At 41.4% G+C, this 72,089-nt stretch overlaps 2 protein-coding genes across 2 annotated transcripts in view; one reads left to right on the forward strand and one right to left on the reverse strand.

Moving 5' to 3' along the window:
- The window catches only part of lrmda (leucine rich melanocyte differentiation associated), a 195,120-nt gene extending 173,670 nt beyond the window's left edge, over positions 1–21,450 (reverse strand). Inside the window, exons 1-2 of the mRNA XM_042066373.1 lie at positions 21,034–21,450; positions 20,547–20,647 (exon numbers count right to left, since the gene is read on the reverse strand). Of these exons, the coding sequence (XP_041922307.1) occupies positions 20,547–20,647; positions 21,034–21,075 (143 nt within the window). The 5' untranslated portion in view covers positions 21,076–21,450. The remainder of the gene's footprint in view (positions 1–20,546; positions 20,648–21,033) is intronic.
- Positions 21,451–25,177: 3,727 nt separating this feature from the next.
- Positions 25,178–27,936, forward strand: znf503 (zinc finger protein 503). Its single transcript, XM_042066417.1, has 2 exons — positions 25,178–25,762; positions 26,189–27,936. The coding sequence occupies exons 1-2, from the start codon at positions 25,508–25,510 to the stop codon at positions 27,614–27,616; spliced, it is 1,683 nt and encodes a 560-aa protein (XP_041922351.1). The 5' UTR covers positions 25,178–25,507; the 3' UTR covers positions 27,617–27,936.
- The last annotated feature ends 44,153 nt before the right edge of the window (positions 27,937–72,089 follow it).

Below are 72,089 nucleotides of genomic sequence, written 5' to 3' on the forward strand. Positions count from 1 at the left end.
TGATTGCTACTGTGTGCATCCATGCATCCTTCAGGGATAAAAGCGAGCAGGAGGAAATTAATCATTTCTCCACAGCATGACAGCACTTTGGCCTGATGTGGCTAACCCTTCCCTCCAGGGTAGACCTCTAGATCATCCAGGGCCCTCGCTTTGCCAAGAAACGACATTTTTTTTTCCCTCTGACTATCCGCTGCCAAGTCCGTAGACCTTATAGCTGAAAATTACATTCTTATGGTAAGCAAATGTGCAGAAGGGCAATGCTAAAAGTTGCATGGATCTGTCAGAAGAGAAGAGACAACAGGCTATCCTTAGAGGAGCACGTAAGTGAGGGCAATCTGCCCTGCAGGCACTCTTCGAGCAATGCGAGACTAACCCCAGAATGGCCGCCATCGTGGGTGTGTCATAATGCTTTTGTGAAATGTGAATTCGCAGAGGTCACTGAAATGAAATGCACACTTTGCATACAAGGCACCCTGAGCGGGTTCTCTCAGACACATGCATATGAAGAGTTTTATGAACATGTCATAACAAATTTCTCTGAGGGATTTAGTTTACAAAATGATTGTGATCTGCTGAGACAATATAAATTAAGATGATCAAATGAATCTTTAAGCTTGCATGCCAGTTCATTTCAAACCACCAACACAGTCTCCATTAGTACAGCTCAATGGGAAACATCTGAGAGACTCTTTTATGGGTTTATTAAGTTACACTGATACAAATACCATCCAAGTATCCCACACGCATTATTCCAGCTAACTGCACTCATCTCTATTTTAACTCCAGCCATTAAAATGATTAAGCATCTCTTGTGGTTTCTGTAGTGTGGTCAAAAGAATCTAGTACTGTTACTAAAAACAAAACTAGGGTGCAGCCAACTGGTAGGCACTTGTGCACAGTAAAACCAGTAAATAAAGTGAACTGAACTCAGACAAACATCCAAAACAACAGCACAGCTGAACTTCCAGATGCACAACAAACTTACAGACTCTAAATAGGTGCACTCTGAAAATCTGAAATGTGACATTTACCTCAATGATCTTTAGGATTCCTTCTTTTTTAATAGAGAATTAAAGTTTGATATTTTAAGCTTGGTGGTTTCTTTATCTTGCCATTTCTCAAAAGGGTTAGTCATGCACAGAGAAGGTGCTTAGAACCTTCTAAAAGGTTTCTTCTAGGCTTGAGGAAGCACAAAGTGTCAGAAGTCTTTGTATGAGGTTTACAGCTTAAACCCATTGCTCCATACATTTGTGACCCCCTTTCCTGGTTGTTTTCAGAAACTGAAAAGTTTCTTTTCAACATCAAACTTAGGATTATCTTTGATTTCCTACAAGGTGAAAGGAGTTTAAACTCTCCAGCTGTTCGATCTGACAGACAAAAGGAGAGGGGGGTGTCAAGTCACCACATTTATCAAGGCAGGGTTACCTTCTTGTCAGAAGCATTTTTCTTCCACATGCTAATTAACAATATCTCCCCCCCCCCCTCCACGGTAGGCCCCTCCATCCCCCGCACATCAGCCTCAGCTCCCAGGCCTTGCTTTGCTCTGTGACGAGGACTGACGAGTCAAGGCGACAAAAAATCTATTTGCATGTAAATCCAGATCAAAACAGCTATTTCGCAGCCAACGTTTGTCACTTCTCCCTGACAATTTTCAAATCACGCTACATAAGTTATGCTGATGCCTTGTCCTAAAATTTAATAGCTTCCTATTATAAGTTCATAATATTATAAAGATTGTATAACGATCCCAAAAAGCTGATCTCGGGACCTTGAAAAACTTCTGCATCTCTCATGAGAACTGAATTAATCATACAGTGTCAGCAGAATGGATGTTTTCTGAGAATATGAGGTGTCTCAAGGCTGACTTAAGACAAAATGGCCATGTAAAAACAGGAAGAAACTTCATAACTCTTATGCAACATTACTTCCCTAAGAGGCATCTGTTGTGATCTGTAACCTACTCTGAAGGCTGCCGTATATCTGCACACCAATGAATTCAAAAGTTATTTTTCCTGTAATTGAACATACAGAAAAAAGCAGGAAAAAAAGACTATGCTACAGCTTACATACTTTACCATATAACTCTGACAAATAGAGTTCAAATGTGAATCACTGAGGTAACATTGACTACATGCAGAAATGTAACGTGTTGCAACAAATTTATCTCTAACTGAGTTTTATTTTGTTTCTCTGTTTATAATCCGCTACTTTCCATTACAATCAATGCATGATCTATTTCGCAAGACACGGTCCCACACATCGGCTAAGATATATGGCAGTTTAATGTAAGGCTGTGACATTAACTTCTAAAAAACTTCTACTGTTTCCAAGGGGAATGCCAGGCACGGTTCACATGCTGCAGATCACAGGCAACATGGCCACCGCAGCTCGCCTGTTACCATCAATCAACCAGCAAATGGCTTTTCTGACACTCCCACTATTCATTTTCCAGGGTGCTTTACGTGACCACCATCTTGAAAATAACAAGAGAAAAAAGGGGGCTACAGTGGAGAGAGTAGTGGAGAGACTTCAAATCAAAATGTTCCTTTGCACAATGAAAACCTAATCACACATCACCTGCATAGAGCATTCAGCACACCACAGGTAGAGTCTAATATTCATTAAATTACTGCGCCAGCTGAACCTTTTTTATCAAGGTATTGCCAGAATCACCCATTTGGAATCTCTGGCTGTCCATCTACACCCCCTCCAGCCCGACCCCTCAGTGCCCCTCCTCACCCCTCTCCCCCCCCCCCCACACACACACCAGGGCCGAATCAGATTTACAGCAACTGTCAAAGTCAGGGATGACAGATAAATTAATCTTCTCTTCATGAGTTTACATCCCCGGCATCTGGGCTGCTGATCTGGCCCTAACAAGCGCTGGGTCTCTACAAGCTGTCTTTTAAAGTTGATGTTTTCATGGTTGGAGATGAATTACCCTGTCACGAGAATCTATTTATACAGCAGTTAGAGGGTGGAGCTCTGGATCCAGGACAGGATGATTTCATGGGCCGAGGTCCCCTTGAAGCATCTGTTAAAATCTGGTTCTGTCAGCTCTGTGTCAGCACTGGATCCATTTTGGAAAACCTTTGAGGGAGGTTCTTTTTTATACACATGAAAACTGTCTGGAGTCTGCTGGCATCCCTTATTGCCCTCACATTTGTCAACAATAGGTCCAAAGTGAAAGCAATCCTCCCTGATTGTGGCCATTATCAAAATGGCATTGCCTTGCTGCATATAGAGCACATGTAACGGCACATCTATCATCAGGGCTCAGACCAGCTTGGGAAAGCTCGAGTTGTGTAGAGCAACCACATTATCCAACTTAAAACAAAATGTGTACGCAAAGCTGAAGCAGAACATGAAGCTGCCCGCAATCCCAGCTATTACAATAGTGCTATTACAATAGCTAAGAGTCGGGCATTTTAATGCAAGTTCTGGGGATCCTGATCATCTTCATGAGATTACATTTGATGGTCTTCAGCTTGATAACTCTCTTACAGTATAATGAATGTCATTCTTTATGTGCAGACGTCTATAAATATACGTGTATATACTTATAGCTTGCAAAATAATAAATCACTGGATCGGTGGAGTAAGTCATAAGGAGTGACTAATAAGAATCCTATGACAGCACTAGAGCCAAAATAAGGAGAGACGAGCATTCAAATGACAGGGCAGACATAGCATTTCTTGATTCATGAATGTAGCCATCCCCTTAATAGCAGATGAAACCTAATCCATGACTTTCCCATGAAGGTATATTCTAGAGTAATTCATCTTAAAAATAGATTGCTCTGTCACTTCAACTAACACTTACTGAGGGCATCCATCAATACATTTCGTCAAGAGGTGCATACTGAGTAAAATATGCCATCAATCACTATTTACAAAAAATACAAAAAAGTCCAGTAAATGACAGGTTTGCAGGCACTGTCTGTGGTTTTAAGATGTAAGAAAAGTAAAATGGCAGGTTAGCTGTTAAGTATGCAGGCTCAGACAGTCATGCACAGTTGCACAGATTATGCCATCATGGGCAGTGGAGTGCACACAACAATAGCATCAACACTGTCACTTCATAGCAATATAATATAATATAATATATACTACAGAAATATACATTTACTCATGTCTTGGTTGGTATTAAGGTTGTTACTAATATGTCTATGGATGCAAATGTATTCAGTCCCAACTGAAAGGTCACAGATGAGTTTGTGTCACTATTTGGCTTGAGAGTAAACAGAGTTGCAATACTGTGAAAATAAGACTACAATGTGAACCTTCATATTGGAAAGGACTGAACTTCATTCAATTTGCTAATTTGCTTTCCTGTGGGCAACATTCAAAACCTGCCTGAGACCGATCAACAAAAATGATCTAGACCACATTTCAGGCCTGTTTTTCCATTTGTTATTCTATATTCTCTGTTGTTGTTTTAAGATAAGCCAAGTACTATACAAAAGAGCTGCTTTATGTTTTGATGTTCTGGACATCTTGTTCAGAACACATTCCACGAATCTTACTGTTGAGAGTACTGCCATGGTTTGGGGTTTTGATGAGATATAATTACAGTCCTTTTACAGACACTTGTGGGATACTTTTACAACCTGTTCAAGGAATGTCGCACCATCATTCCGCCTTGCAGTTCTGTATAAAAGGCATGATATGTTTTTGTTCTGCCTTTGAGCTGGCAGCAGACGTAATCACAGACCCAGACCGATGTCTGTGTAAAAGGGATAGTCAACATGGCGGGATAGGGGTGTGCCACAGCCTAGCAGCCAACCCAACAACGAAACACACAACACAAATATCTAGCCTGATAATCATAAACATGTTGTAAACAAGATGTACACCAACTTCAGTTTAGTGATAGCTAGAAATGTGAACAGCTGGCAAGAGCCCACTCACATTAGTGCACCCATCATTGTTTTTTAAAGCAACAGCTAAGCTAGCCTCTTGAATGACAAGTGGTCTCAAAAGCAATGATATAGACCCGCCTGCCTCTTGTTCTGAAGTGTTGGCTTTGCGTGTGATCTAAACGCACACACTAAGGCAGAATTAGGCCTCCATTGGTTGGGTCAATGTAAACAAGCAAAGGTGGCATCATGAGGGGTCTCCTTAACGGCAATATAGCAGAATCTCTGTTTAGAATGGGCCTATGCCTATTGTGTATGTTAAATTATTATATGGCTCTACAGAGGGCTGCAGAAAGTTCCATTCACATGAATGGGTTTTCCCAACGTTCGGAGGTCTGTTAAATCCGTATAATGACTGCTGCAAAGTATATAATGACCTCTGGCGATGGGTTTTGGGCTTCTGATTAACATCTTTCATATCATTCTGTAAGTAATTTGTTCGCTTATTGTAATAGAACGTCATTGAAAGTGAAAGTCAGCAAGTAATATGTTGTCACGCAACACCTGAAGAGTTCTAGTTCTATTTATGTGGCAAACTATTTGTTTTCTCAGTGGAAGCCTCAAAAGGATAACAGAATAATTTTAAAAGACCCATTGTGTGAAGTTTCTTTACTCGTTTTGGCAAGTAGCCGTATAATAAACAGGATATTGTATTATGTATTTTAATATTTTTCTTCTCTTGGTGGCATGAACTGAGAATGAGCGGGCACTACTAAATTAAACTGTTGTTCTGCAAATGCAAACATTGCATCAAAACATTGGTAGGAAGAGTTAAAGGAGTAACGGATACCTAGGAAACTGTTTTTTTGAAATACAGAATACATCACACACACACACACACACACTAAGAATTCAATTTGGATGCCATCATACTACAAAGAGGGACAGGAAACACATATTACTATAATGCTCAGATTATCAATCATCCCGACATCTTATTGGCTTTATCCCGGGACACATACCATTAAAATGATGTCTGGACCAGATTGTCAGGGAGCAAACATTACACAGGCCAGGATTACAATGTAAATCCAACGACTTTTCCCCTCTTTCTCTGAGATTGCGTCAGACTTGACAACACAACTGGCTTTGGACATGGAAATATTTACCCTGGTCTAAAAGGTTGCAAGTCAACACAATTTTGTTGACAAGCTGATATCATCAGCCAGTGTAAATGCAATATCTCACTTAGATTTATAATATGATATATGAAGAAAAAATGGTGAGTTTTCACAGCAGTGCACTGATATGGTAATAATGCTACTCTTCATGAGAAAACATTAATATTACCACTTGGGCTATTAAAGTCATTTTGATGGTTCAAAGGGTTGTGGGGAAAGTAAATATCCATAATTCAACAGATCTTGACAGTTAAAAGGTTATAAATGGATGCTTAAATGCAAGTGCTGTTGCCAAGCTGGCGAGCAAACCATAAAACTGAGTAATTCTTCCTTGTGGGCCTCAATGAGAGAGGTATGCAAACCAAACACAAGCTTACAACTGCTTAGGGGGGAGATACAATTACAGAGTACAGAAAAGGGGGCTTGTTGTTGTTGTTGTTGTTGTTATTTCCAATGATTTTAGAATTACATAAGATAAGGGCATGAGTCATGGCTCTATCCGACTGAGAAACGGTCAAGTCAACCAGGGGAAAAACTCCATTGTATAACAGTACAGAAACAGGTAGTAATTGACAAGGTGTCACAATATACAGAAATAATGGCCAGTGTGAAAGAACCACATGACGCTTCAGGGATATATCTCACTTAGCACCACTTAACTACCTAGCTTAAGTTATAATGACTTACAGTTAAGATACATTACACTTACAGTTCTTTCCATCACTGAGTTATGTATTTAAGTTGCTATAGGCGGAAGGGCTGTTTCTTAACCCTACAGTCATATCTTTTTTATGTCTGTAATAACTGTTATGGGACTTTAGACTTTGTGTTGGATGACATACAGCGCATAAAACTGATAGAAACACGAATAGGAAAATAACTAGCAAAACATTATGATATAACGTGTATATAAGTGTGGCGTTATAAAAAAATGTTTTGTGCTGAATGTGTCATATATAACACTTTGTTGTTGACTGTGGCATTTAATGTAGTGCAATACTTTGCTATTGGCTGATGGATATTGGTAATATGTTTTTGAAGGGCAACAGCACTTGACTCCACTTTCTAACAAGAAGAACTAGGAGAGTGTGGGAGGATAACAGGAAGTGTTTTTGGGATCAGTACAGCATGTCATCATGGGTGGATAGAGTAACCATAGTAATGCTTCTGTGTTCTATTCCTCTCTGCACTGTGACACAATCCTTATCAATAAGTGTATCATAGAAATGTGTATGATACCAAAAAAATACTGAAGTACATCACGCAGCCCTAATAAAAAAGGACCAAAGCCCCATTAATGGAGATCTCCTAAAAGCATCCCTTTGTGAGGGGGCACTTGTCTTACATTTACTGCGCCACATGGAAAGTATCATTCTATCTGCCTTCCATGGCAAACAATGTTGTCTCCTTTATCTCCCATGAGGCCTCCGGACATCCATCGCTATCTTTCAATGGGCTCCCTTCACTCAATCTGAAGCCACAGAGTTCTGCAGCGCATTAAAATAATTATGATATCATCCCTCCACTGACATTATGGTCCAGACAGAGATGAACAGAAAAATGCCCCACACACACACTGCCCCACTGTTAGACCCAACCCACAGCTGAGTAAATTCTGGGTTACTGCTTAAAATCTAGTTCAGAGAATTGAAATAGAAAATGGACTTTGGAGGATATAAATGGAATAACTCATCACGATGCATCATTCACTTACATTTACTTTCACAAGGGTGCACATCCTTCTCTTCCAATTATGAATGTGTTTGCATGGAAGACTGATTGATATGAAATGCTGAAAAGTTGTAAAAAACATTACACCATTGTTATTAACTGATGATCATCACTGACAGCAATGTTGCATCAGAAATATTGACATAGTTGTTACTGAACTGAATACATGTAATATTTCCATTAAAAAAAAGAATAAAGAAAGAAAAAAATATATTTCATGGACTGCTGTAGCCTGCTGTATTTGTACATGCAGCACCTGGTTAGCCCTAATAAGAATTCAGCCCCATGTTGTAGCGGAGTGGAGACATGTCTAAATTATGCTGGATTACATTTCCAGGAGGTGTCCATGATTCAGAGGGCCTGAGGGGGGGACTGCTGCGCTCCCTCTTCAGGGACTTAAGAAGATGAACCCCCTAAGGTGAGCTGCAGGGCTGCTTCTGAGATAACCACTGCACTCTCACGGAGATGTTAAGAAAAACAGCTTCCCTACGTGTGGGGAGAGGGGAGTGAAAAATAACACCACCTCCAGCCCGGTGACCAAAAAGCTTTCAGCACAGCGAGTGAAGAACCATGGAAAATGATGCTTTTGACAAAAGATTATGTTGGGTCCACCTGGAAAGCATTAAGCCGTTGTGTATTTGTTTTTATGAAGTGGATCGGTATCAACTTCGATTGAGCGGCGGTCCAGAGAGTGAGTTATGTTTACCTCTACGGAGTGTGACTAAAGAAAGCATAGGGCCACTCATAAACTAACAAAAGTCAAGTACAAAAACACATACCTTTCAATATAGTTGTTTAAAAAGAACTCTAGTTTCATTACACATCTCGTGAAAATATTATGAATCCATTTTTCATTGTAAGAGTTCAGATACTTTACTATCAATTAAACCACATCAGTTTAGTATTCGTTCACTGCCACAAAAAAAAAAAAAAAACAGTGAATACTTGCTGCAGTCCCTCATGAGGAACTCTGGCCATCTTTTTCATAGCTCCCGGATATTCTTTTCATTTTCAGCACCTCAAGCAACCTCTATTGGTTTTACGACTTCAAAACCCACCTCATGAAAAAATCAGGAGGTATCTGACATGTGTCCCCCTGCCCTGATGGCATGCCAACACCAAAGGCCAGAATTGATTTTCTGTAAAGCAGGACAGGATTAGCCCCCTTTAGGGATTAGCTGCCTCAGCGAGGCCTGAGGGTTTGCTATAAAACTAATAATTAATTTAAACTGCCTGGCCCATGGACGGATCCAGAAGCACTGCACAGAGCCAGCAGTGGGTGACTACCAGCACCTCACTGTGCACCGATCTGATCTTCACCCCTCGGTTTGTCAGTCAGAATCAGCCACTGCTGTCACTTCATAACATGGCTACCGAGGCGATAACTTTTAGCTACTCTTTCATGTGCTTTGGCTTAACCTGCCATTATAATGCTATGGAATAATGCACTGCTCTCATTTCATTTTTGTATGGTCATGGTATTTGTTTCATTATTTAATTGTTTAAGAATCTGATTGTTCAGTCTGCAGTATCATACTGCACAAAGTCAGCCCAATCAATGCAAAGCGCAGGTGCAGCTAGAGATGACTGACAAGCAAACCATCTTCCAATTAAGGCTGAGAAACATAAGAAAAATCCCAGAGCCACCATTTTTGGTTGGTACAGGTTTGTAAAAGGAGCAAATCAGACATTGGTACTTCACTCCACATGGCTGCTAACCGCCAGTTAAACAAACCCAGACCTTGGGGTCCAACCTAATATGTTATGTGTCATTTGTCTGAACCTTTTAGTAAATATTATTTAATGATGACACATGCTTAGAGGAGTAGATACAAGATGACAGGATTCAAAAGGAAGACCAAAAGCGAGCTTTCTGCACTTTCTGAAATGGATCAGAGCCCCTTTTGGGATGAGTAGCAACCTTTGATTTATCAGGTGACGACAACAGTATCTGCATTCAAAGAAAAAGACCATGTCCGTCATGGACCCACTGTAGATGTGCATGAAATCTAAGCTCTGTATGCTCTTTGGTAAACCACCACTGCAGCAAAGATCAAGAACAGTGCTAAACTACACATAGGGTTACAACTACTGATTTTAAGTCTGAATATATTGTGTTCTTTACATCCTTAATAGCAGTGGATTGCATAAATACTGCTTTAAGTAAGGGGCTAATTAATCTACTAGCTGTCAAAAGTTTTAGGAGAAGAGCAAAACAAGTCTCCTTACACAGCTGAATATGAAATGTCAACCCACAAATCTGCATTTCTTTCCCAAACTGGATGGAATACAAACAGATGTTACATGTAGAGGGGCTGTGAAATTCCTTCCTTTTACCTCGCTGCCAATGAGGGATCCTGCAGCGCTGGAAGGTAACAGGATTTCACCTGAAAGCCTTTCATCTTATTGACACACAAATGCTGCTCAGATCTGAAGTGTGCAGCCCTGTGTTGGGGCAGCCCAGTCAGCCTATGAAGAGCATGCTCAGGAGGCCCTCCTTCTTCCTCCTCCTCCTCCTCCTCTTCCTCCTCCTGCTCATCCTCCTTTTTGGTTTTGTGCTTTGGAGCCCCTATGTCTGTGCTGAGCAGACCAAAGGCCCCAGACACTAAGAGAAAATAAACGACTCCCTCTGAAGAACAAAAAAGAATGGCGGCTCCGAAGGGACACCCTTAAATATCATGGTGTGTCTGGACAATGACAGAGGGAAAGTAGAGAAGGGGGGTAAACAACAAGCGCTCACTCCACAAACTCCTCAGAAACGCCCACCAGAGTCCCATCAATGCTCCTCACGGGCGCATGGTGACTGGCAGCTAGCTGGAGCAGGGCTCTGTCAGTGCCAGAAAAACAACCGACTTAAGCGTACCAGTGTTAACGTGGGAGAGAGGTGTGTTTTACAGGTCTGTTTAAATGCCTTAATGGTTTAAGACTTGAGCGTGTCATATTTTGGAAACACCTTTCCATCAGGTTGACCCAATTTCAGAGGGCCTATGTGAACGCCCTACCGAGGCCTTGTGTATCCAACTGATATCTGCTAATGAAGATGGCGGTTTAAGGGACAGTCACGGCTGTTACTGGCGAAGGCGGAGAGAGATGTGAGGGAGTTTATCTGTGATGTGAACGGGAAATGTGCTACAGCTGTGTCCAAAATGTGGTGCAGCTGTTTAAACCACGCAAGGCTTTGGTATTTGGCAAGGGAAGGAAAAATAATCCACCATTTTGGGTTGGTACAGGTTTGCAAAAGGAGCGAATAGGACATTGCCCTCTGGTACCTCACTCCACAAGGCAGCAAACCACCACTAAAAAGAACCAGACTTTGAGGTCAAACCCATTACTATATGTGCCATTTGTTTGAACCTTACAGCAAATCATCATTAATAATGACACATGCTTAGAATAGATAAGAGATGACAGGATTCATGGAGTTTTATGGTGGTGAAATATATTCTCATAGTCTCAATATCCATCATAAGGCCCCAGGAAAAGTAATTGCCCCCAAACCTGAAAACATGAGGAAAAGAGCTGCAATCGTCTTTTCAAATCCTGGCACGATAAAGCTTGTGTATTCGTCTTCACTTTTCAGCTCCTACTCTCCTGGAGAGTGTAGGAGACAGAGCTTCATGAAGCAACCTAACTGCTAGAGCAATACCAAGGGGGGTGCCTTTGTTCCGCTTCCAAACAACTAACCTTCTTTGCCTTTGGAAACGTCCAGTGGAAGTAAAAAGTATGGCACACTCTCTTTCTTTCTCTCTCCCCTCTCTATCTCTTTTTCTGCTTGAAAGCTCTCTAATAAGTTCCATGCCTCCGAGTTGCTTACATCATTAATCAGAGAGATAGCTTTGTGTGATAGAGAACATAAACTGGAAGTGAGCCATGAGCTAACACAGATTTAGCTTTAATACCACCCTGACATACCCAACAGCACTGGCAGCAGTTCTGTATCAAGAGTTCTAGATCAGCACTCAGATCCACACTGCCTGCACACACACTACAAAACCCCTCTTTACCAAACATGTCAGCAATAAATTATACATATGAATTTCTATTTATTTACATGGTCTGCAGGCAACACTTGCATGCTCATCTTCAAGTGTTAAAAACTTGTTTAATTATGTAGGAGAGATAGACCCTAGTGCTGAAAAAAAATCTTTCAAAAAGTCATGCAATATTAAGACAACTTCAGTGATTCTACAGACTACAGCCTTAAACTAGTGGGTATCTAAATATGTCAAAACAAAGAAGGGAGAATGTCCACTCAGGGGGCGGCATGAGGTCAGCCTATAAAAATCCATCACTCAGTTTGTGCTCTGCTAAAACGCTAAGGAAACATATTGTAGATTTTAAGAGCCCTTTTACTCAGCCAGACTGAGTACTAAAACTAATTGGATTTCTGTCAATGGAAAAATATATATTCCTGGGAAGACTTTGAACTCCATAACACTGACGGCACAACTGCACATGAGGGACTAGCTTATGCCACATGCCAAATGTGAGGGAGGAAAATTAAACCGGTGGTCAACATAAAATATTAAAATAGCATGGTATCGAATTTTTGAAAAATGATGTCAGGCTCCATTCATTAGGTCCACAAACGCAGTGAATTAAGCTATATTTAGTGGGTGATAATTGAAATCATAGCTGTAGTCATTACCACTGACATGTTTCTAAATAATACCCAATAAATTTCCCCTCCATTTGAGAGGCCCCAGTGACAGCTGGCAGTGCTAGCAAACATAAAGTACAGAAACTATTACTCTCCCCTATGTGACTGGGCTTCCTATTCGCTCGTCCTTAAAGCCAATAAAATGTCAGCTTTTATTCTACCCCTCTAAAGCACTGGCTCTGTGTCAGCACACCCCTCTAAAGCCTTGCCACAAAAAGCTGAAGGGCAGTAAATCACTGTGTCACAGGCACGCCATCAGTCTTTGGATATACAATAAAAAGGGGGATGCAGTTATAAAAGGAATGCCATTGGTGCCCAATATATATTTAATTTGGACAAAAAGAACATAAAGATGTTCCATTCTGCTCTGTCCCAACAGCGTAAGATATGCTCAGATTGGGGAGCCGAGCGTCTGGAGGAGTGCTTGCCTGATGGGGAGGCTGACAGTGATTTACTGATAATTCTATAGCCATCAGTGGGCTTTTGTTATGTTGTAACTGTGAAATACTGATTTATACTGTATTGTTGAAAGGAACTTTACTACTGAGATCTGACAGGATGGATATGGTTCGCCCCACAAGAGCACTACTTCATGGGGAGAAAAGATGCAAAGGATGGATTCTGTTTGAGTTCTCAGAGTTCCTGAGAAAAAGAGGTTATATTGGTCAAAATACTTTTTTAAGTGTAAACAACAGGCACCACAAGGGTGAGGGAGTAAGTCTCTCAGTAAACTCAGTCCCAAATCACAGATAAGAAAAATATATAAGCTAACATTACTGCAAACAGACACATGACTACATAGGGCCAATCCATAAAGCTCTGTTTGCACTGTTGGACAAATGTGATCTTTAATGGTAGACAACTGACAGTAGCTTGGAAGTCATCTTCCATCACTATAGTGAATGAGACACTTTCGACACAGAACTGTCTGAATGGAAAATGTGCTAAATGGTGAATATAAGAGAGGCTTATATCAAATGCCACTGCACAAAAAGCAGAGTCTTCCAACTGAAACCCTCTCTACATGGCAGAGGGGAGTGCCAAAGCCCATAGGTAGAGCATAGTCTCCCAGTAGGCTACAGCCAGAACAATGCAAAGAACACATGAATGCCCTGAGGGTGTGCAAGTAGGCCCTACAATCTAAAGGAGGCACTGCACCACAGGATCCCCTTAGAAGAAGGGTTATGAGGTGGGGAAAGCTGGGCTTATGTCTACATATTAGAATGCATGGGGCACTGATACCTGTACTTCAGCTCATGTTAAACAAGCAAGGCAACAGAGAAAGCCTTTAATGAGGACCATATTTGCTGTGGTTTGGCTGCAGTGTGTGGAAGAAAAATGTTTTCTATCAGATACAAGATTGTCATCTTACCAAAACATAGACTGCAAAACTTGCCTGCAAGGACTTTTCAAAACAAATTTGGCAGGACCTGATGATCCCTTCCTATTGTTGGTTGGATCAACTCTGGTACCATTTTGTTAGCATGCACAGCCAGAGAGCCCCTTGGCCAGGATTTCCCTGTTGATCTACTAAGGATTTGTTTACATAGAAATGGCAAACGTTATCCTCAAAAAGCAAAACCAATGCTATGCTAGGGACACACAGGCTGACTAATGCACCTCTATATAATGTGATTTTTGTTTTTATCAGCTTGCTACCATGGAGTGGTTTAATCATTGAAATAATGCTATGAGCAACCCCAACTTCTACTATGCCAAGCTAGTTGATGTGCATTACACAGTCTTGTGTTGTGTTTTGGAAGAGATGTAAGGTTACTGCAACTGCTGGCGGTGGGAAGGCCCAAAAGTTACTAGGCTGAGGGATTTCAATTCAATTACATTGTTTTTCATATAGAGTGCTTTATATAAACCAAACCCAATATAATTGTCAAAAGTTATAGTACGCCAGAGAGAGGGCAGGCTAACAGGGGGATAAAACATTCTATCTGTGACAAATGGTAAAGACCTTTCCTACACACAACAGGTAGTGCACTTTTAGAGATGTTCTGCACAAGGCCGAAAATGAAATTCTAGCAATATCACATATGTGACATGTTGATATCAAAGAATCATGCCCTCGTGCTCCAAAATCAAGTGTTTAAGGACTTGATTCAGATACTGTTATCCTATTATTTTTTTTACATTTTACAGGACATACTTGTACATTACCTGCAAATATGAGCATCTCAACTACAGTGAAACGTGAGAGATGATGAAAACCTCTTCTGCTGTTGTCACTTCTCATTTATTTACATGTATTTACATACTGGATTCAGTCAATAATAAGCCCCTAAAATGTCAGAGTCTACCTGACAAAAAAGGACCATATTCATTTGTCAATTAACAGGAGTATTTCTGTGTTGACACACAGCAGACTTGAAAGATACAGTCTAACCCATGATGAATCAAGAGAGACAGATGACTGAGCCATGGGCTGCAAAGTAATGCTATAATGTGCCTCAGATATGAATATAAAATGACAAAGTTGACAGGCCATACAAGGTTTTTATTTCATTTCCTGATGTACCCAGCCACCATCTTTGTCGTCTTTGTTCTCTTTTCATCAGACTACTTACACTTCGTTGTGACAGCCGGGGAAGATCGAAAGCACTTTCATTTGAAAACGCTGGTTTGCATAGTTTATTTGTGATTAAAATGCAAAACTGCTGCCATCACAGACATACATTCAAGGTGTTACTGCTGTGAAAAAGCTTGACATGGACGCTTTTTGTCGGTAGAAAATGTCAGAAAATATATAGTAAGTATGCACATTTTCAAGTCATAAACTCCTCTCTGTAATATCTATTATTACAAAAAATTGTGATCTGTATACCTGTGTGTGTGTGTGTGTGTGTTTCAATATGTGGTACAAATGACTAATATAGAGGCTGATGTCCATAAGAAAGGAGAACGTCTATCCAAACACCCTTATACATTATATCACAACACGGATCTGCAATCACATCTGTACACACCTTTGAAAGTAAATCAATAAAATAGCTGGAGTATATTCTGCTTCTGCCAGCATAACTCCTCAACACTGGGGAAAAACAGTTTCACAACTCTCGACCCAAATGTGATGAAAGGATGTGTTTCATTGCATCAAAAATTCACAGGGCTGGAGAAAAAACAAAGGTAACCTGAACTGACCAAATATCAAAGCTAGCACAAAATCACAATGGCAAGACAATAAGTAAGATACACAAGCCACTATGAAGAAATGTGCAGTCAGTGAAATCTGCAGAAATGAGTGATAGTTTGCCAATGCTCCAGTTTGACTGGAAAACGTTTCCTCCAGTGCTCAGTGGATTTTAGTGATGTGAAAGAAAGTCGACAAGACAATGAGATCCTCCTGCTGCTCCAGTTGTATGTATCTCACCTTCACGCTATTTGACAAATTGATGGGACACCTTGGGAAACAATGCATGGTTGCAGAAGACACATATGACAGGCTAGCCTTGAAATTGTCCTCAGCTCAAACTTCTATGACGTCTTTCACTCTCGCTCAGTCTGCCTCATTTTGAAAAGCACTGCATGGGCCTCCTTTTGTTTCAGGGTCTTGGTAGGTTTGGTAGGCAGATAGGTTATGGTTTAACAGGCAGCCTGGATGCTACTTCAATGTATGCATCTTGGTGAGCGCCATTGCTGATAAGGACATTGTCTAAAATAGTACTGGGTAAACAAGAAGTGATACTTTGACTTCTGCAGTCCACAGAGACCAGCACTTGAAGGCATTCAGCTGTGTGCCGTTTCAAAACTGCTTCGGACCATTTAGACAAATGTGTTGCCAGAACAGGATGTTTGTCTATGAGAGTTTTGACTGCGTCTCCCTGTGTAATTAGGGAGGGAGAGCCACTCAGGGCATCCTGATGGCCCACATCCTCACTTTATTACAGTGATCACATGCCCTGTTATAAATTGCATTTCACACTGTAACTCAACCCTATACTCAAGAGATCATATGACTCTCAAGAGCCCACTATGAGGGAGAACATGCTGTTTTCCCATCTCTCAAGTTTTCCCCTTTTCTACTACTGACTTACACCACACAACACTATACTACATTATTACTTCACAACAAGATGTGACTCCAACTGGTCAACGCTCTGCCAGTGTAAGGAAAGTTCAAATGGAGGCTTAACGCCAAAACTTGCATTACACCATCTACATCACTGAACCCATATATGAATACTGTATAGAAGATGTTGTTAGCAGCAGTATAGTACCATATTGTGTTTGCAGTTTGTTATTTTTGTGTAGAGGGGAATACAAGACAAAATAATCCACATATAATTTCAAGTATCACTCCAACTAGTCACACCAAAAGATACTGGCCTATTACAGTGAAAACAGCGCTCTAAGCACTCCAGCCACGCAGTCATCTGGAAACTTATTTTTCAAATATCTAACAAATGGTGAACAACATTACAGAACACATTCTGCTATTTAAGGGCCTGAACATGTCATTAACCTGAAAATAGCACATTGCTTCACCAAGTTCCCTAGGCCTACTAAAAAAGTAACATCCCGTGGTATAGAAACTGATGGTACTATATTGTCTTACTACAAGGGATGCTGTGGTGCAACAGGCCACACCTGAGTCTGCTTGCTCACAGGGCCCCATGTTTGAGTCTGACCCGAGTCATGTCCCGATCCCACCCCATTTCTCTCTGCCACTCTTACTTCAGTCAGTCTCTATTGCAATCAAATCTAAACAACATACTAGACTAGACTTACTGACTGGTAACAAACCTGTTTTTGAGGCAAAATAACATACTCAGGGCCCTATCGTGCACCCGGCGAAAGGTGGCGCAAAATGCGACACAAGGCTTATTCTTATCTTACAATCAATAAAGTGAGGAATTTTTTGCCATGCGCTCCACTTTTATTAAACATTGCGCCCAGGGTGTGGCAATTAATGACTAAAAAACCAAGCCTGTATCATTTTAGAAATAGACATTCACTCATCAAATTATTTCAAATATGGCACATTTATTAAGTAATATTTTCACATAAACATGTAATTTACATGATGTAAATGTCATACTTGAACAGTAGCCGACAAGACAGTTCTCCAAGAACTGTGTTGTTGACAATATGACACGTTGTTCTCAAATGAACAGAAATGCAGCTGTAACCCTGTAAACTTAAAATATCAGTCTGTAGAGTAAAATAATGAGACCTATAACACATAGGCTAGTAACTTTACAGCTAGCCTTCGTTCTGGACTTCATGAAACTCATGCAAGCTTACTAGCTAACGTTACACACTTCAGAAACTGATTGCCATTGTAAACAAAAGGTAGCAATGCGTTGTCACAGTTTTAGGTGGTGCTGTTTTTTCTGGCTTAGTTTTCCGAAGCGTTTTTATAGAGTTCAGGATGATGGCTCTTAAGACGTATAATTAAAATTGGTAACATTACCGTTTTACCCCCATTACTAGTACTTTACACGCACTGCAAATAACAATTTTATTATGTTTCCGGGAATTTTTAAATACTGCCACACAGCCATTATGTTGAAGTATGTTGTTGCCGCTCACGTAAACATTTGCTTCACGTGTGCATAATTAACAGGTCACCATATCGGCCAGGCACATCAGCAGAAATGTTCATATCTGCAGATGCCGATATTTAAGTTATGAAGCTTTTACCTGCATATACCGATGTCGGGCCGATATCAGTGTAACAGTGGAATACCTGTTCTATACGGTCTCGCGTGGAAGCAGATTACTTCAAATGCGCCGTTGATTATCAAAATACCGATGCTCTGTTTGAAGTTGCGCTGCTTGCTGTTAAAGGGAATGACAGATGTCATTCTCATTAGTTTAAAAGATGTTACGCCCAAAACACACCCATGACTGATTAGGAAACATAAGAACAACCTTTTGCGCCCAGTGCCTAGGGTTTGATCACAAAATCACGCCATTAAATTAGTGAATGTAGACTAGCCACGCCTTTAATGTCTATAAACTTTGCGCCTCTGACCATCCGTTTCTGATCGCCAAAATAGGGCCCTCAGAAATATGTACTGCAACAGGACTTAAACATTGTGGCTGCCAGTCTTCTGATTGATAAATCGGTATGAGGCATTAGGACATGTGGCTTACACAGCAGAACACAGTCCTGCTAATTACTAGCTAGCTACATGATACATGAAGTATGGTGGAAATGTTTTACTTGACATATCATGACTTAACTGTTATATGTGCTGCACTTTTAAAATAATCACTTGAAAACTGAATCAAAAGTTGAATTTCCTTGAATTTTAAGTACAATGTGACAGCTCTTGCGGGTGCATGAAGCCTATAGGCTCATTACCACCTCTTGACATCCAGATATGAAACCGTTTTGGTGCATACCATGCATTAACTCTCTCTCAAAGGGAATAATCCGCATACTAACTAAACCAGAGACTTGAGGAGACACAGCACTCAAAAAATTCTCCATAGAAATGCATGGGGTTAGTTTGTAACGCCAATATGGCAGTTGTCTACACATATCCCACCCCTTCCGCGGCAAAACGTTGACATGTGAATACATTGAGCCAATCATGTGATGTGTTGTGAAGACATTGTGCTAATCATTTGTTGTGATCTCGCCGCTGGAGGAAGATTGGTGTCGTTAAGCCTTGCACACGTGCATTTCTGCCGAAATAAATGCCCGATAAGTGCCCAAAAACTGTTACAATATGGCCGCCGAGTGGAGGGACTTGCCTAAAAGGACTTTGACTAAACCACTCCAACTGCTTATGGTATGCTACATAGTCGTCAATGTGTCAATAACATAGCTGAATATAAGACGCAGCCTTTGTGGATATACTGCAGCAGCGACTTCTTTAGATCATACATCCCAAAACCACCAAACCATACATACAGTAATAACATTACATAGTTCACATGAAGAGTTTGATCTGTCAGAACCTCAGTAATGTCATAGATGTAATGACATTCATGCATATTTATCAATCTTAACTTGCGGGTGCTAAATGCTCTAAAGAAGGCCTTAAAGAAAATGTAATCTTGATATATCTTAAAAATATCGTCATCTAAACTTGATATTTGCAGACAAGGATCATTCCGACCAAATTTAAGCCACAACAACAACAACAACAACAACAACAACAAACTACATTTTTAATTAATTTATAGAATGATTAATATGGATACCATGAGCAACAGCTTGTTTCCAAATGAACCATTTTGCTCTACATACTTTTCTCCTGATACCCATACATTTAGATGTGACATGCTGGAGCAGGGAGGAATTAGGAATTAATGTGACAGACACAAGTGCAAAGCAAATCAATTAAGTATAGGAATCCAAATTCTCGGCACAGATAAATGCTTCAAGACCACAATTTCCACATCACAGAAAGAGACCCCCATTCAGAGTCCCTCTAGGCCTGACAGGTCAAGAAAAGAAGTCTGAAACAAAGGCACCTCACATCTCTCCACTTTTACATGTCAAATCAACTTTGCCAGCTGTGCAGCTGAAATGGTGTTCACCATACCAGCTGCCACAAGGTGATTCTCCATGTCCTGTCAAAGGAATCTTTTATACTACTTGCCATGCATTAACATGTAACGTTTATTGATCAGCCCAATAATGGACCATATAGGCCATGTGCTCCAGGGCCTTTGATGCCTTGATGACACCCTGGACCACACTGAGGTGCATAATGCACACATGACAGTGCACCTAATGAGAGGAGTTGTGTCTGTGCCGGGTGAGTCTCATTTTAATTTGTTAGCAATGTAGATGTGCATGAAGACACCACATTTCTTGCAAACATTTGTAAAGAGCATGATTAGCCTGTTTGGGCAAGTTACTTGGTAAGAGTAATTGGCTCCTTTTTATTGATCGATCCTTTAAAAATGTATAATATTCCTTTACCTATTACTTGGTAGCTAATTACTTTGTATCAAAAGTTATATTAGTTATTATATTATATTATAACATTACATCTACATTTTAATCAACACTCATTATTACGTTTTCTTAATTCCACCTGCATACCAGAGGAGGCTCACCAAACTACAAACGTTTGAGTGTGAGGTCTGGAAATCTGAAAGGCTAGTGTTTGCCCACCAGTTCTTATCACTATGAGGTCTTACCTTAATCTGTTGAAACTGAGATCCAACCTTCTTGCAAATCCCCCAAATCTTTCTCCAAGAAAACCTGGAATGTCCTCACAGTCGTGTCCAATGTAAGAAACCTGTTCCAGTCACAATAAAGTAATTAATGCACTATTTTACTGGTTACTGTTCAGCACCATAGGTACGATCAAAGATATTGACTGGTATTGCACCCAGCTTTTGTCATTTTTAGGCTACTTAATATGCATTATTGTGGGTGAGGACCTCGGCAGGGCACTGGCACTTGATTTATACTTGACATAAAATATACCTTGTCCTCTCCACCTCTTCCAGCATTTTCATTCAATGCCAGTGTCACATGACTTATTTGACTCCATGTTGTCACTTCTATTTGTTTCCTTTACTAAGTTGAATTAAATACACTCACATTCACAAGGAACGTCTTTCACTGACGTATTTTCTCACAGAAATCAAGTCATACTCTCAGTTTTTATTCAAAACTTACTTGCGTTCCACTGACCACGACCATTGACTCGTTGTATGCCATAATGTTGTGACAGTTCAGAATGTTGCAATAAAAACGGTCTTCTACTTAGGTGCGCTTCCAACGTATAATCCAAATACTTTATGTGAACTTTTTCTTGCTTCTTTTCTCCACAACTTCACGTTTGTCATTCAAGCTACTTCTTCCGCATGCCCAAGTCAGCTGATCCTTGACTAAACCACGCGCCACTCTTAAATTGCTAGATGTGTCCGCTAGTAGACTTGACCTACTTTATCTGAAAACCTCCACATACACATGTGTACCTTATTTTAGTCTTGCTGACATATACAACTCTTGCTATTATGGTGACAGGTAGAGATATATAGTGTCGAAAGAGTTCACTCAGCACAGTTAATATCTGAATACAATGAATGCGTCTGTTTTAACCAATAGCCTACGTTGGACCACAATTCTTCTGTTATATTTCAGCAGAGCTTCCGCTCTTTTAACACAGTGTTGTTATGCGTTATTATGTTGAAACATTTGGTGAATTTTTGCCGTTCAGCGTCTGCCTTTGTAGTCTAAATGTTGGTTAATTTTGAGGTTTCAACTCTGGGGAACAACGTCATGGCAAACCCTCCTACAAGCGGAAGCAGAATATTTGGAAAAATAGGTTGTCGCACAGCGGTCAGTGGATTTTCGGCGCAGACCCCGGCAAGAAACGTTTTGCAGTGTCTGTTAGTAACTTGTGTGACGTTTTGACGAGTTGAAGTCCCATACAAGAAAATAAAGGAGTGTTGTTTTGGTTTTATATTTCTTACATCATTTGTTAACGGTCGGTCGGAGCGCGATAGACTAATTTCAGGTAAAGTGGTTTGCTGTGGTCTCCCTTGTGCATGCTCCTTTCAGAAATTACTAGTTAAATTTTCTAAACATTAGGGTATCTTAATCCCCGTAACACTACCTACCAGTAGGCTAATACCATTTTACTCAAGAGAAAATGTTGATTGCACATCACTGTCCCGACTGCTGAGATATGCTGAAGTTCCATTGAGTGAATGGAACGCTACCAAGGGAGAACTGCAGCCGATTCAGATTCAAGGTTTCATTGTAGCTCACTATGTTTATAATAGTTAATGAAGTGTTCGAATAACAATATATTTCTCGTTTAGAGTCTGATCTTCACCCGACAAATTATAGCATATCAAGTATAGGCTAATGTTTAACTTGTAAAATTATTATAACGGCCAATGCGTCTCTAATGTGAAATGTGAATTACCTATTTCAGCAATCTATACTTTCCTAATGAGCTGAAAGTTCACGTTCACACAAAGATCCACAGCGCTGTACTATAAATAATTGTATTTGTATGCAAGGAGTGATTCATAAGCATGTCGCAGATGGGAAATATATGGGGACATTTAAAACTTTCTATTTAAACACCATGAATTATGGCCACAAAAATGTGTTCCCATTTAAGGGTAATACCGAGTATTTGGTGTCTGGTGTAGAAGCCCATTCGTCATGTAGACAATAAAGAGAGTTTTTGCCTGACGCTGGATATTTATGGGTGCCCTTCTCTGCCCTAATAATTCACGTATTGTGTCATGCACTGACAGCCTTTGCAGAAAACAGCAACCCTGTTATCAATCATGCATCTTTGCATATTATGAAACGATCGGCTACTCTGCTGTGCCAGACTTTCTAAAGTTGCTGTTGATATTAATAAGGCCGATTTGTTCAATGACACTTTCGAGGGACCTTTTAGTTAATAGGGGGGAATAATCCTGTAGGCATCATATCCTATTAGCCTACAGCACTTCAAGTTCACTTTTTACAGTGAAGCCTGTTTGTTTGTCTCACCTGCTGACAGTAACACCTAAAAGTGCAAATGAGCAACGTTTTATTTTATTTTTTTAGTAAGACTTAGGTTTCTTAGCATTAGGAATATGATTCATTTGAAAGAATAAGCTACATTGAAATGAGACTGGAAATATTGAATTAAATTGGTGGTGTAAAACTGTAGCCTACATTTAACTAGGGATCTCAAGAAAGATTTGTGAACTTTTAAATAAACTGTGCTGAATGGCATCCTGTTATGGAAACTTAAAATTAACCAAACTGAAACTATTAAAGCATCACTTGTATATCATTTTTTTTCTAAACGTTTACACCAGTAGCCTATAGCCTAAAGTGAGCTGAAAAAGTCAGTACAGGATAATAATTATAAAAATGTTGCCTCTCTTTTTGTACAGCGCCGTTTTCTGGTCGGGATAATATTTTAACACTTGTGTCACCTCATTGACTGTCCACTCCAGGTTTTCTTGCTCTCCAAGATGACCTGTCAAACGGATTACCGCAGAGGGAGATTAATGGGGGAGGCGGGTTGCAATAATAATCGTTTTGTTTGATGTGACAACTTTGATAGGCGTTGATTTACTTACAAACTGATAGGCTTTTAATTGAGCGCCTCCATCCCGTTTGAGATGAAAGGCAAGCCGCATTGAAAGGCTGCCCGATTGCCCTACAGCCTCAATACTGATTACGCATCCCAGCGGTGAATAGCAGTTCAAGGCATTTTAAACTTCTCTTCTCAAGCATCTGTCAAGACATTTCTGTTTTCTCAATTCTTGTCATTCTACACTGAAATAAATAATGTAGATCTGCTTAGTGATTTAAAACATTGAGTTGAAGTGAGTGTTAACACTAATTAACTTTGTCGCGAACGTTTACGCTCCTGTGACGGGACGGGGTAGAGGCCTGTGACCCATTTCATGAAAAACCTGATGTGTTAACATCGGAGCATCCATCGTTGTATTCTTCGTATTGGTCTAATCTTTAAGAGTGCACCGGGCCTTCAACCTACTGCTGATTAGACTGCATATTTTCAACGCAGCCGTACGCCATTCGGCATTTTAAATGAAAACAAATCACATATTTATCCGTGTAACCTACCACCAAATTAAATTAATTGGGCTAAGCCTATGTGCAATTCCACTTAGGTAGGTCTAATTAAACAAATTAAATTTGGGAAGGGGATGTTGAACATAGTTAAGATAGCCTAAATAATAAAATAACGTTGCTATAGTGCATTTTAACTACCTGAAAGCAATAGCCTATACAATATTAGGCAATAGACCTATCCAACTTATGCGAGTATAGGGTATTTTTTATTTATTTGTTTATTTGTTATTATTATTTCTAACGCGATGGTTGAAGTTTTAACGCAAGTAAAAGTTTTTGATAGAACCCACCCCTCTGATTGACAGTCGACTGTGAATCCAATCAAATCGGGTATAGGCTACTGGATACTAAAGCATTAATCCTCAAAATAGTCCGAAACGTTAATATGCTGAAAAAATAGCCTATGAACACAAATGTCACAGAGATCACTTTCTTCAAATAAGATGTTAAGTTTCTTTGCTCTTCTCTCCGTCATTCTTGGCTTGTAATCAGCAACAAAAGATGACATAAATCAAGGCAAGATTGACAGCGACTGACAAATAACTGATTGATTGCGGTCGAACAGAATTGACAGTTGACGGAGGGGTGGAGATAGAAATAGAAGGGCGGTGTATATTATACTGCAAACATGTGACATTCACATCCCTCTATCTCTGCATTGGTCTGCTGCTGTCAACGCTTGTCTGATTGGGGAATTCAAACAGGGAAGTTGATCTTATGGTTGCTGCTTTTTTAGAAACACATAAGACAAGGGGCGAATTATTTTGCGCGCAAGTATTACTAAATATTCATATTTTAAGGTAATCTTTCGCAAGAAACCTGCATCGTGAAAGATTAAGAGTTCTCAACTCTTCAGTCTTATAAGAATTCCAAATGTGCATATGAGTTATAAACAGGAGTAAATATCCCTTTTAGAAACAGCCATACATGTTTTACAGAGTAGCAATTTTACATAGATAACTCTGGCATACGTTCATCGTTCTTATCAGCTAGTGTAGTTTATTTTGAAAACCAGTCATTTGTGGTTTTTTCTGTCTTAAACGTACGAAGATTGCACTTAACATGAGAATGCGCCCTATGGTAGCCTATCTTAGTAATAGTGATAGAGGCGTGTACAGCACACAAAGTATTGCGCAAAAATCTCCACCCCCAAGCTGTCAAAATAGAAGCGCTTGCAGAAAGGAGAACGTCACATCCCCTTGACCCTCCAATCACCTCGGGGTCCCATTTGATTGGAAGGCGGCAAAGGCTTTAATCTCGGACTAATTCAGATGCTTTTGAAGTGAACATTTCTACCAGTTCTTGGTTTGGAAGGACTAGCGCGCGGATCTACGAAGAGAGACAGCGCACTATGCCTGTGGTGCCAGACGCAGCTTCGGATCGGCGATAGGTTCGCACTGCACCTCTGTACTGCTGACTGACATCGACCATACGGATTATAAACTGCAATGACATGTTTTTATTCTTTATATGGACATTTATTTGCAAATCTGATAAATGACTAATCAACTAATCGGGAGAGAATTGGGTCATGATCACATCGCCCTCGGTCTCTACACCAAGAAATACTGATTCAAATTTAGTCTGGGAAAACAGTAACTTACGGAATTGCAACTCCGCGAACGCCAGTAAGCCTTTCATTCACTCGGCTCCTCCATCTGACCCTCTACGGCAAGCTAGTCGACTACCCATCAAGGTTTTGAAAATGCTTACGGCACGATCGGGACACATTTTGCACCCAGAGTATCTGCAACCTTTGCCATCCACACCGATTAGTCCAATAGAGGTAAGATCTCGATTTCACAGTCATATTTATTATCATTCTGACCTTTCATTCTGATATTTCCTGTAGGCTATTGTCTTAAGGTCTGAACTGTTCGCGTATTTTGGGAACCTATTATATCTCACCCTCCGAAATTTAAACATATCCTGAACATGTATAAATAAATGTATTACAAAGTAACATATTATATCGTACTCGTTGTGCATAGGCCTATTATGAATATATGAACGATAAGAAAACACTGCCGCAAAGCTCAAGCCCGTCTTTAAATGACGAAAAAGATCGCGAACATTTGATAGCCTTGTAACGTAGTAGATCAATGTTTCAGACTGACTTTGACTATGGGTGAACCGCTGTATAAATGTATAGATGTATTTCAGTGTTACTGTTACATATTTCGGGAACTTGAATATTATGTTTTCTCCGCAGCTTGATGCCAAGAAAAGTCCGCTGGCATTGTTGGCGCAGACATGCTCTCAGATCGGCAAACCGGACCCTCCACCTTCTTCCAAACTTTCATCAGTAACATCTAATGGATCTAGCGACAAAGACTCAAAGTCCGGTCCTCTAAAAATGAGTGACATTGGCGTGGACGACAAATCTAGCTTCAAACCTTATTCTAAACCATCAGATAAAAAGGACGCGTCCTCTGGGGTTTCAAGTGGCGAGAAGTCTGGTTTCCGTGTGCCTAGCGCCACCTGCCAGCCATTTACTCCAAGGACTGGCAGCCCGAATTCCAGCACTTCAGCATCTCCGATGCCATCCGAGGGAAAAGTTGGTGATAGAGAAGACAAGAAAGAATCTGATTGTAATAAAAGTGGCTCGTCTGATGTATTGGGATCAAATGGTGTTAACTCTAGCAGGATAAGTGTTAGCTGTTCTGGAATAAACGAGGGCAACCACCATCAGGACTCCATGGCAGGATCAAAAGTATCAACATCGGAGTCCTCAACAGTAACATCTGTCTCCTCTGCATCTGTTTTGGGGTCGGGACTAGTAGCCCCAGTTTCCCCTTACAAACCTGGTCAAACTGTTTTCCCCTTGCCACCTGCTGGTATGGCCTACCCTGGAAGTTTAGCTGGGGCATACGCTGGCTATCCACAGCATTTTCTGCCCCACGGTGGGAGTCTGGTTAACGCACAGCTCGCCAGCTCGCTTGGTTGCAGTAAAGCAGGATCTAGTCCTTTGGCCGGAGCATCTCCACCTTCTATAATGTCTGCCAGTCTCTGTAGAGACCCATACTGCTTAAGTTACCATTGTGCCAGCCACTTGGCCGGTGCAGCCAGTTCCGCCTGCACACATGAATCGGCAGCGGCGGCAGCTGCCTCTGCCTTGAAGTCCGGATACCCACTGATGTATCCAACACACCCCTTACACAGTGTGCACTCTTCGCCGCCATCTTTTGGTGGACACCCTTTGTATCCTTATGGTTTCATGCTTCCCAACGACCCCCTTCCACATATCTGCAACTGGGTGTCGGCTAATGGACCCTGTGACAAGCGTTTCTCGTCATCCGAAGAACTGCTTAATCACCTGAGGACACACACTGCTTTCACAGGAGCCGATAAGTTGATATCTGGTTACCCTAGTTCATCATCATTAGCCAGTGCTGCGGCAGCAGCCATGGCATGCCATATGCACATGCCACCTTCAGGAGCCCCTGGGAGTCCCGGGACATTGGCCCTAAGAAGCCCGCATCACGCGTTAGGACTAAGCAGTCGCTACCATCCATATTCAAAGAGCCCATTGCCAACCGGCGCGCCAGTCCCAGTCCCTGCTGCCACAGGCCCCTACTACTCTCCTTATGCACTGTACGGTCAAAGACTTACCACAGCTTCAGCGCTTGGATATCAGTAAAAAAGACTTTTGTCAAATTTATAGATATACAGATAAAAAAATATTAAAGACTTTTATATCAACGCTCCACCGAAGGACTGGATCCGAGGACACTGTATTTATTTATGTCGGCTTAAAGCAGACAATAAGACAAAATTAAAATATTTGAGCAACTCAAAGTGCATTACGTTAAACTGAGCTCTGTAGGTAAAGTGAAACATGTAGAAAACTAATAAAATAGGAGCGTTTGGTTCAATGTTGATTTTGAAATTGCTATGATTGTATTGTACGTTCTTATTTAATGTCTCTTTGAGAGGATATAATTTACATGCATGTTTGTTTTTAAATCCAAAATTGTCCACATCATTTTAAATTGCCGTTATTTTTAAGGTGTATACCATGGAAAGAGAATTGGTATTTTTTTGTATGTATTCTGGAAAAATAAGAAACAATTCTGTTCCATGTCTGGTGTTAAGCATTATTTGAGACATTTTTTCAAGCACTCTGGATTTAATAGTCTAGCCGGAATTCAATAGTTATTTCTTTAAATCACTCTTGAGATACTTTATACAATTGGTTATTGGCCATTTTATTGGTCTGTTGATGCCTGAATGGTTTTTGGAGCTATTCTTTTTTTATACGAAGGTGTGGTAGGCTATCCCAGTGAAAATTTGCAGACAGCAGCCTATTGTATCGTAGCCTATGCTTTTTGCGGTATTGATCACTACACGTAGTATCAATATTATAGAAAACATTTTAAAAAGGGCAGACCAAACTGAATGAGAGCTAATACCAAATTCACAAAGAAATGTTTTATTTTGAATGCAGTTATGTTGGTGGTTGGATTTTATATTGCGTAATAGTCTGCGTTATTGGTTGAGATGCATACAAGCACTTAAAATCCTCCCTTGCAATACAGGGGGAAAGGCATCCTTCAGACAAGTAACTTTCTGACATGACATCTTTCAGACAAGCGAGTAGTCAGTGATTTTTATCAAATCTAATTTAATTCTCCAAATAACTTTGACGATATCTCTATAACATTAGCCCCCCAGGGAAAACTAGATTTTACGCGAAGTTGAAACACTTCGATCGCAAAATTGAGAAAACAGACGATAGCCTACTTTAAAATATCGCAGTTTAAGGTAACCCAATCTATTTAGGCTACTGGGGCATTACATTTGTATGTGAAGTAACCAGTGTAGCTTTATCGGGTACATGTCTGCCATACAAAAATATGCTTCCAGTTGACGGTTTATCAAAATCTAGTACGCAAACCTACTGTTGCTCCTAACTTGAACAACTTAACAATGTTGTGTGTCTGTGCGCGCGTGCGTGCGTGCCTGCTTGTGTGTGTGTGTGTGTGTTCGAGAGAGAGAAGGGAGTGCTTGTAGGGCTGTTCTCAGGCTATATCATCGCTTAATCTCAGTTTTGGAGATTTTACCTGCACTGGTGTGTTTTACTCTTTTACATTTTAGTAATTGCTATTATTAATAATAATAGGCTGTTGTTACTTTTATTATTGCTGTCATTAAATTTACAATTTAATAATTTCTAAACGAATTGTTTACACAGTATAGGCCTAGAAACAGATTGGTTATATTAATTCACGTAATATAAATCTGTCCGTTTCTTTTTTCTAAGTAATGGGCAGGTGTCTATTTGGCTATGGCACATTAAAATACATTTCGCGTGAGGCAAGACTCGCAGTTGACAAACTTGCAGATACTTTAAGAAAGCAGTAGCATATTAAAAACTATTTAAAGCCAAGTTTATCATGAATTATGAATGTCCTTTTGTAGTGTTTTGCAAACAGCAACTTGTTCAGAATTCTAAAGACATACGAAATAAGCATCACGCATCTATTGGAAGTAGGCTAAAGAAACTTCTGTTCAGTGGTCACGCGGGAAACCAGACTTTTATTGTATGATTTGTTTGGTTGATTTTCCTTTTTTGCCGGGACACCACATGCAATCATTTGGAAAAGCAAAGCTCTCAAAAATATGCTTTTCAGTAACAAGCAACAGGGGTTCACCACAGAGTATTTCCACGAATTTCATTAATATAAGTATTTAAATGGTCGGTGGTCCGGTATGGTACAGCTTTGACTACGTTGCATAACAAATATGTTTTAAAGGTTTAATAAGGAACAGTGATCATATCTGAAAATATTTCCAGCGGTCCCAACACCGATTATTGTATAATCCTAGAATTCATTCGCTTTTAAAAATAACCGAGTTTTTATTGTCAAAAGTGTGAATGTCTGAAGACCAAAAATTTAGCAACACTGATTTGTTACCTTTCATGTTACATTTGTCAGATAGCACATATGCCTACACAATCAGAGGTGTTGGGTCAGTAACACCGATTATCCACAGAAATTGTATTTCTACATGTTTAATATGCATATACTGCCACTTTAACTTCGACCAAGTTTAAACACTTTTACCAAAACATAGGCATGTGCCTTTGCAGCTTGAAATCTGTTAAAGTGTTCCAGGGGCCCACACAAGCTTTCAACTGATGTAATGATGGTGAAAGAGAGCAATTTCCATTTTTACCCACATCATGGTGGCTTGTGTGGAGGTCCCCAGTGGAAAGCAATTTATCATGTGCCCCTCCTCCTGGGCCTGTCATCAGAGGAGCATGCAAGCACATGTGTGCATAAATTACACTCTCTCCACTGGTGCTCACAAGCCGGAGAATACAAAGAGAAACATAGCAAGGTGCTGCCTCAGTCCAGGGTTACATCTTTACAATGGACTATTTTAAAATATTTTTTTTATAAAAGCAAGAATGATACCCTACTTTGAAAGGCCCATGCCCTAAATAGATGTGACTTTCACAATTCCAATTAAAAAAAGTTTTGAATTTTTTTAATTTTATGACATTTATCCTCACAATGCACCTTGTGAATGTATATTTGCTCTTGAGTCAGATATTCAGTATTTAGTGTATTAGAGCTGCAAGATAAGCAGCATTTTCACACGAGTATATAAGAGGATTCATAATGGTGGGACCAATATGACATTAGTCATCTGACAAATGTGCTTTAACTCATTTTATTTAGTGAATGGCTACCTGATATGCCACATGTTAAGTGCAGTGAGGTGTTGAAATGCTAGTCTGCATCCACTTTTTCCCTCTCAGTGACACCTCTCAGGGCAGGGGCAACCTTTCCGATGTCTCACTGTATTACATGGGGACACTTCCTACCTGACAGCTGTACAGAAAATCTCAAGCAATGACTCATGTAGTTAATAATAACAGTTAATAATAATGAGAGTTGTAATTAGATAGGTTCTGTGATAAAACATATACAGTATGTTGCCTTGTCAGACCTTCAATCATGCAGTATCTGTATCAATAGGTGGCACCATGACAGACTGGTAAGACTTTGTAATAGGCCTATCAATACGAAGACAGAGGGCTATTTTTTTGCAGAATGCTGTTATTGGTATTTACCAAACTAATAAGCCAATCAAGCAGAAGCATTAAAAGGTGACATGCTAAAATCCATGATGGCTACCACAATCTATGAATTTTTATGACACAAAATATGTACAGCTTTTGTGATGGCTGTAATGAAGTCATAAACCAAATAGCATGAAATGAAGCAAGACCTTCCGATTTAATCAGCTCATAAACAGATCTACTGCATCAAGCAAATGACATTACTACCCATCCAAAGTAAATGTACCTAATCCCAGGAGACAAAATCCCCATCACCCATGGTCACATGTCATTTTCATCAGTGCTAAACCGTCCCTTTCTGACAGGTTTAATACTAGTCGTGTTTCCCTTGGAGGGTGGTAATGGAGGCTGAGGCAAACAGTTCACTCATTGAACAAGGCAGCTTCAAGTCCTTCTCTGCTCTTACAAGCACTTTCCCCTCATTGATTTTCAAATTCGAAGTGCTCGTCAAAGTGATGCACAAAAAAGAAAAATGGTGTCCGCGACAGCATGTCATTCAGACCCTCTACTTGTAAGCCACCTTATACTGTTCTAAATGTCTAATTGAGGTCATTTATAGCTATGGGCCTTCCACAATGATATCACAGAAACAGGTTAATTTGCACATTGTTTGGTTTTTGACAAAGAATATTTTATGGAAATGAACCTCTCACATGATGATGCTTGTCTAAGTAAAATTTGCAGGTTTCATTCTGAGTTTCTGTCAGTAATAAATGTAAGAAAGCTAAAAAGGTGTCAGAATGGCCCTCTAGATCTGAAAGTCTTAGATAATTGGGAGCATATTAAAAGGCTCTCATAAAGCGACTAACACAGAGTTGTGTTTGAAATACCCCTCTGGCATTTGCACATTTCTTTTCCTCAGGTTAGGGAATTTATGTATATGGTTGGATTTGAAGAAACTTGGTATCCCACTTCCAAAATAAGTCTGAAGACCTCTAAAGTAAATTATAATTACTCTCTAATGTGTAACAGTAGGGTAATATTACCTGTATCCTATAATATATCCTCCTATAATACATGATGCTATTAGATACAAGCATTCTATAAGCATTACCAATTTCAGACAGATCCTGATACTCATAATATCAAGTATCAAAACACCAACCTCAGGAAATAATGAAAACACCATTTTCATTATTTAAAGTAGTTTAATGTGTAGTCTTAATTGTGAAAGTGGAACTGAAATAACCTATTTCTGTTTAGTTCTATTTTCTTTTCCACTGTGGGATACATACTCTGCGTGAACATTAGGACCAAGCATTATGTTAACAAAGCACTTAGCACTATTTTAACAGAACATTTAGCCTCTAGAAATGGCATGTGAAGTGCAGAAGAATGAACCAGAATTGTATTATTTATCTTCCTCAATGTGATTTAATTGAGAGAGCTCTGTAGGGGTGTTGTAAACGTAATGCAAATTAATGAATTCATAAATGGCCCAGTGCCTTATATGTGTTTCGTTTGCACGATAAGGAGAGAACACTCTGCAAGCATACTGATTTTCCAAAAACCCTTGCAGAGAAGACTGACTGTTTGTAGACTGACTGAACTAGTGAGAAAATGATTCCTGAAAAAATCAACCCCCTACTGTCAGTCATCGTAATCAAATGTATGTTGTGTTAATAAGTAATAGTGTTGTGTGTTAATAAGGAATGACATGTACCACCTATTGCATGGTTGCAGACTAGCAGCTCTTGTTTCATCACTAGTGCCAACTTACACTAACTTTAATTTTAAGGCCCAACTGATGGCAACAGTTATGGTTTCAGCACTACATAGACAAAAGTATTGGGACGCCTGCCATTACACCCACAGGAACTTCGATGACATCCCATTCTAAATCCATATATAAATATGGGGTTGGTCCCCCTTTACAGCTGGAACAGCTTCCACAATTTTGGGAAGTATTTCTACACAAGTTTAGAGTGTCTGTGGAAATATTTTCCCATTCATTCAGAGGAGTATTTGTAAGGTCAGGCACTGATGTTGGACAAGAAGGCCTGGCTCACAATGTTTGGTCTAGTTCATCCCAAAGGTGTTTGATGATGTAGAGAACCCTGTTCAATGCAAGCCAGTCAAGTTCTTCCATCACCAAAATGACAAAATCTCATGTACTGGAACAGTAGTGATGTCACTTCCTGACGGTGGCAGTGGTCTCTTGACCCATGTTCCATTCCTGAACCCGCTGTTTACGAGCCCATGTCACTTTGGATAAAAGCGTGTGCTTAATACCACTCAACTTGAACTTTATGTTAATAGACAATAGAGATATTGTCTGGAGTGAAGCATCTTAAATATACACTGGGTTGAGTTGTTGGCATAAGATGGAAATGGGAGCCATCGTCATTACACTAAATTCCGACCATTATTCATCTATCCCCTGCACTTACGGTTAGCCACAAGATAAAGTTGCTTGGATTTTAACCTTCTTCTGATGCACATACCACCCAAGACATGCTGCAAATGGCCATGCTGCAGCTCGCTGCTGAGAGATGCTGGCTCACATAATGAATAACTTCTGGTCAGTTTTGACGCTCTCACCACCACACCCACTGGCAGGGGGCCTTGTGAAAATCTGTGCTGTTTTTGAGAAATTCAAATTAGTTTCGGTCTATGTAGCAAACCGTTTTGTTAGCCATTTTAGTAACATTTAAAGCAACACAATGCTATTCTTTTACCTGAAAATAACGGCTTCAGCCTCATTCTGATGCTACATTGACTTTTATAGGGCTCTATTTTGGCGATCAGAAATGGATAGTCAGAGGCGTAAAGTTTATAGACATTAAAGGTGTGGCCAGTCCACATTTACTAATTTAATGGCACGATTATGTGATCAAAAAGGTTGTTCTTATGCTTCTTAATCAGTCATGGGTGTGTTTTGGGCATAACATCCTTTAAACCAATGAGAGTGACATCTGTCATTCCCTTTAACAGCAAGCAGCGCAACTTCAAACAGCGCATCGGTATTTTGATAGTTAGCGGTGCATTTGAAGGAATCTGCTTGCACGCGAGGCCGTATGGAATAGGGATTCCACTAAACCTTGCTTTACTAAAAACCTGTTTGTGACTAGCAGAGTATAGCCTACATGCATCTGCACCGTGGTCTCATGGTCAACGACAAAACAGTTAATTACTTTCACTATTGACTGACAAGGTTACCATCGAAAACACCGCCTGAAAAAAGCAACACTTACCCCAATAATGTTCAAATGACTGAATAAAAATCCTAAGGATATTTATCCTGCAGTTGCTGCTTACATCTCGTGACAGTGTGTCTTCAGCTGTGCTTTATATGCGCCTTTTGCTATAAACCAGGTTTTTCTTGGTCAGTGGCGTAATGATTTTTGATGATGAGGGTAGGATCATGACCCTTTTAGTCAGTTTTGATTTTGCTTGGTCCCCAAATACATAACTTTGGCAACTTATTGGTTCTCACACCCTACTAACATTCACAAGCATAACTGCCACTGTTGAGATGAGTTAGCTAGGTAGGATAACTAGGTCAACTGGCTTAAGACAACTATGACTATGTTATGCACTATTTTAGTAAAATACTACTGTTTCATGTGGGAATAAAGACACAGAACTTTGCTGTGATTGACAGCAAACGGGGGGAATGGCAATTTGCTACCAATTACATATCATTCTGACAAAGTTACATATTTCACAGGCTATTTCATAGTGACAGTGGGTCCCTTTGGCACTGACACATCTGGTAGGAGCTCAGCTTGAGCTCCACTGCTGTCTACTCCCATAGATCAGCGCCTAGCAGTGAACCCTAGCACACCCCAGACCTCTCTGTTGTAGGCCTAGTATTGATGTTAGCCTTTGATGATTACTGTCTGACAGTAAATGCAACACTGAGGCGGCATTAACTCCTATGCACATATCCCCTAACAACACTCACCAAATTCCATTGCAAGACTGGAATATTTAATTCAGAGCAGTGTTTTTTTGTACTGTATAGGGTAACTGATTATATTGCCCATGTACACAAGGTCTACATTCAGTTAAGGAGTCTACAATCATATAGCTGACTATGGGAGAATTGAGGTGGTGCTAGAATTTGGAAACATTCAAGGCCTTAGCCTAGACCTGTATAGCCTAGAAATCTAGACGCATCCTAGCGGCAGCAAATGTAATTTGCAGCCAGGGTAGTCTAGCAACTCTCCGTTGGCTTGCAAGCTGGAAAAATCAAACTTTGATCAGGCCAATCACATCGTGTATAAAGTCGGTGGGCGGGCTTAACATAATGATGGCAGAGTTGCGACGGTTCTGCATGAATTCCCTGCTACTTCAAAACAAACAAGATGGATGCTGCTGCTGGCGAACAGCGCGACTCGAGTTTTTTTTTAGTTGCCAAAAGTTTGATCAACTAGCCAACTAGCTCCGCTGGTGAGAATACGCATGGGACTTATAAGTTGTAGCGCTATCTTATTGCATGCAGAGGGAATTTGAAAGACAACTATTTATCCCACCCCTCTGGGAACGCACTGCCAATGGTGAGTTCCCAGACTCTACATCTTGATATCATACATTGCTTGTCTACATGACTTCTATGCTCGGTTGTGACATGGGGCATGGACATCTCCATCTCCGTTTGACTTCTTGCATGTTTCTATTGTGATTCAGCCAGATCTGCACATCGCTGCAAGAAGTCAAACACACCTACTGATTTGACACAAGAACACAGGAACACAAGGTAATACACTTCAAAAACAGTCCTTATATATAACCTCTCTGTACACTTTCAAAGCTTTTATTTGTTTGTAGGGACCCTCTCCACACTACCACTGTCAGTGGTTTGAAAATGCAAACAATGGTGTAACTCAAAACTCATTTGATTAATGTAACTTTTGAACTTGTTATCATCCATAAATATGACCCTTGTGCGTACAGAGAACCATCCCTTTAAGGCAAAACACGGAAGAGGCCCAAACTAGCACATCCTGCTACACATCTTGCCCACAGGTACAATAAAGAGGTTTGTTCCTAAATAAGCAGCCTAGTCTACAACTAGCAAGCTAGCTAGTCAACTAAGGCATGCAAAACACCAAGAACATTCAGGAGAAATTACTATTGGCAGGTTGAGACATAATGTAAACATGAATTTGTTATGACCATATATATATATATATATATATATATATATATATATTGACGCACATGAAATATCTCTCATTTGTTCATTTAACATTTGTTCATTGTATTTTCTGTCAAAAAATAATATAACAAATAATAAACAATTTGTGTGAGGGGTGAATCGGTGCATTTCAGTGTTTAAGTCACTTTTCAAAAGCTGCTAAAAGTTTCTAAATAAATGCTGAATAATTGCTGGGGTAGTTGAAAAGTTGCTAAATCTAGGAACAAATTTGCCAAGACTGAATTTGACTGTTAGTTATGGAATAGAGATGGGTATGTTGATGTCAGATAAGGACTGACAACTACCACCAACTACAGGTTAATTGTGATTAAATTACAAGGGAGATGTCCCGCTCAAACAAGCTCTTACTGACTTGATTAGGTTTCAACACAACACATTGATTCCTTAAAGTGCACCTGGAGTGACTATGATTTTTTACCACAAACTTCCATTATAGCTGGAGAGAGTGATCTTCCACCAAATGTCATCATATGTAATTTAAGCAATATGACACAAGTGGGAGTGGTGGTGTTGGTAAAGGATAACACCACGGCTATAATTCAGCCGTAGGTACGAGGCTGAAGGTGCAATATGCTTTACCAAGACCACGGTCGCGGTCATATTGCCTTCATACAACAGCTCCATTACCAACTAATTCAGTACAGTACAGTACAGTACAGTAACACTTTATTTGTCCCAGAAGGGCAATTATTTTGCAGAGGTAGCATGCAAGGTTACACACACACACATAAACACACACACACACACACACTTCCACAAGATAAGTCAAAACACAGAATTAAAATAAGTCGAAGCACAGAATTCAGTAGGCCAATAAAGAAACAAAATGTTGGGGGTGCTGTGGCGCAACTGTCTATAGTGCCCGTACCATATATGGGTTCAAGTGCTCACGGGGACCCAGGAGTGGGGATGTCCCGGGGTATCGCCTCTTGTGATGACTCATAGAATGCCTCTCGTCCAATCAGAAATCAATAAATAGATTGACCTAACTGCTGTATAGTCCAAAATGGATTGTTTATAATTAGTCTCTACACATTACTTGTGCCACTGGCAGAGCTGTTTAATGCTTGCTTGAGTTAACTGATCTTAACTTATACAAGACCCGTTCTCACTTTTAGCATGAAGAGTGTGATTGCTTGTGTACAAGTCTGTGATGGATGTAATATAAGGTGCAATTTCCTCTGAATAATTGAGTCATGTGCGTGGTTTTTCGGATGCTTAGAGTGCTAAGGAGGTAAAACATCTGTGATTGGTCCCTATTTGTAATGAGAAGAAAACTATACCCGTCACAGTTACATTGTGTAAAATATATTAAATTAAACAGTGACCTCAGACAGTATGTACTGTATGTACTGTATGTACGTATGGACAGTACAGTACAGTATAAGGGCTTTCAGATATAACCTCCAGAGTATATGCGGAGGTTTGTCAAACGCTAATAGGCTACTTGAAGTAGGCACGTAAGTGCACATACTTGAAGCTGACCTACGGTATTTGTATGTGTGCTTCAAATGTATCTGTTTTCAACGTTATGTAGCAGAATTACTTGGCTATGGAACCCAAATCTGGTTTGCGTTCAAGAGAGCATGCACAAACTTTATGGTACCAGCCAATTCAGTAGGCTAACTCAAGACTTCAAGGCCATCATATACAACGTTTTTAAACAACAAACAAAACACTAACATAACAGTGAAGTGGTTTGTTTTTTCATGGTTTATTTTTCCAAAAGCACCCTCTCCCCATGTGTCTATATTGCATTTACGTAAGGAGCTTGGAACAAAATTGGGTTTTCTTCGTTTTCATTTTCTCTAGACATATTTATTCTCAACAATATCGGGCTCAGCAGTGAGGCCATGAGAAGGCTATCAATGAACAGAAAACCGAAAACCGCGTTGGCTAACAATTTATTGAATAGGCCTACTCCTGTTATTGTCGTCAACGACGCCGTTGTAGGCTACTGCCTTTTCAGCGCCTTCTGCTTATGATGATTTGGTCTTTTGAATTCCTTTGGCCTTGCGATGCGGTTGTAGGCTACATCAACGTGTCTCTTGCCGTTCCCTTCATGTGTTCTATCACAATGCTGTCTGCCCTCATGGACAGTAGCTTCGGGATGTCTGCATCTTTTCAGGTCGGAGATTTTCTGGACAGCACTATGCCACTCAATCATGACACAGGCATTTATGGCCTTAAGTCATATTTAAGTGCCCCCACCACATAGACGCACGAAAGAAACGTCATCAACACGCCCTCTCACTAGGTGTGCATTTTAACCGCATGTTCTACACTTCGTTCAGACACAGCACATTTACATAATGTCCAGAGGAAATACTAGGAGGGGAGTAGAACAACATCCGGCTAAGTTCGGACTTTCATATGACCGTTTATGTTGTTCAGATATACGGCCCAATCGTTTAACATCCGCAGAACCTCCGGCCTTACACGTATGTCTGAAAGCCCTATATAAGTGTGTGTGTGTGTGTGTATGTGTGTGCGTGTGTGTGCCTGTACTTGACCCTACATGTGTATTTCTGTGTTTTTTAATATTTGATGCATGATTTATCTTCAGTGTTCACAAGGGAGAACCATTATAAAATATGAATGGCTTTGCCTTCTGCAAATGTTTGCTTTTGTCAGTCTAAATGCCAGTTCAAAGAGAAATATGGCCACTCTGTACAGAAGTCCAGTCTTTGGTGTGCAAACAAAAGCATTATTACATTATTCATTGAGAAGTCATTTATACTCCATTTCATAGAGACCGCCAATCAAAAGGAATTGTTTTGTCATATGACATCTACTCAAAGCTAATGTTTAACATCTCTGGTGGGGCTTTCAGATATGAGACGTGTGGTAATCGCCATGCTGTATCAAGCAAATAATCTTGAAAGCATTTGTTTACCATATAGGGAACACCTGCTGAATTGTTTTAGGAGGTATATGTATCACCTATTCTTGTTTGTGGTAATTCTGATCACATTTTTTATCAAAGACCTCATTAAAAACAGGCTGGATTTACATTGTGTTTAGCCTTTGTGAGTCACTCAAAGCTTATGATGGAGTGCGTGCTGAGACACACGCAACAGAGAGGCATTTAGATAGACTAGACGAGCTTGCAAGCTTTCTGCCAGTAATCAGTTTTAAAGCAATCTTTTCCTCATCTTACATCCATTGTCAGAGAGCTGATTTGACCGCTATTAACAAAGAGGAAATTAATCAGGAAGTCTGCTCTCAAATGTGAAATGGATTTGTGGCCGTGAATTTCAAAGATATGATATCAAGGTCACAGCATTTACAAGTGGCATTTCGCTGGTGCGACTCAATCGAAACCAAATTCATGTGAGACAACACTGTGGCAGGTGCACAAGTATTGCAGGCCATTGGGAGAGAACAAAACATCTAAATCTGCCCTGCAACTGAACAAAAGCACCACCAACCACCTTAACTCTCCACACCACCAGACGGGCAGTGTCTCAGGGCCAATAGTGTGAGGACCACTCTAGATCACAGTCTGGTTATCACTTCTGTACTTCAGATAATCCAGCTCCTCTTTTTTGTGCAGCATGTTATTAATTTAGCATGTTATGCCGCTTTCCATGGCATTGGCCAGTGGTACTCCGCATAATGTGAGCACATTATTATTCCTCAGCTCTCTAGGCCTCAGATGGTGCAGTTGTGTTAAAGTTTTATCCTGTTGGCTCCTTCAGATGAGAATTCTGAGAAAGTTTCAAGTGCTCTGTGTTGTATTTCAGATACCTTTCTCTCTGTGAAAAAACACACTTTTGGTAGAGAATTTGGCTGCTATCCCAAAAAGTGTAGTAAGCATATTACATTTTGGTGGTTGTTGCTATTTTTAAGTCCGCTAACTGTGTGGCTTTTCATTGGAAAGCGAACCAGAAAGGAGATATTTTCCATAAAGAGTACCATTTATATGAGGCCATGCCGGGGCCCAAACCAAACAGCCTTGTTAATAACTCACACACTCAGGCATCAGCTGCTTCACATAACACATGACCGAAATTATCAAAAATATCAACCCTGCTGCAATACCTCAGAATGTCTACATTTGTATTTGTATATGTTTTAAGGGGCAGTTATAGATGTTGTGATCATTTGTGAGTCTTTCAGATTTTTTTTTGGAAGTTTTAATCAGAAATAAAATCTGCAAATCCACAAACTACTGACTTGTAATAAGCAAACTGAGGATTAAGCTAGTTCAGGGCACTAATGCTCCGTAGCAGGGACTGCCAAAGAGCCTATTCCCTATTCTGGTTGTCTGTTATTGCAAGACTATTCCTTGCAGTACTCTGTAGGCCATCACTGATTATTGCAAGACTATTCCTTGTAATTAGTCTGGAGGCCCATCACTGATAAGAGATTAGCCAAGTACTTTGTCTAAGGAGCCAGTCATCAAGCTTTGAGGAGTGGTTAGGTCCTTATGAAGTGCAGTCATTTGACATATGACACATATTTGACATAACAAACACAACAATGGTGATGGCAAAGGAGGTCATCTGTTAGTGGTTGTGTGGATGAAGCCATGCACACCTGAGAAGAAAGTTTTTCCTCGTAGAGGAAGATGTTATGGGTCTTACCCATATAGCAGTGGAACATAGAGGAAGATGTTATGGGTCTTACCCATATAGCAGTGGAACATAGAGGAAGATGTTATGAGTCTTATCCATATGGCAATGGAAAATTGGATTCATTAACTGCCTGCGTACATTACTTGTGTGAGATCTGTTTTCACTAAGGACAATTATTCTGTACAATCTGAAAATTAATTCAGATTGTACAAAGTACATTAATAATTACTTTAACAGTTTTGTTAAGTCAAGGCATGGAATACCGGCCTAGACACAAAGAGCAGTGTCATATGTGGCTTGTCCATGAAGAAGGCCTATATGGGAATCAGTTGTCCATGGCTATGCCTATTTAATATCTGTCAAAATGAATCCAAATATTTCATACATCAATAATTTTTAAAGCTGACCTATTTAGGCTAGTCCCAGTGAAAAGCTGAGGTAGCCTAAAGGGTGTGCCAGGCAAATAAAGAAGCAATGTTTTGTTTTGTCCAAAACTAGACAGTAACTACCTGACAGCCTGTTGACAACAGCAACAGCACAGCTGGCGCAAATAAGGAAATGTAAAGCTAGCTTACTGGCACAAATAAAAAGGTAGTGTAAAGCAGTGGTTCTCAAACTGGGGGTCGGAAGACATTTTCTGCCTCTGCTTCCAATGCCCATCATACAACATTTTGAAACCAAATTTCGCCGGAGGTCGAGGGAAGGGGGTCACGAGATATGGCCCATGTTTTTTAGGGGGTCGCCAGACAAAAAGTTTAAGAACCACTGGTGTAAAGCATGCAAAGCATGCAAACTGGCACAAATAAAAGGTAGTGTAAAGTACCTCAGTTAGCTGAGGTACTTGGGTGATTCTCTGATGATGCCTTGCTGTAAACTTTTATAAGTATAAGTATATACTCTTTTGATCCCGTGAGGGAAATTTGGTCTCTGCATTTATCCCAATCCGTGAATTTAGTGAAACACACTCAGCACACAGTGAGGTGAAATACACACTAATCCCGGCGCAGTGAGCTGCCTGCTACAACAGCAGCGCTCGGGGAGCAGTGAGAGGTTAGGTTAGGTGCCTCGCTCAAGGGCACTTTAGCCACTTCCTACTGGTCGGGGTTCGAACCGGCAACCCTCCGGTTACATGTCCGAAGCACTAACCAGTAGGCCACGGCTGCCCACAAGGGATTTTCACAGGGATTCACGACCAGCCGTGGCCCACTGGTTAGCACTCCGGACCTGTAAACGGAGGGTTTGCCGATTCGAGCCCCGACCAGTGGGCACGGCTGAAGTGCCCTTGACCATGGCACCTAACCCAAATGTGTCTGTGCATAGCTCATCATCGTCTTGCTTTCCCCCCTGTTCTGTGATTGGTTCCCTATCTCAGGCGAAAATTTGCTCCATGGTCTCCAGGCTGCCTTAGCAGCGTGAATCAAATCGCGCGCAAGGCAGCATGGGAACACCCAGGCTAGTGTTCACTGTGTGTTTCACTAAATCACGGATTGGGATAAATGCAGAGACCAAATTTCCCTCACGGGATCAAAAGAGTATATATACTTATACTTATACAACCTGAAATGTATATTGAATAGCCTGTGTGGCCAGTGCATAAATGACCACTTGCCATAAAAATGCATTTCAGGATGTTATATAAACTAGGTACTTATACAATCACACCTGGAAGTCTGGCACACGTTGCATTTGAATTTGGCTAACAACCACATACATGTCCAATCTTGACCATCAAGTGGTTGGTTCCAGTGGTAGTCAATCCTCAAGGAAATTACATTCATAACATGTTTTGTGATCATTTCAGTCTGAAATTTAAAATTGTTGGTAAAGGGAATACATCATCAGGTAGTCTGAAAACCATAAAAATGAAGATAACTAATACTCTAATTTGAAGCAAATACTGTTGCTATTAATGCAAACCAAGGAAATGCCACATCTTTAATTTCTAACGGCATGCCTTTCCAGTAATTTCCAGTGAAGTAGCCGCATTGTGTATAAACTGCATGGCAGTGTATTATGCGAATAATAATTAAAAAAAAACATGTATTAACCACACCCGTGTATAAACTGCAGTGTCCAATAGCCCAATGAGTCAAAATCAGATTGTGCTTTAATCATAAGGAAGAATAAAGGGAAGAAATGCATTCCCATGTATAGCCTGCCCCTCTTGTATTAACCTCATAGCTGAAAAATGTTTGATAAACCTTGTAATGTAACAATGTATAAACCTTGATTAATAGTCAGGAAAAATGTTTGCTCTGTATTACTTCTGCTGTCTGTCAAAGTGCACAGGCCAACATATTACACATGGGCCATATTACATACAGGATATTTACATGTAAATATTATTATTGAGCTTTGATGAATCTCTAGCCACAATCCAGTGTTATGTTTAAAAACACTGACAGAAATCTGCCAATTTCTATAATCTAGTTTTATGTTTTGGTTGAGGCATGTGCTGTGTATATGTGCCTTGGCTTTGTGAGGGACAATTAATTGAATTAGCCTACTGTATCTCCACAAAAATGTCAGTATAAGAGTCTAACACTCCCCATGGGTGCACTTGTCCTTGACCCCTTTCCTAAAGGTCTCTTGTACTAACCCATACTTTATGAACATGTAACTTTAAAAAGACCTTTGGCTGTGCAAACTCCTCTGTGGGGGAAAGTGTCACGCTTCTCCAAATGGATCAATTTGGAAAGTCTCTCATATGATGTAATTGCTCCCTATTTCATAAAAAGGATTTATTGAAAATCAGATTCCAGGTTATGGGTTTTTCAATGACAGCAAAAGAAAAATCTAGAATTTACTGTCTGCTTTAATAGCAGGAATTTCTGAAATAATTGTTGCGGGACATGATGGTAAGTTAGCAGTTATAAACCTGCCTTCCATATAAATTACCTAATCAGCAGATCCCTGTGGTTATATAAATTGAGGCAGCCTTTCGTCTTCAATGGCCTGCATGCGCATATAAAGCAGTGATGATGGTCATATACTTCACTAGAAGAGGGGCCCACATCAGTGTTTACAGAGGTGGGAGGAGGTACCAGGGTGAAATGGATGACTTTCCGCACGCTCAATCAACTGTGAAATGTGTGTTTAATCATCCCAAGAAACCCCCTTGGTTTATTTGTGTTGCAACAGGGATTTACATTTCTAAACATCCCCCATATTAATCATTACTTCATCACTTCCCCTCTCTGACAGGCTGAATAAACTCCTCACTGTGCCAGGCTGTGTGTGTGTGTGTGTGTGTGTGTGTGTGTGTGTGTGTGTGTGTGTGTGTGTGTGTGTGTGTGTGTTCGTTCCTCAGGGTCAGGGGGTGGTTGTGGGTGTGAAGAACCACACAGAAGTAGGTTTCTTCTAACCTGCATGAACCTAAGCTATATCTTGAACTAAATAGCCACTTGAGTCTTGCCTCGTTTGTAACTCTTATGCCCCAAGGGTGTTACAGTCCAAAAAAGTGACCTGAAAGAATTGTTTTGGCTTAAAATGTTCAAGGTCCTCTGGAAACCATCTGTCATCAGCATAATACTTCATATAACTTCCATAACTTGACAAAACCAAGTGATGAGCCACTCTTCTGACTCCTGACTTGGAGGGCTTCTCAGTGATGTATGTGTTTGTGGGATTACTCTTCACAATGGGACTCTGGGTGATTTCCGTTTCCCTCTCTCATCATAATGACATGCAGAACACATTGCCATCAACAAAGAATCCTTCATGAATGAGTAAAGTATAACTTCATCACCTGGATGAGGAACATGTTACATTTGCCACTTTAAACAAGATGAATGGGTCACTCAGGCATTTACATTCTCATACATTTTTATGACTTGAGCTATGAAGTGAATTTGATATATCAGTAACAAGATAAATGATGGGCATAAAGTCTTGGCAGCCATGACTTTAAACAATCTTTCACTGGATGCCACTTTTTGTTCATTTAACGTGAGTCTCAGGAACGGTCTGTCATGCAATCTCGCGCGCACACACTCACACACACATGCACACACATGCACACACACACACACACGCACACACGCACACACACACACACACACACACACACACACCTACTAAAGGACCACTGTAGCAGAGATGAAAATAGGCTTGATTTGAATGTAGCAATTGCTCAGCGTATCTCTTGCTGTTTAAACACCACAGAGGCACATCGTACATTGTACTTTTTATACACAAATTCAAAATATGACCTGCTTTCAGGTCAACTGTTGAACAGTGTAATTGTAGTATTGTCACTTTCAACATTTCTACCACAAAGGCCCGTGCGAGAGAAATATAATTGAAGACTTGAATAGGATATACAAACAATAAGAAATGTGAGATGAATAACAAGTTAGAAGAGAGTTGGAAGCAGAACTTTTAAAATATGCATGAACTTTCTGTTGATTAGCAGCAATTACTGTAAATGAATGGCGTAGGCAATTTTACTTCCTAGTACCGCTGACACCTCATCTATGATTGATTAGGGAGAAGTGAATGACATGGCAACTTGACTTCCTAGTACTAGCCTACTTTCTCCTAAGCTGTAACTGGTTAGCGTGTTATGAATGAAATATGTGACTACAAGAACTTTGCTAAAGCTATCATTTCATTAGAGTTTTAGATGGCCCATTAGTCTCACTAACTGACATGGCAACTTGACTTCCTAGTACTAGCCTACTTTCTCCTAAGTGGTAACTGGTTAGCATGTTATGAATGAAATATGTGACTACAAGAACTTTGCTAAAGCTATCATTTCATTAGAGTTTTAGATGGCCCTTTAGTCTCACTAACTGCCAGTGAGAATTCGGAATTACTAACAAAATTTGTCGGCAAATTCATTTTTTGAACAAATCCAGTATTGCTATGTTAGCATACACCACATTCTTTAGCCCTATTTCCTGTCTATTCAGTTATTCTGTTGAATCTGTCAAAGACACATTGGGCTCTTATTTCATTGACGGACGGATGATCTGGTAATGAGCAGATCAAAAAGCAAAGTCCACCACGTATGAACTAATTCAAAACTGCTGTGTGTGGGATTTAGGATGATCTATTAGCAGAATATGGATATGGTGTTCAAAATTATGTTTTCATTAGTGTAGCCTAATACCTCTAAATACGAACCATTGTGTTTTAATTTGGCTTAGAACGAGTCTTCTATATCTACATATAGAGCGGGTACCCCGCCAAGGAGTCCACCATGTTGCACCACCATCTTGCTACAGTACCCCAAGGAGGACAAACCACAACACAGGCTCTGGAAGAGGGCCTTTCACATTTTTATGTCATGCAACAGTATAACAGCCATATTTTTCCCATCGGGTTGCAAATGAAGTGGTTTTCAGTTGGTTGCAATTCAGCAACTGCACCACTAGATGCTAGACACTGTAGCTTTAATAACTTGAGCAACTTGACTAACTTAATACCATGATCTACCATGATAGCAAGATCTTACGCACAAACATGGGTGGGTCAACACAATGCTCCCACACGTCACACGCAAGGCATGAACTAAAGCTTGTTCCTGGCTGTTGTGCTCACTGCCCGTTAATGATTTGTTTAATCATCATTTATATGGACACAAACAGGAGTTGTACATGTTGATGTAATTGATACAAATGTAGGTGATTATTCACCTGTTGGGAAATTCATGTTTGACTCAGGATATATCCCCTGTCATAGACTGATCAGGAATAGTAAATGGAGCTGTTGGAACATCTGGAGCAATGGCAGTTGGAAACTTTTTCTCTCTTAATAGATTTACAGCTCCTGCTGGAAGGAACCACTAAAAAAATTCCAAGAGATTTTATCTATGCCAGACAGGTTGACAGACACATTTTGCCCATCTTGATTCCAGATTAAAAATGTCCATGTCAGGACTCAAGGGATGGATTATGACTTATCTCATCACCCTTATTTGAAATGACTAGGGTCTGAGTCATTTCAGAGCCACCATCACCAGAAAGCACTTAAATACAGCCGGGTTCTTCCAGAGTAACAGTGTTTTTGTTAGGTTACTGTTTAGTTTTGAACTTTGGCTCATTGACTGACGTGATATTTTGCATTTGGAGACATTATGCAGGCAAAATACCCATCAACACACAATGTGTATGCATATCTTTGTGTATATGTGTGTATGTGTCTGTGTGTGTGTGTGTGTGTGCATGTGTGTCTGTGTGTGTGTATATGTCTCTGAGTGTGTGTGTGCGTGTGCATGCATGTGCATGTGTGTAAGCTTTGTTTAAGGGGTGAAGTCATCTTTTGTGCAGGGAGCCCAGGCAGAGACCAACAGGGAGCTGAACAGTGGGGCCTTGTCTGTCAGGCCTCCTGACAGACCCTTTCATTTCCACACTAATGGCGAAGCAAGGCTCCGCCAGGCCTCTCTGGCCCTTCATGGAAAACAAAACTTTCGTTACTTGGATGGAGCTGACTGCTCACAGCTCCTATGATTAATGACTTGTGGCTACATTGTGTGGAAGCTGCTAATTAACTGCAGACTGATTAAAGACATGTAAACTTCTGCTGATAACCTGCGATCCCCCCCCCCCCTGCTCTCTTCAGCACAGTCTTGGCATGTGGAAGCTCTTACTGCCAAAATTGTAAGAACCAGACCAGCGTTGAGTATGATGAATGTATCCTCCAACAGGCGTATACAGGCTCTAATTTAAAGCTATTTAGCGTGTGACATATTGGCAGTGCAGTCCTTCTCTCTCCCAGTCTTCTGTTCCTGTTTCATGGAAGAATCCAAGTTTTTGGGGTATGCTTTCAAATGTAAACTTGACGGATTGTTGAATAGAGTTGTGTACTGGCAAAAACAGCTTTCTAGATCTCTCTTCGTTTCTCGCTCAGATTTGTTTTTGTCTAAAGAAAAAAAACATTTGACATTTGTATGCATTAGGCTAGTAGTAGTCAACTGAACGAATAAGATGACTTATGTGTTCAAGGATCTCTCATTTTTTCCAACTTAGAACAAATCGCAGGTCTGGGTGGAAGACTAGGCAGTCCGTTTCTAAATTGACCTGAAGCCAAACAACATCTAAATAGTTAGACAAGCGTAGCAATGTCTCATTCTTCACATGCAGAGGGCAAGATGAATCACTGGGATCCAAAGGCCTGTCACCTTGAGTTTATGAAAGGAATCATTTTTCTAACTCAAACTGATGGAGCAGAGAGTGAAGGAATGCTAGCGTCAATCCAGCGGTGTGACTCTTTTGACAAGGCACTGAAGACAACTTCCAACTAATTCATAATTTTTGCAAAAACATGCATGATCAAACTGAGCCCCAGCTCATCCAGTTTTCCGATAGATGTCGACATCATCATCTTCTCCATCATAATCTGATCTGAGGAGCTCCAATGTCACATCACGTTCCTCTCCCTCTGTTGCACGGACTGAAGATCAGTTTGTGCTTCAGCAAACGTACATGGTTGGGGGTATTTTATTCAGTTGCCATCACAGACTCATTAAACCCGTAACTGACAGAAACATCAGTGATGGAAATTAGTCAAACTGTGACATTTTCAAACCAACAACAGTCATTTTTTTCTGGCAATTAAAGTGTCTTAGCTGCTGTGGTGCTGTTGCCGCAGAGCAACCCTACATGGCACTGAGAACATGGGACATCCAAGGACACATCACACCATATTAACACACATAACAACAATTCCACAGAATTCCCAGTGCTATTTTGGCTATCTATATGGGTGGAGCAAGTTTCGTCATAGGGGTTTAATCTGGTAACCTAATTTGAGCTAAGAAAAGAATAATGCTGAGATTCCTGTGTGTTTTTGTGGAGCAGAGAGGAAAAGAGCTACAGAAAGAAAGACAGAGAGAGAGAGAGAGACGAAGGGAAAAACAGAAGGGTGTGTTGGGGAGATGAAGAAGCACTGGTCTGGTGTGTTGGTGGTGGTGGTGGTGGGGGGGTACTGCCTTGGGGGCCATGTGATTGGAGAGACACGGGGGGAGAGGAGTCACCGCCTTCACTGGCCTCCATTTTATCACCACCCTCCTATAATTAGGTTGGTTAACATACTGCCATGTATGCAGTCATGTTGACTGGGAACTTAATCAAGTTACTATTGAGTTCTCTGTCCCCTCTTGCCCACGGTGATGCTTTTAGTTGCTGAGTTATTGCTGTGACCTATAAGAGGAAATTATCCACGGACACAAGTTTGGTCTTTTCACCTCCTGTGTGAAAATATTTAGCAAACGGGTGACAATTATGAGAAATAGAGGCAAACAAACTGTTCTACATGAGTATAAAACATAAAAAATGCAGCAAGATCTCTGCGTGGTACTGCATACCTTATGTTTGCTGGCAGTCCATTAAGGGTGATAGACATTTCACTTACCTAAGTCAAATATAACAGTCTAGTATTCATTAATATAAGGAGGGCGGTTGCTGAATCAAACCTACCATCTGGTTAAAACGACAGAATAATCTACAACTCATGATTAGGTCTAAGGAGTGGAATTTCACTTTAATCTTTTTCAGGGCTCGAAATTTCCATCTGCACAGAACGGCACATCATTTTTCTTCAAGACAAATGTGCTGTTTTTCATGTTCCAAAATTAGATCAGAAGAAAACGATTAATCATGTCATGGCCTGGGAAAGGAAACAAAGATCTGATTTTTTCCCCCTCTCTCTCTCTCTCTGCCTCTCTCTCTCTCTCTCTCTCTCTCTCTCTCTCTCTCTCTCTCTCTCTCTGCCTCTCTCTCTTATTCCCTCCTCAGCTCCAGCCAAAAAGCATGTTCCATCCATGCTTTCCTAAATTGTTTGTATTTGTTTTCTACTAGTCACTTCTCGAAGATGAGATATGTGTGTTGATGATGTGTCTTCAATTAGCATAGCTATTTTCCTCTGCGTGCAACCCCCTCCAGCACCCAGCAACAGATGGTGACCTGTTTGTATGTGACACCATAACCAAATTCTAAACTCAGAGGAAGCAAGTCACCGGGGCTGCAAATTAGTGAGACCACACAACTGTCAGGTGCTGGCCTCCTCTGACAGTTGTAGCCCATTACAGGAACATTGATGTTTTCACAGTGTGACAAAAAGGAATCCTTTTTTTTCTCCCACTCTCTAACAGAAGACCTGTCTGTCAGCTGGCTCTCAAGTCATAACAAATCACTGGCACTCAGCTGAGGCTGAACATTCGGAGCGTCAGGAGGAAGATAAATGACCTGCAGGCCTTTGAAGTGCTTTGGCAGTTCAGATGGGTCCGTGGCGCTGACAGAGAAATATACACAACAGCGCAACCAATAATGAGAACATTAAGCATTCCAGCCTCCCTGACAGGGCTGACAGAAAGGCCTAGCCTGACATCAATCATCTCCCGTGGCATAACCTTGACAATTAGTCTCTTCTCCCTGATACTCAGCACAAACCCCTCTCTGCTTGCCTCTCCTGCCTCCCCCCCCCCCCCCCCCGACATGATCTTTCGCTCCTGGCCACAGCAGCGATGTTGGAGACCAGATGAGGTTTACTCTCCTTTTTTAACTCGTGCCAAGCTGGGGGCAGAGGGGACAAAGCCATCGCGGAGGTGACAGCTCAGTGGGTGCTTTGGCTGGTGCGCACTCTCCCCTCACACACCAGCCTAAACCAGTTTACACCGTCATCGTCGCCCGGAGTGTAATTAAAAGTCTGGTCTGCATACGGTTTACATTTATCCTTCCCCACGCTGGTTTTTATCTCAAGTAAAGTGAAGCACATTCCCTCTACTCTGGGCACCACAGGCCTGTTCATCTTGCAGCCATAAGCAACTATGCAAATATGAGACCATTAGCCAAATACCAAATCTATGGATGGCCAAGGCTCAGTAATCAGATCAGCTGTAGCCTCCATGCATTTTAGATTTCTGAATATGGGTATTAATGATGCCCTTCAGGCATTTGGGAATCATATAAATATTTCCATTTGAGACGCCTTTCACATTTCTACTGGTGACTCAGAGGGAAAGAGAGAGAGAGAGAAGAGGAGTGTGTTCAGCTAAGGCAACAACACATCACGTCAAAGGCTTTAAGAGCGGAATTACAAACGCAGTACATTTTCATGATACCGTCACAGTAATGATGACAAGTGTAGTCTAAAGATAAGACACTGTTTAATAAAGTATTCTTCTGAGTTTGCTACACATCTCATTGCCAGTAAACATTGGCAAAAGTTCAATCTAACCATACATTTCTCTGAACAGTGTTTGGCTTATCGGGCACAGTTGTATGCCCTTTATTTGTGGACTAAGTGCATTTCGCTCCAGTTCCCTTGGGCCTAAGGTATTCACTATCCAAATGTAAATCAGTGGGGATGGGCTGACACCAAGTGTGTTTCGCTCGCAGGTTCTCTGCGCTTGTATGGTGCTCCTGCTCACCATTTGGTTACGGCATGAAAAATGAGTTGTGTGGAATGAAGACATTTCCCCTTTGACGAGCACATTTGCAACAAGGTATGTCAAGGATGTGAAGCAAGGGGTATGGGCAACCTTTCAAGAGAGTATTTTTTACCCGCTTATTGGACGAGCAATAAATATCAGGCCGACAGGCCCTTCTCACTGTTACAAAGCCTACCTGCAACTGAGCTGGATAATTAGCAGCCTTGAAGATGATATATGACTTTCATTACCCTCTGGGACTGGAGAGACTAAATGAGGACAGAGCTAATTGCCGTGCAAAGCAGTTTGGCATGAATGAAAAAAAAGCACGCAGGCACAGTCTGGAGCCAAAAAAGGGCCCTGTTGCCGCTCTGATCTCCGACTTGCTTTTTTGCCTGCAGGAGTTCACTTGGTGTCCATAAATCACAGGCTGCTTACAGCTCAAAGTGCCCTGAGTCATCAACATGCAATAAGCTGAGTGACAGATACCATCCTGACTACATTAGGCCCCCCAGTTCAAATGTAGCTGCACTCATTCCTTCTGTTTCTTTTTTCCCTTTTGTTTCCTCCACTTCATCTCTTGCGCCCTCACTTTCTCTCTCTTCCTCACTCTATCTCTCTTTCTCTCTCTCTCTCTCTCTCTCTCTCTCTCTCTCTCTCTTTGCCTCTCTCTCTCTCTCTCTCTCTTTGCCTCTCTCACTCCTCCTAACCACCTCCATGTCTTGCACTTAACTGAAAATGAAACCCAGGCAGACCAGGGTGGATTTCAGTGTAAAACAAAAGCAGCCGTGGTCACGTGATGGTCATAACCGCCAAGTGGGCAAAAGAGCTGGAAAGTAAAAAAAAAAAAAGTTTTCTTTGGGGTGGGCGTGGGGGTGAGTGTAGAGGGGAGGAACTGAGGTGAGTGCAGGCGGAGAGAAAAGTGCTTCCAGGACTTGCTCTCTCATGAGTGCCAACAGTAGAAGCTAATGCTTAAAATGGTAAGGTTAAGTATGTTGGCATCCAGAACAGCGAAAAGTACTGGTCTCCTGCTGACATGTCAATTCAATTTCAGCGAGCTCCTTCGCTGGTTGGGGGGAATAGATGAGGAAGAAAGAGGGGGGGGGGGGGGGGTGGTGCAACTCATTCCATTTTGGACTGGGTAACCCACGAAATTCCAAGAGGGATTTTACAAAACCCTCCTGACATGGTACTTCCTCAACTCCACAGCCCTTTTAGATCAGTTCAGTTGCAAAAAATCACTTGTTGCACTTGCATGACTTGTCCAGTGTGCTCAGAGAGCAGAGGAATGAATCTGCCTGATATTTACTCCTTTGGGCTGCTTTGCTCTCCTCTCGCAACATGAGCAATCTCTTTTCCACAGACACTGGACACATTAGAGCCTTATCCCCGGCTCTAAGAAAGACAAAAACTCGAGACGGGGGTAAGGCTATCCTCTTTCATCTTGGAGTTAGAAACTTTTGGTTTGAGCATTTTTCGTCTTACTTATTTGGCTTTTTGCAAACTTTTTCCCTCCATAAATCAGCATTCATGTTTTCTCATGAGGGAGAGTATAAGCACGAGCCTTCTCTATCATTCCGTTAGCTAGCCATCTTCCTATGCACATACTGTAGGTAAGAAACAATGAGGAATCACGGGGAGACTGTTAAACTAAGATATTTATACCGGATAACCTCATCTGAACTACACAAGATCCGCCCTATATTTCTTCAAAGACAAGTTAACAGCAAACACACTGCTGCATTTGCGTAGTTTGGCATTTGTATTCAAACTAACTCGGTATCTGAGCATTTTATCTTGTGTATTTTATACCTTGTGGGTTAGAACCCTCCCCAGGGCTTTCCCCTCAATAAAAGTAGTGTTCATCATCTCACCCACTCATGGAGGCCAGCCCGTGCATGTGAGGTCATCCTTATGCCCCAGTCCTGTGTGCCAAGGACTCATAAAGGTTTCCAAGGTTCCCCTATCATTGAATGATTTTGTCAGCCATGAACTTAATTTAGATCAAATCCAAGCAACGATCCAAAGCCTATTACTGTGTTCCTGGCTCCACGACAGGCTCTTTGAAAATATCTCACCTATTACTAATGAAGCAATTGTTTCCCTTACAAAGTGTCAGCTTTTTGTGCCTTACAGACTTCAAATAGACACAAAAGTCTTTTGTGCTGTCAAAGGAGGATTTTGTTTGTTTCTTTTCTTCATTCATCAAGCACTTTAGGAGTGTTTGCCAGTTTCAGATACGAATGATACACATTCAAACAAGGGATATAAATGCTACTGTGACAAGCAAAAACCCCCATCTCCATATGTACTATATAATGCAACATAATGGAAATAACTGCATGCACAATAGTGAGTGCTTTAAATGTTGGATTGCTGTGGTGTTTTCTTTTAAGGATCTTATTTGTCTGTCACTAACTTGCAAAATGTGCTATGTTGGACGTGATTGTGATGCATCTAATTTAATGACTTGTGTGGACAGTTTAATAAAATGGGATGCTAAACCCTTCTTAGAAAGAAAGCACATTGTGTCATTTTACTATTTGCCTTTTGTTGTATCATATGAGAGGCTTCCTTTTCATGTTTGCTTGTTGGTTTACAAGCAAACAATACAACGTGTCCTCTACTCCACTTGGTTTTCTTTGAACAGGCGCATTGTTTCTTTTCAGGGCTATTCTGCCAATCTAATATTTTTGTGATTTTCTTGCCTTTTCATTTTGATGATACACTCATTGTGTCGCCTCTGCTAAACAAAGCTGCTACACACAATGTACATTATGGTCTGCAGATGAGCTAATACTTTTTGAGGTAGTGGTGCCTAGAGAGTGTGCGATTTGCTAGAACAACAGGGTACACCCCAGTGCAGCTCTGTCTTCCTCTAGGTGAGAATTGTTTTTGTTCGCACAATTCACACAAAATCTCTTCCATTTCAGCTTTGAGGCCAAACATTAGAGAGCTCAATTTCAGAGCGGAGAAGAGAGGGAGCTTGTTCTCTTTTGAAAACAGAAGGGAATATCTTTCCGGCAAGATACAGTGGGGATGTGTTTCTTAAAAATCCCAACTGGCCGACTGAGCAACAGAAAAAAAGGCTCCATGTTGCATGCTTTGTGGCTGCTGATTTCTCCATAACTCGTGCAAAAGCAGGAAGCTTTGTGACAATAGTGTGCTCAGGCTTTTGCACTCCGCCATTTCCCTCTGGGGTAATCATCAGGCCTATTTTCCCCAGTCATTCTCCATTAAACTGATTAATACTGAGCTACGCCATGCCCAAGTGCCTGTATTTACATCAAGAGTACACTGGCACTGTTATGCCAGCATAGGGGCAATTTGCACGTTGTTACTCAGTACTCATACATGATTAAGCTTACAGACACCGAGCATTATATTATATTATGTATATATTGCTGAACTATACTGTAGATCAGTCTTAAGCGTGGAGCCTAAACTATAGGCCTAGGTGTTATCCTGCTGGCAATGGAAACATGTTCTTTAGGGCGCCAAGAGTCACAAGTTCAGCATGCCACAACCATCTGGAATCACATCACATTATCATGATCTGATTCATTAGACTATCTGAACCATAAAGTCTTGTATTCAAACAAAGTTTCTTTCAAGACTTATCTAAAAGATAAAAAAAAGGACTAGCCTATATTTATATTCTTTCCTAAAACAAGACCATTAACCAAGGCAGCGGTGTTTCAGGCACAATTGGTGTTTTCCAAGTCAACCTTCCCAAAAACAACTACCCTCCAATTACACTTTTCCGCAATCTGATCATCATCTATAAGGCTTAGATTTACTTATGCTCATATTTTGAATGTTATTAATGTCACATACTGTATGCTGAGACAACATGCTATAGTTTTGAGACCCTGCTCATTGAAGTCTCTTGAGCTGCACAAATTACATGCAGATAAAGTGAACTCAGTGCAGATGGCAGGGGAAGGTACTCATGCATTAAGCAATCCAATACAGCAGAGGCCAATGCTGCAGTGTAATGATGTGAAAATGACTGTGTTTTCCAAACATCAAAACTTTGCAGTTAAAAATTTTGGGGGAAAAAAACCAAAGGAATGGGCCCAGCGCTGAATGGTAAGTAGTGGTGTTCAAAATCAAAGCTGACAAGCACCGATAAATCAAGCTAAATCACGAATCGATAACAAATACCGGCTAAATGATGACTAATGGCACAGCAGTCATAAAGTAACACCAGCACAACTCAGCAGGCTATTAATTTCATGGCACTGCAAAATAAACAGACACATTTCTTTCACGGCCCCAATAAATTTACCCAGGAAAAAAAAACTCAAAGAGCAGTCCATCTGCTTCAAATAATTTTTAATTTCCTTTTCTGTCCCATTCCCATTAGGTATTCCACTGAGATATTTGCGAAATTCTTTCATTTACCTCCCCCCATCTGCATTCAATTACTGTATTCCCAAACAGGGTTGGCGTTTTGTTTCTCTCGAGCACACAGAGAAATACCCCCACCTGTACCTTAAGCAAACTTTATGCTTGTTTTATTAACTGCGAGAGTATGTGAGTCATTCCAGCTCAATCACATATGCTGGTGGAGTTGGACTCCAGTCTGGTTTTGATGTTTTTTGGCTTGGGCCAAAAACACCTGCACCTCCTCCCAAGGCTGATCTATTAGCTGGGTAAATGGCTGAGCAGATGTTCTGAGATCAGCAGGGACCCCAGGTCTGTCTTTATGACTGCTTCCCTCATAAGCCTAAAACCTGAACTCAGAACAGAGGATAATTATATGTGCGCCATAATATAATTTCTTTTTTCAATTATCTTTTTTTTTTTTGTAAACACAGCCTCGGGGGGTGATCTGTATTACATCTGAAAACTTCCTGGTCGTTTCCCACAGATGTAGCAGCCATCCTCTCTTTTCTGTCTTATGTACTTTAACCATATGCAGTCCTCTCCTTACATGCAGCGTGTGCTTCCACAGGGCATCTGTAGAAACAGGCAGACTGTCCATCCAAGGGGCAGACAGATTGTCCATCCAAGGGGCAGACAGATTGTCCATCCAAGGGTAAATAGATAACTCTTCAGCCTCGCCCCCCACCTTTTAAACACACATGGCATTATGAGCCAGTGCAGGAGACACCCATCTCCACTGGCTGCACTTGTCCAGTGAGCGCCTCTGTGGATCACGTTGAATTGTAAATGCAATCACTTGAGCGCTAAGTGTGAATTGTGCCTGGAAACACAGGAGGCCAGCAATCTCGCCTTCACACCACCACGCCTGTCTTTCACGTCTCCCGATGATGTGTGCTCAGCCCTGCGGGTCACTCCTGATCAAAATAGACCTGATGTGTCCACAACAATGTGGCAGGGCTATAACAAATGTGATCTGACAATCTGACACTCGAGAGAAAATGGCCTCTTTAAAGTAGGGCAATACGAAGGTCTCAGCGACAGCGACATACTGAACGCAGGAGTGCTTTCAGAGTGCAGTGGCACTGTGGCAGTAGCAAACCAAGCCCTTCATATCACAATAACAGCACTGGTATTATCTTTACTGGTGGCTGGTAAAACAAAACACCATTGTTCATAATTTGGTTTCTCTGAAGTGTAATTATTTGCACATGTTTTCTAAATTGCTATAATGACAAGGTATTAGGCAATATATAATTCAATAACACCATGATTGTCTTTGCAACCAATTACAATGGCTAAGGACTAAAAAGTCAATGCAAGCTCAATATAAGTAAAAACAAGACATTAAATGACCACTGTTTTGTGGCCACTAATAATAGCCACCTAAATGTACTGGCATTCTGCTGCTCTTTCATGGTGTCAATGGCGTTTTCATAAATCCTGCCCAGAGGAATGTGGCACCAAAACAGTGGAGAATAAAGGGCTCTGTGGGCTATCAATAGCACATCCGTATGACCGTGATTTCCTCTGTCACCACCCCTGGACTGCACCAACCTTGAGTCGCACAGGAAAACAGTGCCCCCTCTGTCTCACCCCCAATACTGCACCTTTAAGGCAGATCACAGAGGGCATGATGGAAATCAGGAACAGGCATGCAAAGCACAGTGGAAACCAGGACTTCTTGAACATTATCTGGTGTGCCAGGACTGGTATGTTGCCTCCAAAACTGAGATTGCCTAAAATAAGATGTCAGACCACGCAATGGAGTTTATAAGAGTATTAACTATACAAGATGAAACAGAAGAAGACTAGGATGACATCGCTGTCAAAAGAAATGATGAAAGCAGGTTGTAAAAAGAGGAGCTTTACTCCTCAGTGAAATTTACTGTTCCGCGGTATGGTGATGCCCTGGAGGCCAAGGCATAACCTACTCGTGAGTCGTTACACTCTCATTGACCTCTGAAACCCAAGAAAGGGCAAGCGTCTTGTTTTCAAGCTGTTCATTAAGTTGAGTTGAGGTGTCTTGAGGCATACTCCGGTGGTGGTTGAGTGAGTTTGTCTGTGTCTGTGCATGGCATCTGTGGGCCCAAACACGGCTGGAGGCCATAGTCCAGGGTCCATAGTAGCATGAGGCCGTTCTGTTGATGACCACAAACTAAACTATTTCAAAGTGGTTGCTGGTTTGATAATAAAAGCAGAAAAGACTGCCAAATGATCCCATGAATGCGCTTTGGCAATGTCTCTATTTAAAGCTCATGTTAACAAAGCCCTCAAAGGTTGTTACATGGGTAACAAAGACACATGGGCTTTGATTTCAGTCCTTAACGAAAGACATGACACATGACATTTCTGGAAAGTCCAGTGGTGACAACATAGCCACCTCATCCAAAAAGTTTAAGACCCAGTGCCATATTGTACCAGCTCGTAGGCTATTTTCTGCACAGCCACTTGGAAAACACAACAGAAAGAAAAAATAAACATTAGACAATGAACTAGATGGAAAGGCCTGCCGTGGGCACGACCTGTCAACATCACTTGTCATCAGATATTTACAGTGATGATTTTTACAGGGCATGGCTGCTGACAAGAGCCCCTCAAATCAGTCTCCTCTTCTCTTTTGTCCTCTGCCCTCAATGAACACGTTCAAAAGCATGAACTGTGTCATGGTCTCCACCCTCTCCAGCCCCTGAAGTCACCAGCCTACTATAACCCCACAACCCCACACACACTGCTCCCCAGTCTAAGCTCCCAACCACCCTGGAGCTCCGGCTCAAACCAGGCAGCCCTGCTAATCCCAGGCCCCGGCATTCCTCTCTACTTCACAGCACACTTGTCAGCTCCCAGAGGTGCGGATGCTTGGCTGTCAGAGCCACTTTTGGATGGATAGATGGATAGATAGATGGATAGATGGATGGATGGAAAGGTTGAGAGCGACAGCCTTGCATATGATCCCTGCTTGTATTACAGTGGAAAAAAACAAAACGTAATCTGCCCTTATCCTGCTTTTATGCATGTCTTGGGAACGATCAGGTTCAGTAATCTCAGGAAACGCCGGTGTGCTAAGTGTCTGTGTCCAAGCCATGGAGGTCTGGAGTAGATATGTGCTGTTGAAGTTGTTTACAGGTTTTTATTTAGCTGGAGTGGCTGGAGGCCATTCTCTCAGCAGAATGCACTGGAGTCTGTATGGCAATGCTTATTATAGCAACATCACTTTTTAATGCTTTCATTATTTCATCTTGATAGGTTTATGGAGAAATGATGACAGAAAAATGCTTTAAAAGTTTAGTTAGAATGCAGCATGAGAATCAGAAATCCTCCCCACGCACATGTGACACTGTAAAGAATGATATAAACTGCCTCCAAGCTTTGCCTATGCTGTATGGGCAGTGCCAGTTTAACAGATCAATATCATGGAAGAGAAACAGCAGCTGAATGCTCACATAATTCACAACCCAGAGACAAATGACATTTTAGTTTTGTTTTGCTCAAGGGTGTGAACATGACTGGATCACTGAAGCCAATCTAAGCCCAAGTGTCAACAAGCACACACATGCCTACAGGTCCAGCTTTATGGCAGCCACAGAGCACAGTTCAGGGACCCCCCACCCCACCCCAAACTAAAATGGCTCCTTTCGGTTTTTATCTTTCGTTATGTTTGTTTATTGAGGGTTATTCACTATGTCTCCAAAGGTTAACAATACTAATCTCTTATCTAAAGTATCAGTCAAAATAGCATCGGTTGACGTGACACTTGAAAGACCCAAGCACATGCCTGCCCTGGGATCTGGTTTCTGGGCTGCATGACTTGGACTGCCAACATGACAGTTCCACCTGCCCCGGAGTGGACAGCCAGCTGGCTGCGCTGGTGATTTATGGCCTGCGTAAACTTACTCAGCGGGATTTCCAACACATTTGTGCATTCACTCACACGTAGGAGTGTTACATGATGCTAAGAGGCATTAAAAGCAGGGGCCACCGCGGCTGAATGACAGCAATAAATGTTTAGAGACGTACTTATCACTTTCAAAAGAGCACCCCTTTGTCAATGGTGCAGATTGGGGAATCAATGAAGCAGATTTATCCCATGCGTGGGATATTACCCTGGATGTTAGATCTGCGTTGCATTCTCATTGCTTAACCCCATAAAAAAGCAAATGACATCATAAAATCCAAACCCAGAACTTGATATCAGGCTCCCATTCGTAATCTCTTTGGGTTTTTTGATACCCTTTTGATTTTTTTCATTTTTCAAGGCCAGTGTATTAATCTTTTGGCAAGGTGTGAAACCTGGCTCCCTGGAAGCACGTTAAAAAGCTGCAACACCTCTGGCTTTTAAAGGCACAAGGTCTTTGATGTAAAATATTAACAGTCGTACAAAACCACCATCACATCACGTTCAAATGAGAGGGGTTTAACTTGTGTTGAAATTCTACTGCCTGAAGCAACTTCAAGCTACACATGGTGAATGCTGTTTTTCCAAATAGTGAGTTTGTCTGACTTCTGAGGTTATGTTCTGAAAGGTTCTTGTGGGTATTCATATCATCTTAAAAGCACTGACTACTTGCCAGCCTTTAATGCTGAACCACATTCTCCCATGAAGAGTAATTACATTAATATACTGTGAAGGGTGGTCTACCGCATAACATATACATATATTTTATTTCAGTCATTGCTTCATTAAAACCACATAAGATTCTTAACAGATTATCAGATAAAAATGAATATTTTCACTTGTAATCCGATCGCACACTGATAATCTAACATGGAATTTTTTTAGAACTGAAGACAAAATAAACTCTATATGCAGTAGCCTCAGCTGTAATTAATTATCATCTGTTTGTTTTTACCCTTTTATGTAAGTTCAAGCTTTCTTATTACATTTGTCATGGAACTGCTTTCCAGTTTTGTAAGTATATTTGTTATCACGCTAACTGGGACTAAATTATTGAAGTTAATGATATGGCCTCCAAATATGTTGTTCTGTTTTTTTCCGCCACCAAGAATCAATGCTGTACATTAAGAGTATAAATTAAGTAATACTTTACCCAGGCATGTTACAGCATTCAATATGTTCCCACAGCTGAATGCTCAGCAGGCCTCCTGGGAAAGGATGATATAGTTCATTCTAATGAAAGAGCTTGCGGCTGGTAATGACTTAAATTTGCGCCAGGGAAAATGTCTTGGAAAGATCTGGCTGAAAACAGGAACAATCTAAGGCTTAGAGTGCCATTATGTCACAGAGGACCATTTTGCTGGGCTTTTTGTGTGGCAGTATATCACTGATCACAAATGTGCATTTTCACATTTGGGATTAGCATGTTAAAAGATTCATTGCTCTTTTGTCCAGTCAAATATATCAAACCTGATAGTGAGAACAAGATGTTTGCCCATTATATTAACAGTTCCTATTGCTTGACCATCACATATTTTCAGTGGTAGAGAAGAGCTTGACTTGCTGATGCCTTTTCTTGATTGTTGTTCAATATACCTTTAAGGCCATGGTACATAAGAAAATGGGTGAAAATTACTACAGTGAGGAACTGTGTGCTTAAAATGATGAGTGTACCTATTTGTGGAATCCATCGCATTAGTATCAGCCCACCAGATCTCAAAATGGCCTCCAACACATTCAGGGCAAAGAGCTTTTACCAAAGGAGAAGATAAACTGTGATTACCCCTCTCTGTTCCATTCTATGGACATCATCTATTACAGGGCTCCCTAGTGCGAATTACATTAAGGAGCTTCATGTTAGTGCTAAAGGACAGTTAAGGATGTGCCACAGGCTGCAGGGAAGGTAAAGGAGCTATGACTTATGGTAAGCCTGCTCAGAACAACACCAAAGACATTTGTTTTGGTGAGGTAAACATTTGAGAGGGTTTTAGCTTGTGCTTTCTCAACTTCAAGATGTACCCAGGATAATCACTAATTGTGTGATTGCTCTTGTCTCCATCAGCTTCAAGCAGACAGGTTATTTCAGCTTGTTATCGGCTAGGCATTTATCCACTTGGAATTATTACTTTGCAAAGCCCTCCCGCTGCAACATCAACAAGAGTGAATCTAGGAGAGTTATGGTAAAGCTTTTCCTCATTAGACGGGCAATCGACTGGTGGGGGAGAGGAGGCTCAATTCCAGCCTTTATTGAGTATAAAGGAGACCCAGAGTGACATTTACATCACCCGCTTCTTCATGACTGGCTGGACAGAAAATGGCTTCACAGATCTCGCTTGTTTCAGAGGGCTGGTAAAGCAAAATTCACACCCCTGAGTTATCTTTACTCGCTATAAAGCCGGGGTGCCATTTGCATATTTGATAGAGATGATGTTATAAATGTCAGGGCATTTATACACAGTATTCTCTGATATCGCTCATTATTTAGCTCTTGTTAACGCAAGTGTGGGCTTGAAATTCACATCACTGAATTGTTAAAGTCCAAACAGTCTTCCCAGGAGATCCATATCTTCTATATGTGACTATGTCTATTCTATACCAGAATCAATAGGCTTGTTGGCTGTGTTGTGTACACCCATCCCCCGAAGAGGTGTTCTCCTCCAGTGGTGTTAGGCCTCATTGAAACAACGATGCACCTTAATACTCATATTCCTCCATGACAGTTACAGAATTCTACCCAGGGCAAAACCGCTCACTGTAGCCGCCAGTCTCTGCTTCAGTGCGCAATGCATGCATCACATAAGGTGCTCTTTTCATTCAACCGCAATTACACCTCACACTTCCAGGGAGAGGAAGACATCTCAGCGCCTAACAATGTCACAGAGGAACTCTTCCACTCCCGATCAAAGCGACCAAATTGGCTGTGCAGCCGCGGCCCAATTACACCTGAAATATGGAAACTGCCACCGCCATTACCCTGCTCCAAAAACAGGTTGCTGGGGAGGGGTGGGATGCCTGAAGGTTATGGGGTGGATTTGCAAGAGTGATGTGTTGTGTGCGCACTTGTGCTTAGCCAGCAGAAAGGAGCGCAATGACGAGGGACATCGGAGCAGAGCGGAGGGATCATAAATAAACAGCCCGAGATGGATCAGCCTCCCGAGGACATTTATTACTCTATGCAGAAACACAACGCGAATGATCAGTGTTTCAGCGAATGAACACTCACAGCCAAATCAATGGATTCTTCTGCACAGCCCTCTCTTTCCAGTAAGCAGCCAGGGAAGAATGAAGCGTCTCACGTGGCAAGGCTTGGTGAAATATAGGCTTGGTGAGAAATATAAAGACCTGATGAAAACTATAAAAGTGTATGTTTGTAATTGAACAGGTCTCGGTCTAGTGAGAATGTCTGGTTGTATGGAAAAGGTTCACTGTAATGCTTTATCAAATTTGTACTTTATCAAGTTTACAAAACAGTTTTTAGATGTTAAAGGGTACTTCTATAGCTATTGCGATATTAAAAACATGTAACAACATGTAAAAACACTGGTTATGTACCAAAGTTCATAATTATGGATTTTTAAAATTATACTAAAACCTAGAAGCTCAATAAACCCTATACTGTATGTAGCCTATGCTCTGTATTGCAGGAGAATGTATAGTATAGGCTGCATTGCACTCTTTCATCTCTAAACTATAGTAGCACTTGGACTCAGGAGAGACTGAAGGCACACGTCTGTCCTCCATGTTGCCTGTTAACCTCCTCTTGGATATGGATAGCAATATTTTCTGTGTGATTTTGTGTCTGACATTTAGGTCTGCTCATTTGCCCACTATCAGCAGAACAAATCTGTATAGCCCAAAAACCTAATGCACCTAAACAAGGAAAACATCACTTCCTATGGTCAAGCAATGACAGCTCCCTTAAAAAAAAAGCAATGATGGTCATAGAAATGATCTTCCAGGTTAGCTCCCATAATGCATTCCTGCTCATTGACATGATGATAGATTTCCAGAGCTCAGACAGGACTGTAGCTGTATTTTAATTGACAAGAAATGAATTGATGGGCCTGGTGGCAGAGAGGGGAGGAGGTGCAGAGGACTGAAATTCTGTGTGATCAGCAAGGTCTCAAACAATCATTGGCAAACTGAAGTGTCCACCGTATATCTATAAGTCATTTTGTTTTATAGGCCATTATGGGATGGCAGAAAGTCTGCATGGGGAGCGTGCCTTTTTGTTGAAATTAAAATGTCAGTGAGAAAGAAATAGAACAAAACAGGGAATCTGCAATTAATTACACGGCCATAAAAATTCAATAATCAGGAGGTGATGCAGCTTTCAGCACAGCAGTTTCTGATCATGGGGAAACTGAAATAGAATGCATTAATCTCTCCAAATTAGATTTTTAATCTGGATGCATGGGGAGCCACACACAGCGACATTATATACTACAGTTCAACACATGAATGTTCTAATGGCATGAATGTCCTAAATGGAACATCCAAACCATTTAGCACAGCTTGTGACCCAACTTACCACAAGTATAAGTACACAAATGTAGTAACACATACAATGTAGTTACAATACTATGATACATACTTACAAATAAAAAGCAACATATGCATGCCAAGATTTGAACTGCATATGCTTAGGCCAGGGACGATACAAATCACAATGTGGCGAGAATGCAAGAATATAATTCCTGAAAAGCAGACAGTAGCAGAGATGTACTGTAACTGTGTGACTAATTGCTCATAATGGTTTTTCCAAATACTCTGCCTGGAGGATATCAGTAGAAATCCAATAATGCCAGTGTCATTAATGCGGGAGAAGAGACAGTGTAACGTGCCTTTCATTGATAGCTCCATCAGCCTGGGCTGACCGAAAACTGCTTACCACAGCACTGCTTTGAAAAGAGAGGAAAAATGAGTTGTAGTTCATCAGAGAAAAAGATGAGCCTGTGACAGATGGGGACAGCGGCATTTATAGCCTCCCACCTGAAAACCTAATATTTCCATATATGTCCAGGTATTTTCATATGCTGTTCATACTGACACCCCATCAACCTATATGAAAATGAAATACACTGTGATACATTAAAAATTGACAAATGGATATATTCAGTATACGGCTGGAACTTCCATACACTGTATGTGGGTGGATGAATAAAACCCACTGTCACAAAGGCGTAATGAATTAAGCAAGGCCAAGATTAGAGTCGCTGGCTGCATATAATTAATCAAGATTGGGCTCTCGGATTCAAGAAATCTCAATTCCTTGGTCTATCACTTACTCTGCTTCCCAGCAGAGCAGATTTCAGCCTATCCACAGAAAAGAAGGATGGCTTCCCTCATTTTCAACAGTGGTAAGGTTGGGGGGGGGGGGGGGTTATGCAGGGACGGGTGAGATTTGATTCGTTGCAAAACCCTACTTCGGCACTTCCCATAAATATTCTTAACATAATACATCAAAAGGCCTTTCAGTGTCAGGTGGGGAGAAAATGTGCAACGGCATCAAGAGGAGTGCCTGCTCTGTGAATTATACACAGTAATCTGCACAAATTATTGCAGGCTAACCGCCCCTAATGAATCCAGCCTGATCAAAATGGATTATGGTCCCAATGAAAGCATCCATTTCAGGCAGAGGTCAGGTCTACTCTCCAGCACGAGACCAGTCCTAATGCCTGCAAGTGCATTCTGCGTCCCATTAAATCTTTCGCTTAGCAGTTCAGTCTGAAAACTTCACCGTAAATTGCCATAGTAAATGCTACACATAGGGTTCTCCGTGCCACCAGAGACAATGGGTCTTTGAGGAGAGAAAAAAGGGCGACAATCACTTGGGGTTGAGGAGTGCTGTACATCTTCTTTAACTCACAGTCATATTAAAGAAGAAGCCATAACGCCACCAGCTAGCACTGAAAGTCACTGACATTGCTAATCATGCTAATTAGAGAAATCCACCCACCTGTTCAGGCAGATTGTGTTGTTTGACAATTTAAGTTAACCACTACAGCATTCACTTCTAGGACAGTATAGTATTTTCTATTATTGAATATCCAGCTAGAGTATGCATTGTTCTCCTCCTGAAATACACAGGGCCTAAGCATAAGGTAGAGGGTGAGAAATTATTTTTTATTTTCACTTTTTGTTGTAATCATAATACTTTATCCAAACCAAAATGCAATTTAATATTCTATTTAATTTATTCCAGAAGACATCACAGAGCACCAAAATGAGATATTGGATTTCACTCTATTGATTTTGAAGTGCATTCTCAAGAAACAGCACTTTTCAGCCCTCACCAGAAATGCTGCAGGTCAAATTCCAATATATGTTTTTGATCGGCAGTTTTTTAAATAAAAATTCTGCAGATTCAGTATTGTGTGGAAGCGGGGAATTTTAAAGTGAAAAAGATTGTAAGTACGGTAACATAACACATCTCTTGAAGCATATAGGCCCTTATTTCAAGCGTATTGCGTAGTCTCCATATTACCTCTATTTTTCCTACAGGTACTGATTTGAAGTGGCCAAGTGCTCTGTGGGGCTGTGGGTTCCCATCTGTACTGGCGGTGCTGTCGGTAGGAGAGGGAGAGGAGAGGGAGGGCCAGAGCCCACAGTCTGCAGGGCTGAAAGAAATTAACTCTCCCCAGCTCAGAGCACTGGGAGAGACTTTCATTTGAGGAATGCTGCCACCACTATATTTCACCCTATCCTGTTGTCTGGCATTATCTTTGGTAAACATCCCAGGTACTAATTTGATATATTGTGAAGCCGGGTTGTGCTTTATCCTGTCGCCCCACATGATTGATGGATGGCTGCGAGATGAAATGGCGACGGGGATTTATAGGCTGCCGGCACATAGAATATGTATGATTATCAGCTGCACGCTGAAAGCTACTCCTGCCTGAGTGATAGGCGGGGGGAGAGAGTGATCTCACAAATGACTCCATTCCTCCAGTGGGAGGCTGGGCTTCGTCTAGTTTAGACCTACACGCACACACACACACACACACACACACACACACACACACACACACACACACACACACACAAGGACTTGTAACTGGACTAGAGGCTCATCTAGGTTCTCTCTCCAGTTGTTCCTGGAAATTGTTTGCAGAGTTATATCCTTGCTCTCCACCACAGAGGGCTAATGCTCACGCAGAGCAATAACTCCTTATTGTAATTCTCTCTCTCTCTCTCTTTCTTTCTCTCCCCCCTCTCTCTCTGGTCCATCTCTCTGTTTTAGATTTCGAGCTACTAGTAACAAACTGCTGTAATTTCACCCTGGTTATTCGCAGTAAAATGCCTCCCCATTTGGTGGGAGCAATCCTGGAGATATGGTTCAGGCCTCTGATTTAGTTATAATGCCCATTGGCATTCCTGAGCACTTAAATAGTCTGTTCCTAATTGATTGAGGGCTCGTCAACATAAATCCCACAAAGAAGTCTGGGTGGGTTTATTGATCCTGCAGGAGCGCTTGTGCCTCTCAGCATATGTCACTTCAGCAGCTCATATGCGCGCTAAGCACCACGCATATTTTACAGTCAGCCACATTATCATATGCAGAGTCTGACCGCTGTTATCTGCATCAGTGATTTAATACAAGGCAGCATTACTTGCATGGCACCCTGGAGAGGACTTGATTTGGTGCGTGCTTCAATTTATATATTTACATGAAAGGCATAAATAACATTAATGCACGTTGGCAGTCTGCGGAACGTGATTGTTTATCCACTTCCTGCCGGACGGGCTTGACAATCTCGTTGATTAACGACCCCCAGGGTTCTGGTTTTTAGGAAATTGTGCAGCCGTGGAGGAAGAGCGCTGTGAGCGGGTGGAGGGCCCGGCCCTCATGGGGTCCTCTGTGAGCGGGTGGAGGGCCCGGCCCTCGCGGGCTGCTTCTGGGCTTTGCTGTGACGGGAGCACTCCAGGAGGCCAGCACTGCCCCTCGGCCAGCCCAGCCGAACACACTCCACCACCAGCCCGGGAGGGAGATCTCCCCTGCTGCCCCCACACTGGCAGTAATGCCGCAGCCCTCCTCTGATCCCTCTACACATCTATCACTCAGCTCCGACGGGACCCGGAGCACAGGTGCGCGGCTGGACAAGAAGATCATTCAAGGCCGAGTGTGTGTGTGTGTGTGTGTGTCTATGTGTGTGTGTGGGGGAGGTGGGAGGTGTGTGGGTGGGTGGGTGGGGGGTGGGGGGGCTTGGGGATAGGCTGCCAGTCTGATCCGCCTGTCTGTTCAAAGAGCAGTGTCTGCCGCGGCAGCCTGAAGCCTCCAGCTTTGCAGGTCTGTTTTGCTCCGAGACGTGACTAACGCTGTGTTCATGTGACGGTGGGCTGGCGTCCAATCGGCGCTGCGAGAGGCAGAGCGATCACGAAGACATGTCATCTTCTAATTGTGATTTAATAGAGATCTCGCGCACTATCAGCGGCATCCTGACAGCCGAGCTCTTCCGGTGCTTGTTAATGCAATTGTTCTGGTCAGGCGGCCTCTGTTACAAATCACCATCCAAGTTAGGTGACAGGTAGTGGATGTCAACAGACACTTCCTGCACGGCTCGGGAGAATGGCCTGGAAGGGCTCCAGAGAGCCGCGGTGGGACAGGCAGCTGCGGAGCTTTATCAGGCCGAGGTGCTCCTGCCACTTGTGAAACAGGAGAGGATGCCTTTCGGAACAGGAAAAACAAGCAGAGAGTGGCGAGAGGCGAACGTTAAACCACACTCACTTTCCCCTACACCAACAAAAACACATTCTTACTCACCCCTCTGTGGCACTTGACGGCCAAGACATGTTGTGACATGAAACAGGGGCCCCCGGCGTGAGACGGACTGGACGTCATCAGGTGTCACCTGCCTTTACGCAGCCCGGCGAGTGGACATACTGCAGGTGGTTGCAATCAGCAGGCGGCCTCTGTTTTTGGAGACCCCTCAAAGGCAGAGGCACCTCCACAACGGGGTAGAAAGCCTGCGTGCCCCAGCAGTCACCTTACCCCCTACTATTGATGTATTGCTGTTGTCTGACAGGGAGAGCACCAGTAAAACCTTTGTACATGCCAAAATACATTTTACAAGCAGTGCCCTAATCAGCCTCCAGCCAGCTGCCCATAAATTCTCCCGGTGTCTGTTACACTCGGTCATTGGTAGGAGACTGGATATAAAGGCAAGCGGGTGGACCGCCTGGGCTGGCCAAGACAAGGCAGGACTGCCAGTGATATTTGTGACACAGAGGACAGGGCAACTGACTGGCTGTGTCAAAAAATATGACAAGGTGAGGTAATTTATGCAATGACTTAATCCGGCTGAGTGGATGCATGCAAATGTTTGCATAGTGTCCCGGAGAGTGTTTTATGTCATACTCGGGCACAGACGCGCGTCCTCTGGAGGAGAAATGTTTGTCTGATTCACAGGCGCTGCCATCGCATCTCATCTGAGCTGACAGTCTGTGTCAGCACAAGTTTTTGGGGGAATGTCCAGAGGATACAATCAGCATCATTATACAGGAGATATAACAGTGGAGCTGGGTCTTAGAAACATTCTCTCTCCCTCACCCTCTCTCTGTCCATCAATCTGTCTATCTGTCTGTCTCTCCCCTCTCTCCATCTGTGTTTCTGTTTAACCTTGTGTCTGTTCCCTTGTTCATTTGAGAAACACTATGTTGTTGTTTTTTACCATAAAATAATGGCTTCAAACTCATTTTGATGGGACACTGACTTGAAATAGGGAGAATGGTGTCTTTTTCAGTGCGCACCCAGAATGCAACTTGTACCATGTGTACTGTGCAGAAATATGACCCTTTTGTTCATGTTGTTACACTGGTAGCCCTTTAGCCTCATTTCCCAAATGTTGAGGTGTACCCAGTGTGTTGAAAATTGATGCCAAGGGATAAATACCAATTCTTACATTACTTTAAGAGATTTAAAGCCACTTCTCCCCCAGATGACCAGGGTGGTAGTTAAATTATGAAGACTATCTAAAGAATAAAGAGAATGCCTCAACACAGATGATCATAAGGTAATTCCTGCCCGGAATGTTTCCCTGTGGCCACTGATGAGCTTTCCACACACTCAACTCTTAGAGATCTTTCCATGTGCGTTAATGCACAAACATGCTCTCTGTCTGTCCCCCGCCATCCCAACATGTGGCTCTTGGCCCGGCTCCAGCAGGCCCCGAGTGCGCTGAGCACACACTGGAGGTATGCACACCGCTCGGCTAAAGCACAGAAGCAGGGCCAGCAACTCTATTCTGTCCACAGGATTTAATAGAGGCAGATATGCATTCTTACCTCATTGAATCACAATCATAATCATGAGTGCCTCATAAAAGTCCCTTCAAATGGATTTTTACAGCCATAATTGTATAATTTAGGTAGATATGTGAGGGTAACATGGTTCAGGCAGAAAATGGAATCTTGCGAAGAATGGCAAGCATTCGATGAGCACATCTCCACAGCATTTCTCTGAGCCATACTTCTCCACATGATGTCAAAGCCAGGGCATTCACTCTGAGGTGCCGAGAGCCCCAATGACATTTCATGTATGCAAGCAGTGACACATACAGGTATAGCTCACAACTATGATCTAAATAGTTTACATGTAAAGGAGGTTTTTAAACAGGGACTTGATTAGTGTGTACACATCCCCTCACAGTTTATGGCCAAGTGTGTGTTCTGCCGGATCAACACCCCACGTCCATTAGATGGCAGCACTGAGTCATAATGCCAGATGTTTATGAAACAATGTTTTATAAAGTGTGGAATGGGCAACAATGACTTGTATGTAGGTAAACATAATATATTATTTAAGACTATGTATTTGTTCACTACCATTTCATTAAACATTGCTCAGGTGTTCAATCCAAGAAGATCAAACCATTACAGCTGAAAAATAAAGTTCTCATACAGAGGGTTACTGTGACAAAACAAAATAACAGAGCACAACACAGAAGCCCTGAAGATGTCTGAAATCTGAAGGCTGTAGTGTGCACCGTGTGCATACAGAAAGTCAAGGACAGTAAATGATATACTCTGCATTCATCCGCTCTCCCTTTCTCCTCTCAGAAATCCCCACCCATACCTATGGCACAGAGCGAGCGAGAGAGAGAGAGCTGGGTAAACACCGTGTCAGCACTGTAGCATTGGTGTCCTTCCTGGGGAAGAAAGGGCATTGTCTGGATGCACAGTCCCCCTCTTGCCTTGCTAGACAGCACGGCGGGGCAAGGCTTGGCGATAGCCGCGTTTATTTACAGGACATTTGTTGCACTTGACATTTATCATTGCTGCAGGGCCATGAACTTCATGCAAACAGCACTGAAGCATTCAAGACGAAGGGCTCTCAGCCTCATCCTGCCAAGGCATCATCACAAGTCTCTTCACGCTATGATAAATCACTTCCACTAGACCGCAAGAGAGGGGGGGGGGGAGTGAAAGAGTGTGTGTGTGAGAGAGAGAGAGGATTTGCCTTAGGTAGTGGAGAGCCCTAGAAAACAGAATCATGTCCTCTGGGTCAGTCCGCTATTATTTTTCTCCCCTTCATTAATTACATAAGCGATCACATATAGATATCACCAACCATTATGGAGCAGCAGAAGTTCTTTGGTAAATAAACGTCAGCTCTTCCGGAATGTTGATTAACTGACCAGAGTCTTTGGAGAGATCACTGCCATATGAACATGCTTAGCTGACAATGTCTTAAATTAGTGTCCTGTGAATCCAAATTGATAATGTGATGGAAGCTTCTTTAGACACTGACTCCAAGACACGAGTATCAGAATGACAAGATGCTATAAAACAATAGTCACTTGTCTGTCTATGTCTCACAGATACATATGGACATATTCAGGACACAATTAGGCAATAATTAATATAGTAGATTAACACAATAGTGACTGTTGTGACTAAGGTGGCACCTTTAGAAACTGTACATGGCAAAAAGAAGTGTGCCTACTTGGGAAAACTCAGTGACAATAGCAAACGCAACATGGCCATAGAGTATGTGAAGAATCAAAAGACAGTCTTGGAGCAAATGTTTTTACCAAATAAACAGGTCCTGAAGAGGTAGAGGTAAAGGTAGAAGTGCGTTTCTTTTTCTAAAACCGGTTGATTTATGTTGTTCTGTCGGAGCATAGTGTCGGTTTCAGTGAATATGATAAAAAAAATCTTGCCAACTGCAGCTTTAAAGGAATGTGCAAAAACAACATGTGTCTATTTTCAGAAGCTAAGAGGTTCAAACTGTTGTTTGAGAGCATAATTACATTAATCGGTGGAGTTTTGAAGAACGAGAACGTCGTTTGCACTAACCAAATTGTCTTACAGTGAAAGCGAACCATAGGCCTACACTCACATTAATTTACACCACTGAAAATGTTCAAAATATAGAGTGAAACTTATGTGGTAGTGTGGTGAGATTGTCTACAAACAAATCAAAGTATTGTAAATGTTGCAGGTGTTTCAAAAGGTTATAAAAATTTTATTTTATGAAGGGTGTGATTTTAGGATACCTTTGCGTTCACTGACTGCAGTTTGCGCTGTTTGCGCTACATTTGTTAATCGACTTGTGAGCCTTTCCTTTAAAGGGACACCAGGCAACGTTTTCGTGTTAATTAATCATCTTCGTAAGTCGG

Source organism: Alosa sapidissima, chromosome 16 (assembly GCF_018492685.1).
Source record: "Alosa sapidissima isolate fAloSap1 chromosome 16, fAloSap1.pri, whole genome shotgun sequence".
Lineage (NCBI taxonomy): Eukaryota > Metazoa > Chordata > Actinopteri > Clupeiformes > Clupeidae > Alosa > Alosa sapidissima.

Excerpts from the sequence above, each read along its gene's own strand:
- znf503 (XM_042066417.1), top strand. The coding sequence starts at position 25,508 with ATGATCACATCGCCCTCGGTCTCTACACCAAGAAATACTGATTCAAAT. Across the intron at positions 25,763-26,188 it reads CACCGATTAGTCCAATAGAG|CTTGATGCCAAGAAAAGTCC; the intron begins GTAAGATCTCGA and ends TTTTCTCCGCAG.